Below are 72,089 nucleotides of genomic sequence, written 5' to 3' on the forward strand. Positions count from 1 at the left end.
GGCCATTTAAATGAATCCATCATTATGTATTTAACCATGCTTACAGCTTGTGATACTATTGTAGGGGAAAGAAAACAGCACCACTATTAAAATAAATGATCACTGAGGTAAACAACACCTGTTCTGGGAGACACTGATGATGACACCATTTTTTTCCCACTGAGTTGTGAGGTTTTCGAGTGGAAACATGAAAATTACACTGGGGCAAGAAAACCCATGCAACAGTATTAATAATGCATTTTCAACATGCATTCTGCATCATTATTCTACAATTTAAATGAGGGTTAAAGCTCACTGCTTATACTTGTACAAGAGCAATTGAACATTAAATATACAACAGTAGCATATTTTCACCAGTGGATCTTACACTGTGCTGAAATTCAGTCCATGGTCACCCTGAGACAGTTTTAACCCTTCCACTCCTGCTCTGTTTGTATAGTCTTAATTACTTTCTACAGTGAGAATTACACTGATGTGGACGAAGGAAGCAATAGAGCAAATAGAAGAGCAAGTGTAACTTCAGATGTTTTGATATACTATATGTATTTTCTTTTTTTAGGCTACTATATGTATTTTTTTCTCTTTTCTTTTTTATTTAAACATTGTTTGTCAGGTGTGCTTCATCTTGAGCACCTGAATGTAGCATGCAATATCATAGGACTCAATCACAAACTTCAGATAGGTGTTATCCTCCAGTTTGACACCATGGCTCACTTTAGTGTTGTTGCTTGGTTACTGAGCTGACATGGTCATACAGTGTAGTTCTTCACACCGGGGGGGAACCTGGTCCGTGTGCAGTTTGGGTGACGCTCACTCCTCTACCTCCGCCGTGAACATCCCTCTCCCCCGGACCGGAGTACAACCTACGTGATTTTAAAGCAAAATGGCGACAGTGTAACAGAACGAGGAACCAGAGACGGTGTCGACGGCGATGACAAAACTTGTGGACATGAGTCCCCGTCGTCGTCCCGAGGTGGGTGTTGCACTCTGCGGTGCAGTTTGATGTGCGCAGGGATACATTGTTGCGGGCACGGTCATTAGTCAGTGACGTGGAGCTGTCGGAGGTCGCAGTGAAAACACCGCAGTGACTGAGCGGAGCTGCCGCCGCGGTGTCGGGGACTAGGAACCAGAAAAGAGTTGTTAATTAAGGTGCCATGTCATGTGTTGTCACGTAGGACAATGTTGGTAGGAAACACAACCATTTCACGCAGAGCTACATGGTAGGACCGTAAATTTGGGCTCTATGCCTTCCCTCTCCGACTTTAAACGGCCTCAGAAACACTGGGTGGTTGTGATAGTGAATGTGATGTGTGTCAGGGGGGATATTTGTACACCCACAAGTATGGAAGTTATTGAAAGCCAAGTGTATTGTCCGTGGCTAAAGCTAAGCTAAATTCCAGTCAACCTGAAAGTCAAAATTGGGTAGCACTGAAGGACCAGGGTGAAGATAGCAACACACACAAAAAACCCACTTTAATATGTTTTCTTTTTAAATCTGGGACATCTACTGTAGCAGTCCCAATGATGATAATAGCCCCTATGATCTTTTTTATAGGACCATGCACCAAGGCTCCACCCTTGCAGGTGTTTTAGCTGATACCTGTCCTCTGGACTGCTTGGGTGAGTACAATCTTTGGCTGATGAATGTCTCTTTCTCTCCACCTAGTTCTTTTATACCTATTATCATCATTCTTATTAGTATGTACAGGTTGGTGTTATCACATATTTCCCAGCATAACTGTATCTGAAAGCACTCCCTTACTACACAGTACACTATATTTGACCTCCGAGTGTGAAATATATTCACTATTTAACACCCAGATCATTTTCTCACATTGGAATGAAAAGGCTGTGACAGTAGCCTACTTTCTACTTCTCGTTCTACTTTCTAACAATCACATAACGCAGTATACACAATATTATGGTTAATGCCAAGTAACATTGATTATTAAGTTTCCAAAATCTCAATTAGCCTATGAAGTAAACTGTTAAATGTCATTTCAATCTGGTAACTCCAACAGTGCAGCACTGCTGGCAATTGCATTAAAATAATATTATTAGCAATAATGCAATGAATTGAAGGAATTGTTTGGGAAATGAACACAGTTTTTGTTTGAATCTGGTAATGAACTGCAACAACCACATAGAGAGCCTAAGCAGAAGCAGGAAGTAATGCTCACCATGGGACCTCAATTTGGAAAAAAGTTTAATTTCGTGATCTGATTGAATTGTGCCATGAGAAAAATATATGACATCTACCTCTTTAAAACATTACGTTTTATGCCAAGAAATCAGCAGTTTGTTGTAAAACTGTGAATAAAAATCAATAATCAATCAATAATAACCAGAAAGACTTCAAGTCGCGTAGGTGATGTCATACACCACGTGCCGCCCTTTCCCATGTCAGCTACTCCACTGCCTGTTACTGTAGAGCGGTCTTCACACAAAATACATTCTTCCATTGCCGTTTTACGACAAACTGCTGATTTTTTTTGGCATGAAACACAATGTTTTAATAGGTTAAGGTCATATAGCCTATTTTTCTCAGGACACAATTCAATCGGATCCCATTCACTTACAGTACATGGAGATTTTTTCTGAATTGAGGTCCCATGGCCAGCTTCTCTTCCGTTTCCGCTTAGGTTCTCAACACAGCAAAAGAAGCTAATTCCGGATGTTTATTTGGTGTGATAGGTTTGTATTAGGACTAAACACCTTGAAGTGATACATGAACACTCACTAAATCACAATCAGGGGTGTTTTTTCCTGTTCTTCCCATTCTGCCAACAGTGTGTGAACGTGTCAATAATCTTGAAGTCTTGAGGTCTAATGAGTCAGAATAATCAAAAACACTTGTTTGGATGTGCAGCGCCTTTAATTTATATCTTGTTGTTTTTAACAGTTAGTCATGCTGTCTAAAATAACACAATTACAGGATTTACTGAAAAAAATATAAAAACTATAAAATATGTTATGGCACTGTTAAACTCAGTGGTGATTACAGCATTACAACATAATTTTCTTCAAAACTACTAGCATACAATGCTAAGACTGATTGAACGTGCATTAATTGTTGTGATTGCTAGGTCGCACGGGTCCTGTGTGGTTTGTAGTTTTTCATAGTTAGAATAAGTTTGGTCAGTGACAAACTTCCATAATAATACATCTATGTGGATGTACTGTAGGACAGCCAATTAACACTATGATTGTATTTGATTTTTGTGTTTGGCAATATATTTTTTCATGCATGAACATGAAAATCTGCACTTTACTCCAAACAAGAACTGGTCAAAAGGGAGGATTTTACATCATAACTTGCAGCAAATAGCCTGATAACTGATGGTTAAACATTTTCACTGAGACAAATGGTGCTTCACTTATCCATCTATCGGTCTCTGGTGACCACTCAGAATAACTGTATGAACCATCAGTGAAAACTGAGGCACCTCCCTTCTATAATTTGAAAGATTGAATACTGAAATATTTTAAGAGACAACAAGCCTATGAGGCAAAATTAGGATGTTGTACTGTTTCTGCTACAGACGTTGGGCGTGCGTGACGTTCCTGTTATCAGCTCAGGAATTGAGGCATTGTAAAAAATCAAAGTACAGACCTACATAAGTCAGTCCATCACTCCATGCAAGTGTGAGGATGAGCTTATGTGGCTATAGGAAGAAGTCAGTGACAGCTTAACAGCCTAGTGTAGGTTTTAAGTGCATTAGTGTACCGCAGAGAGTAAAGGAGTCAACCGTTGGACTAAATAAATCAGATGGTTGAGGCATGTTATCCACAAATTGATTATATGTCACTTGACAAGGTCAAATATTTTAACCAAGATGCCTGAAGTCCCTGAATGCTCAGCATAGCAAACAGTTATGTGTTCTCCGCTGGCCTGGCTGGCTGCTTACACAGCTATAAATGAAGACACCTGGGACTACTTAAATGGGAGTACACTGGCCTGAATTAGCAACTCAGCTGAGGAACAGCTGCAGAGATGAGATATTTTAGTAATCAGGTGGATCTACCAAGAACATAGAGTCCTGCAGGGCTTAACAGAGGTGAGGAAATAAGGGCGGCATCTTTTCACAGGATCACATTGCTGTTGCAGTTAAATCATCTGCAACATAATGCCCACCACTTATTTATCTTGATGGTCTTAACATAGGACCCTGTTCAGTTTTGTTTTATGTTGCATAGCACAAAAACATGAATAGCAGCTCACATTAGGGCTGCAGCCAAAGATTATCTTTGTTTATCATTGGTCGTGTTAATGGAGGGCAGTTGAAGTCCATGAATCAACACCAAAGAAAACTGTGAACATTTTTCTGCTAGAAAATAAATGATGAATAAATGATAAAATGATTTCCCAAATTATTCCCTGTGACCCTGCTGTATGGTGTCCAGGAAACACCACCCATATTTAAAAGCTCAAAAACAATAATGTTGTTTGATAGCCAAATTCCAAAATGGCATACAGTATGTGCACCAGTTTGCTTCAAGTGGCCTAACAGGGTGTTACAATTGACTTCTCCATGTACTGTAGAATATCAAACCATGTGTTTCTTGGTTTGTGAACCTTTTAGCTAACAAAATATATACTAAAATGTATAAGATATAAACTATGTGGTGGAATAACAGTTTTAGTCACTTTCAATAAATGTGCACACTTTTCTTTGGTGCAAAGGGAGGGGTTGCTGTTTTAATACTTTACTGTGTTCAAACATTTTAATAAAAAACTTGTTTTTGTTTTTATTCCCATTGTTATTTGTGACCTTTGTGATTCCAAATGTGTAGATGTAAATGGTACTTGCACATGCAGCAGTGCTCTCTGTGGGACAACAAGGAAGTAAAGCCAGTGCCAACAAAACACAAGGGTTTGTTTCTTGTCAATCATTCCGGTCCTTAATCTGACCCTGCTAAAACTGTATTTCCTCGTGTCCTTATGTGGCTGTATCGCTGAGGAAACAACGTCAACAGCTTTCAGTTATGAATCCAAAAAAACAAAGGTTGAATTTGGAGGGACAGATTTCCTGAGGCAGGGTGTGTGTCAGATGGATTCATGAAGTTTCCCTGAAATCTTAGTTGGGTTGTTTGCCATGCGATCTGTGTGGTGTCGTGTGCCGCCTGTCAGCTTTATTAACTAAGTTTCAGAACATTTACTCTCTGTTTGACTCTGTCACAGGCACGCTTTAAAGAGCCATGCGGTGGAACCAGAGCTCCAACACAGACTGGTGAGTACACACTGACTGTTTCCTTTCTCTAGTTCCATCTTGTTAAACATACAGTACTGCACGATTATTCAGATACACCTCAGATTTGACAAATGGAGGTGGTATTAGTGGAAGATTGTCTCTTATTAGAAGTCACATTATCAGCTCTTGTTCATGATTCAGACAAGAATCCCAACAAGGTGACACCCAGTGAGGTAATGCGTGTTTATAATTTGTTTCAAATAGCCACTGAACTGAAATGAAACTACTACTGCGGATGGGAGAAATTGAGTGTCAGTAGTTTTAATTGAAAAGTAATAAAAATGAGGATTACGTGTGGGCTAATATTCCCGTTAATAATTCCATGCTTCCAATCATAATGGCAGAGCATAAACCTAATATGTGACCGTCTCAGAAGAGGTGTTATCGTTCAGAGGCACAGTTGTATGTCTCCTTACCGTCTTAACACCTGAAACTGTAGCGCAGATGTGTGAAATACTCTGAAACTATAGCTGGGTGTGATTACCAGTCAAATTAAATCTGAGATGTCAGTTACATGTGTCAGTGCCTCCACTCCTACACTTGGCAGGTTGTAGGGAGTGACAAGCTGGCTGTTGATTATTTTCCAGTGTGAAAGAGAATCACTGACAAGCAAATAGTGATCACAGTTCAGCTGTCTTTGTTTAATTTTCTTAAAAACCCAGAGCCACTGGTGTGAATTTTTGGATGTTGAAATTGTCACCACATTTGAATGGTTGGATTATCACATGAGTAGTTCAAGTGTGGGTTGGCAGTTTCTTATGTATTTTTCATAGCAAAATAGGTACTAAACAATGATTCTGCTTTATTGTCTCCAACTTCAGTGACAGCCCCATGCTGGTCGCTACAACACAAACACGAGAAGCTGTGTTTCTCCAGGAAGTTCATTTCTACCTCTTTTCTTTTAATTGGTTTTGATGTTGGTTGGACAAAACAAGATATTTGAAGATGTCACCTCGCCGATTGTCACTCTTCACTAGTTTGCGACACACCGTTAATTGATGATTAGAGTAGTTGTTAATTACAGGCCCTACTTCATTCTGGTTTCTGCCTTTTTGCACAGTACCAGCCTCATTACAGCGTCACAGGGCTTCACATCTTCATATATTTTGGCTTAAGGAGTCTTATCTTGTTTGCTCTCTCTCATTAAGTTTCCATATTACCATATTAGTCTGAGCACTGTGCAGGTTTTTTAATATAGTGATATTCTTAATGGTGGCCACTCGTGTAATTTCGTGCAAAACGCATTCTACAGACATCAGCGTTTTGACAATTTCGATTTCATGTTTCATGTGTGCCTACAATCTTCATTTCAACCCTCACACAGTGGTTTCAGCTCTCATTTTTGTTTGTCTTTTTCCTGCTTGAATTACACATCGTATGTATGAGCATCCACTGCGGCTCCAGAAGCAAACTGCATGAAGACATGAGAGAGCTTTCGCTTTCTTAATTTGTGACGGCAGCTCTACTGAGGAGGGTTTGGAGAAAGATACTTTGGCTGAATTTCTGGGGATAAGGCTTCTTTCTCAAGATTCTTATTCTCTGACACATGACGCAGCCTGATTATAGGAAAAGCTTCAAACAAGCAGCTTTTATGAAGCATTACACATCTTGACAACATGAAAACTTGGATTTCAATTCTTTTTAGTGTCTAGTTTTGGATAGCATTCGTGTTCATAGACGTGACTTTCCTGTTCTTCACGTGTGAATTAAATGGTAGCCCAATTAAGTCCTGGCAAAGTAATTGTTTCGGAGCAGAAACGCTCTCAGACAACTTCAATCTTTGGTCCATTAAAAGCTGAATGAAGCACTGGATGAAGCTGCCAATGCCCACAATCCAGTCTGCTGCTCCCCCTCTGCAGATCAAGCCTCCTGTTATCTTGTCTCACTCAGGCTATGGACCGTTTCCTCCACTAAGGGGCAGAATATGATCACTGATATGCAAAGTCCTCTCTCAAAGGGATGGAGCATTGGAAAGCAACATCAGGTAATGTGTGATCATATTACATTGGAAACATGATAAAAGAAGAGATGGATGATAGGAGAGATCATCATTTAAATAAATAAAAAATAGGGTTTTTTATTACGTGTTATTTTAAAACATGGTATTAGATAACGTAAATGTGAAATAACAAAAATCCATTTACATGCAGTTATGTGCAATAATATTATAGCACAGATCGTTGATAGCTTACTTTTGAGGAGTAATCTGGTGCGCTTCTATTATTTATATTTGAGTTAATTTTGGCATTTGTTATCCATCACAAACAAATCCAATCAGACAATTAAAAAAAAAGTGCTGTGTTTTAACTTCAGGTATGACCCAGATGCACCCAGGTCTGCCAGAGTGTCAAATTAGTATAGCCTTGTATTTATCCCTCTGAACATTTCACGAGTCCAAACAACCTCTATCTTTGAGGGTTCGGATTAGTGAGCGTCTATTGTACATGAGCTGTGAGACAGCTAACCCTTTCTGTGATACCTATCTAAGGTTGAGCTCAGCACTTTCCTCATTAATTTCCCATTTATTCTCAGAGTTGGATGTGATATTTTAGAGATTTGAGCACGCGGGGCACAGGTTAGGCGCAATTATGCTGACGGAGGGCTTTTACAGACATGCTCAATGAAATCTTGAGTATAGGATTATACATGTAGAAAGTTATATAGCGATTAACCTTCATTTCAGTCCCCTCGGTGATCTCTAGGAGGCAAATCCTCCTCCAGTCAGCAGCTGTCAGGTATATTTCTCCACCCTAATAAATGACCTTCAAATGCCTACATCGAGGCATTCCTGCTGCTTCTTCTTCTTCTTCGTCTTCTCCTCCTTCTTCTTCTTCCTCTTCTGCTTTTGAAGCGTATGAGAAAGAAGGAATAGCATTTGAACCGGCCCTTCAGGTAGTTCAAATGCTTCTTTAAACTACATCCTGCTCCGTTTTTCTTCAGCGCTGAGGCCATACGGATTCAGAGGCAACAGAAAGACAGCCTGTGGAGGTTTGACCACTGGTGGCGCTGTGGAGCAGTATTTTTAGCGCTTATAATTATAATTTTTCGTAACAAGAAAGACAGGGCACTTAAGGTATGATATTGATATATTGTATTACCTATAATGGAACATATCTTCCATGAATTAACGTGGCAAAAAGACCAAAATGAAGTTGGTGGGTTGGTTAAGCTAGTTTTATGTGTTTATACTTTTAGATTTCTTTTTATATACGATCATATGTATTCGTTGTTATATATCAGGTGGATTGATTGATACAAGGTTAAATATTTGTTTAGACAATGAAAAAAAAGTTTATTATTAATAACTTCCACAAACTAATTGTTTGTGTGAAACAATCTGTGGGGGTCCAGCGATTTGAACTAGTTTCATAAACAAACTTGCTTGTTTCGCAAATTAGCTGGAAATGACCAACAGTAATTTGACACAAGACAGAATAAAACAGATCTTTACACGAAAACCAAAAATGAACCCGAGTCATAAAAAGAAGAAGAGGAAGCTTGAAACAGGTGAAATAATCACACCCTCCATTAGCTGATTTTTCACAGTTTGAAGAAAATAACATTTTTGGAAACAGGGATTTTCACAGTGTGTGTTTGAATATGTCGGCGTGTGTCTGCATGTGTGGGTTTGTTTAATTTGTTCTTTTTTTTGTAGCTGTGGAGTCAGGCACACAACTGAAGCTATGTTAGCAGCAGCGCTGTCTTTTTCATGTTTTGTGAAGTATTCCTTTGTCACAAGCAACTGGAGAAATCCTGTGAATTGGTTAATGATGCTGGGGGAAAAAAACAACCTTTGTGTTGATGTTACACTTGTTAAGCACCTTAATTCAAGGTATATAGCCTACCATTATTTTATAATTACAGATATTTAACATTGTTATGGTTTTAATTTATATTGTTTCTGTAACATCATCATAAGCACTTTCTCACAATTTCAGCGTGACTTCATGACCAAGCCACTTCTAAACTATTGCCAACTGCTGCTACCTATTATTGTTGGTGCGTCAGTACATTGGTGCTGCAGTAAGCAGGCTTTCACAACAATGGCAGTTCCCTCCCCTCGCCCCCACAAAGAAAGGACATTTTTTGAGCCCCTTTGATTTGGCCCAATTTGTTTTGATGTGAGGAGTGAGTGGTTTTTAAAATCTCCTTAACTCCCCAGGCCTGGCCCAGCCTCCCACAGGCCTAATGACCGTAGCCTGGCCCGCGTTGAATAATACAAATGCTTGCGAGGTGGAGCTGGGGAGGGAGGGCAAGGGGTTAGACGCAGACTCTACTTTTACAGTACACCTCCATTGATAAGATTGTATTAATTGGTATGAATAGAGAGGGGTTTTCTCCCTCTCCTTGTATACATTTACCATTATACTCATTAGCTTCCCGTTGCCTCCCAGCGAGTTTCTCCTTCACATCCCCCGGGCTCTCCTGGGAGGCAATTTGCATCTCTCCATGGTGTCTCTCTGGGGTTATTGAGGAAATATTAGCCCCTTTTCTTCTGTGGCCGACCCTTTGATTTATTTGGAGCTGGAGCTGATAGAGTGGCACTCACATGTTAATGACTGGCGCTGATACAGGCCCCTGGTGCAAGACAACTCATTGATCCAGGTTGAAAAGGTACAATTGACAAGCAGTACTGAATAATCGTCTTACATGTGTCTGCGCGCGTGTGTGTGTGTGTGTGGATCTTGGGAAATGACAAGGGATTCCCACTGCTGTCAAGGCTACTGCGCTCAAGCTGTCCACTTTTTCTGATAGAGTTAGATAAATAGGCTTTTGTTGGCCTCTGGATTCCTTGTGACTTTTTGACAGCCACAGTTTTTGGCGTTTTTTTTTTCTTCAGAGACTTGTTTCTTCTTTGTTCACCATAGGCTCTGCTGCTCGTGTCATCTCTTTGACCCCCATGTGATCACAGCGGTGCTTATTTTAGCCACTTCGAGGCCTCTAAACCCAATCAGAGGCTGCCAACGACACACTTGATCCACTTTCTGTTTGGAGTTGTTTGTCCCGGTCTAATAATAGAGCTCAAGGTGACTACTGAGGACTCACTTTTGGTTGCCATTAGTGACTATGAGGCCCCCTGTTCCCCTGCGTTTCCCCCCCTTGCTCCTGCCGCCGTGCACTCATATTATGTTTTAAAGAAAGATAATGAGAGATTTCATCCTAATACCTACGATGCTTGACATGCCTCCGTATCTAAGCTCACTGATGTCTGCTCGGCAATGTGGAGCCTGTCCTCAATTTGGAGAGCAGTTTGACACCAACTCCCTTTCATCTGAATGGTCACATGTCTACGGCAAAGCGGCAGCAACAAAGTTTGTTATATATTTATATATATACGTTTCTTTTTCTCTTTTTTTTTCCATCTCAACTGAAGTGGAAAGCATCTGAGTGCGCCTAATCATAGCAACAACCTCTGTCTTGCTTCGTATTTATATACTTTCAGTTATATGGTAATAATAACATTTAATAAAAGTCAACATCCTAACTGCCACTAAACAAAAATACCCACCACCGCAATCACTGCATCTCCTCTGCATACTTATAACAGATTAGAGGTTATGTATATCAATTGCGCAGCTCATGCATATTGTTATGAAGGAGAAAATGCAGGAAATGGAAATGTGCCATTTCAACGAGCCGGCACAGCTTGCCAAAAGCGGGCAAGTGGGTAGTGCTTGTGGTGATGGTGGGGTTTGTTTTCCTCTCAGTGTTGGGGGGATGAGAAGTCATGTATCTAAACAGAGCAGATATGATGTTTATGAGAGCCATCTGCTTGGCAGCCCTCCTGTGCCTACTGCCCTCCTCAATGTGAGAGCAGCCTCATTAAAACGGTCACATGCCTGAGAAATTTCTAACTGCTGTTTTTTTCTCTTCTCCTTCTTCTTCTTCATCTTCTTCTTCTTCCCCCCTTTAAAAGGAGTAGAGTTTAAAACTAACAAAGCCTTGGGAAATCCCCATCAGACATCCCTCCCTTAATCCATTTAATTTTGAAAGGTATTGTTTAAAGCTTTAAAGTTTATATCGTTTAATCCCCCTCCAACACTACGGGCAGCAAATGAGGCCGTGTCAGCAGCTTGAACAGATATAATCTACTCCACACAACAGAAAATCCTCCTTCAAGACAAGGTTGCATGGGTTTCCTGTGAACTCACTGTTTGATGTTTCTACCTGCTATTGAACATGACTTCTGTCTTAACCCAACTGTCACTCGCTCCCTGTCCCCTTTTATCACTCCGAATGTTCTCGCTTCACCTTTTTTCATCAGTAAATCTACCATCACAGCCATTTCACTCATTCCCCTTTTTCAGGAGAGGGCGGCAAGGAGAAATTTGTTGTGGGCAGTTCTTTTTTTCTTTTTTTTTCTTTGCTACTGTTGTACCTTGGCCAAGGAGCAAGAGAGTTTTGGTAAGACACTTCTCACCAGCGTGAACATCGTCCTGTCATTGTCTATTCTTTCTCTCCCTCATATTTTTTTCCCCCCCGATTTGATAAGTTATAGCAGAAGTTTGGTATTTTTAGAATATAGGCTTGTTGAAACCAGTCTTAGGTTGTCAGTCCTCTAAAAGTGAACTTACAGCCAGTAGCTGGTTAGCTTAGCATAGAGGCCTATAGCTTCATAAATAAACACAACTTGTATACACAGTTTTTAATATATCTTTGCATTAAACAAACAATGGTATGACAAGTTGATCAGTGATGGCGCTGCAGGCAGGAGGATTTTTGGTCCCTTTGGACAGAGCTGTGTTAGTGGTTTGCTAAGCTACTGTGAACTAGACAGACAAAAGTTAAAGAGCCAAAGTGCTGACGTGACAACAGGTTAGAATCTGCTCCTCTTGCTACTGTAGCTCTCTCATTAAGCATTTTCTCTGACTGATGTGCTAAGACAAAAGGAGAAAATGAAACACGCCAAACACGCTAGAAATTAAAACATTTGTTGTTTTACTAAACAACAATTAATTCGTGAACATACCAGAAACGAAAAAAAAAAATCACAGTTCCCATCAGAAGTTCCCACGGCAGCTGCTAGTAATGTCACTGAAACTCTGTGTTTATCTATAGCCACCAGAAAATATTTCAACTTCCTAATTGTATTTGCAGTCTGGTGGTCAGGGGCTTATGGGAAATACTTATTGGAAGATAAAGGCCACCATCCTTTTCGTGTCACATTGAGTGAACTACACAACATGCTGGGTTAGTTTATGTTCCAAGGCTGGAGTTATTAGTAATTATTGTAGTTACAAATCTCAGTGGGATTTTTAATGAGGTTCTCCTGGAACAGAACCAGAGGTTTAGTGGCTCTGTGTGTCCACCACTTACCACCACATGTTTTCCTCACACATCTTTTTCGTACTAACATCTGGTTACTAAAAGCAAAGTTTGATAGGGTGTTTTTTTGGTTTTTCCTCAGGCTATCTGTTTTTTTATTTTTGTTTTTACTGTTCAGCAAAACTGAACCAAACCAGCTTCTGGCTGTGGCTTCCTATTTACCGGACAGAGTGGTATCGATCCACAAATTCCACATATCAGAGTTTTTCTCAAATACACCAATGGATTTTCTTTAGGCTACTGAAATGACTTGAATGCACATAGACATTCTTATTGCTAAAGCAGCATTAACATTTAATTTATTGTTTAATTTCTATTAAAAAGCACAATCATTTTTGCAACATACCACCTATGGCCCTCATATATTTTCTTGTACTTTGAGTCATATAACTCCAGTATATAGTTTCACTCAAGCATGAAATTACATTGTTTAGTTATCAAAGGCTTTGTGTAATTACATTTGTGCAATTCAGGATGACAGGGTTGATAGTGTCTGCACAAGATGCTGGCATACATAATCACAGCCAAAATCCCATTAGGGAGAATGGAGACCATTATTATGGAAATGACCTTTGGGTGACAAGAATTCAGTGGGATAAAAGAGTATGTAATCCAGACAAAGACATCGTGTGAAGCCATTCTCTTTATTTTCTCTTGTGCAAATTTAAGAAATATTAGGATGTTTTCTGAATCTGTCAGTTTTGTGTATTTTTTTTAGTTTTTTTAGTTTTTAACAAGCCAATACGTCACATTGAGGAAAGTGAAATTTGTCATGTGATGCATTAGTAATTTCTTCCTGCTTCTCTGTTGTTTGATACTGTGGGTAACTGCAGGGCTAAGATAGTAGTAGAAGAACTTAACAGTGTGTTTCCTTTTTTTTTTTTTGCTGTGGCACCTTCACTGAGAGAACATACTCACCCTGGGATTACTGGAGTGTCAAGCTGTATCTCTGTCTGTTTGTTTTGAGCCACGCTTTGATTCCCTCACACTAAAGAGGCAGCTTCATAAATTCACATTGTGTCAAATAAATCAATAGATCCCATTAGCTGAGGAAGTTGTGTAGTGCAGCACTTGAGGGACCGTGGCCCCCTTGTTTAGACATTTCTCCAGCAAAGGCGATGGCAGAGGAATATAAGGTTGGCTGTTGATCCATACAGACAGCTCCAGCAGTTGAAATGGTTTGGCTGACTGGTCCCAGTTGGTCTTTAGCGCTGTCTCCACTGTGCTGCCAGCCCGGGTTTTCACTTGAACAGGAAGAAGGAATTTACTTAGACATTCACAGCCTTATAAGCCTACAGCACCAAACTCTTCCTGTTCAATCACTTCATTGTCCTGCTCCACTTCAATGTCTGGTTTGCTGTTTTCTGACATTAAACAACTTAAAGATAAAAAAAAACACACACACAATGAATTTATCTTTGTTGTTGTTGTTGTTGTAATTATTTTAGTGCTCATTGCAATATCCCCTGATGACTTTGTCTGCTCTGAAGCTTCAACTAATAATTATTTGCACTGTCACTGTGTTGATTATAATAAATTACTAATATTGTCTACAACATCAGAATTCTTCAGATCTGTAGGTTGGATTATAAGACCGTTTTGTGGGACAGTTTAAGTTTAGTTTAGTTTAGTTTATTATTTCAGGACAGTGTACAATACCATTAGTCAATTGTAAGACAATGAAAAGATGGTTGTACCAGATTTAGCCTCTAGGGCTAATTTCCATCTGTAGTCCCAAATTCCCAACATAAAACTCACAATATAAATCACCATAAAATACAGATTGCAAAAAAATACACATCACAGTAAAATACAGGAGGAGCCCAAGACATAGAACGACACAGGCGAACACTTGAACAGCACAGAGGCAGCACACACACGGGCCGCACAAGTAGCCACATGGACAACCGGGGGACAACATTGAAAACACAGACATACATCCCCTCATTCAGAATGTAGGAACACAAAATACCAAAGGGTGGGCCAGCAACAGCTCCTATGGCCGATAAAGTGCAGGGAGTTTGCAATGTACATGATTAGTTAAAGTGCTAGTTTTCTTGAATAAAGTGCTGTTTTTCCCATTTGAGATAGTTAAAGTGCAAAATGCTCATAGCAGCAGGGAGAGTAAAATAATAATAGTAATAGAAATGTTAGCAATTATAAAAACGTAAGAAGTAAACAAGAGCATGACGTCGTTTTTATAGCTGAGTAGGTAACAGTAGAAGACAAAATACCAGCAATGTTAATTCAAGATTGCAAAAAATAAGTATATACCAGCAATGGTAGTGTGACAGGTGTATCTGTAATGCTCAGAAAGGCATTCAGTGCAGAATGGTTGTTGAAATCTAGATCAGAAAACCACATTGACGGGGTTTTACAATGACACTTGACCTCTGCACTCAGTGTGACTGTGATGGACGCAGGTTGTGGACTTTGTCTCTCGTCACTCTCACCTGCTGTTATGGTCTTATTGCCCTGAAACAAACAAACAAAAAAAGTTGAATCTAATGACTGCCTGCACAGTTATCTGGATTAATGAAATAAATAATCCAGGCAAAAAAAAAAATAAAAAAAATTGCAGTCAAATGTTATGGCATTTTCACGAAATTAGATTGTGCACAGTGGAGAATAACAGGAAGATGAAAGAGAATAGGGCATGACATGCGCTGAGGTTGTGAGCCAGACTCAAAGCCATACTGATGTGAGTACATGGCATGCTTCCCAACCCACCAACTATCACAACATGCTGCAGGAGATCATTTTTAACTCCATAACTTGAGCTGATGTCACTTTTGCTGTTAGTAAAGTACAAATCAAAGCTTTTATTATTATGACACTGGAGTTTCCAGTTTATTAGCTACATTTCTACAGTACAATCTAATTTCATCCAGTACAACAGCTTTGCAGTAATTTCCGTGTGCTTTTTTTGTTGGTGCCACAATTCTACATTACTTTGTATAGAGGTGTTCTTCATACTTCATGTACATAATATACAAATAGTTCACTATATAATAGAAATAAACTTATGGGAAACCTCAACACTATCTATGCCCTAAATAAACAAATAGATTAATTAATGCCGATTTGGCTGCTTCTAACATTTGGCTCAGCTATGGCAGATTATTAGAAAAGCATGTTACTATAATCTTAAATGTAGGTTATACTGCTTGGCTGACAGGTGTTCCTACTAATATGGCACCTCCAGAGGTTTATCAATAGCACGCACATATGTTAACAATTTCAAAACCTAATTTTCTATCTCAGTTGTCCTCAAAATGAGATGCAAACTTCATGTCCTGAAAGACCGAGAATGAGAATTGCTCATTACATTTCTGAAAGGTATTTTAGTTTGTTTTCCTTTGTCTGACAGAACACAATAATGATGACGCTCCTCCTAAATCTTATTTACTAAATTGAAAAACAAGGTGAGGGTCTTGGGTCTTGGGTAAAATGCCAAACAGGGTTCGCAAAAGTACACAGCAGATTGATCTGTGCATACAGCTTAACGGTATTAAAGCTGATAATCCCTGTAAATATCTCCAGGTAAGGCAAAGTCAGCCTTTTAACATTGACTAAATGAGGTAAACAGAACCAAAAAAAAAAAAGAAAATTTAAATTGCATTTCTGGTGAACCTCTGTTCGTTATAAATATAGCAGCGAGTTGTGTGAGTTGGCTGCTAATGAGGCTTGCACATTTTAAACCAAGATATTTTGATGGTTTTTGCCACCCTGCCGTTTTGGGGTAACAGTGAAGTTTGCTTTAAATATACAGCGTCTGTTCCCCCTTCAAACCTCTAACACCACAACAGATGGGGAGAATATGGAGCTTGGAAGGTTTTACCTCAGAGGTGGTAACAGTGAAGCCACTCATTAACACTGAATTTACCACTTCGTTAGCGACGCAACTTCCTGTAGAGAGCAACCGGCCCTGGATGTCAAATCCACTGAGCATACATTTTACACTAAATCAACTTTGGACAGCAGAGTGCAGTCTGTGGTGAGATGTAGCATACACATGTTGAACTGTGTGCTGATTATGATTCCTATTCAATTATTCAGAGCTATCAATTTTAATGTGTTTGTCCAAATTCATATGAATAAAAAAGAAAAAGAAAAAAAAAAAGAATCACTGTGGCTTCAATTCAGCCATTCTTAAAAGAATTAGTATGCCCGTCCATGTGGATGTGCAAAGGTGTATGTTTTCTTTGTGTGCGTTTTAGACAGATTGTGTGGCTGCCAATTTGGCAGGATTCAAGTAACAACAGACTCATGCTGGGATCTGTGTTGGCACCATCACAGAGTGATAAGACACAATATGATCTCATTGGAGGTGTACTTTGTTCCCATGGAAATTGGTCAATTTTAGCAGACGACTGAGAACTTTAGGTGGAGAAGCAGGAAGGTTATATCCCAGAAGTACGCTCACATAATTAAGCATCCTCGCCAGGGTATTCAGGGCTAACAGCAGGGTTTGTTGTGAATAGAGGTGGCGAAAGAGGGTGTTGGAAAATCATAATGCGGCACAGAATAATACCACTCTCATTTTATGAAGCGGTGGGAATAGCCCAAAAAACTATTTTTTTTAACAGTACCATATTGTTAGTGTGAATGAGAAAAAAAAAAAAGATTTCATTGTACCTGTTGTACAGCCCTGTGTCATTTTGTAATTCACATCTGCACCGTTTCATTTGGTAAATTGTCTTAGTATGAAAAACAAAGGACAATGTGCCCTACTCAGGGGAGGATTAGGAAAAATAGTGATGTTTTAATAATTGTGTGATGTTCTTTTGTATTTCAGAAAGCACTGCTACTATGTCTGATCTGAAGCCAAATGTGCAAGAGGACAAAGACGTGGAATCAGTGCCTGACAGCCCGGGTCTTACTCAGGAGCCATTACAGAGTCACACGTTTTGTCTAAAAAACAATGCTGCAGGTCTGTCCTCAGATGAACACGAAAACCCTTTAAATGGAACCCAGCCGAATCCATTTGTATACAGCAGTGTCCCCGCTGTTCCCCATGCAGGCAATTCATTGCCTTCAGGAGCACTTGTTAATGGGCCTGGTTCACACCCCACCTCAGAGGTACACTGTGTCCTGAACAAAGGCTCTGTTTTATCCAACAATGTCCTGGATGCCGCATGGCAAGTGGAGAAGGACACGAGCCCCGAGGTGTTACCACCACCTAGTGAGCTTCAATCAGACGCTTGGAAGAACACAGCGGGGCTCGCTGTAAAAACACTGGCCACACAGCCAGGTGTCAACACGCCACTGTCTCACTCGGAGGAGAATGAGTCTAAACTGGCCTGTTCCGCGCTGTCAGGTGACGATGGAGAGCAAATGCACATTAGCCGACCTCGGACAAAACAGACAATGGAAACGGGATCGGTGCGCGACGTTGAACGGTCAGGAAGCTCCTCTGATGATTGCGACGACGTCGAAGTAATCAGATGGGATTCAGCCAGACGACGCTTCCTGCACGACGGCAGAAGGCTGGAGACCAGAGTGATACACCAAAGAGACAGGCGGCACAATACCAATGTAAGAAACATGGTGGGCTCTCTGGCAAAGGTTAACAACAGCTTAAATCACACACACAGACATTTCTGCAGTGGTAATGATGTTGAAAATGTTGACACGGACAACAAAGAGGATTCTTTGGGCACACAACGCGCTGTTGAATATTCTGCGCTGCCATTCAAAGATGTCTCACCTTCAGACTCTGAGCGCCACATTTACAGCGCAGCACAGGAAGGCTGTAATGAGGGAAATGACCCTGAAGATGAAGACAATTTCAGCACAAAAGCGGAGCGGTTGACGACAAAGCAACTCGAGCGAGATCCGTCTTTCTTTTCATGCACAATATGCAATGTTAATTTCAAGGAAAAAAGGCATTTCCATAGACATATGATGTATCATTTAGGCAAGCATAATCAGGTGAACAGTGAGAATGTTTCACAGACCTTTATATGCAGGGAGTGTGGGCGTTTGTTCTGTGATAGCAACTCCCTCATGAGGCACATCATTATTCACCGAGATAGGCTGGAAAAACTTATGGAGGAAATCAAGGCTCTCAAAAACACAGATGTTGAAGACAGAGGGGCTGCAGTGCAGTGCCCTCAGTGTGTGTTTGGCTGTAATTGCCCCAAAATCCTCGTCCAGCATGCCAAAACGCACGATAATCTGAAGCACTACTACTTCTGTGAGGAGTGTAACTACATTACACTCACACAGCAGGCACTTGAACTACACTTACACGTCGCACACCTCGACACGCACACACAGCCCCAGTGCAGGAAAATGACTCGTACTAATGATGCACAGGAAGCAGCCCATGTTCATTTTCAGTGTAAAATGGGTTTTTTCACCAGTAGAGACAAAGTAGTATTAGAAAGACATTCTGAGCCGGGGAGTCGGCGATCACACTACGGTCATTATAAAAAAAGTTCCAACCAGCCTGCAAGCGCTGGATGTAAATCAAATGTGTATAAATCGACTTCAGGAGAAACAGCACATTTCTCCCACTGCACCAGCAGAAACGGGAACATACATATCGAAAAGCCAGATGAGAAAACTTTCAATCCTCCTCGGTTCAAGTGCCACGCCGGCTGCACCGAAAACACGCTGTCGCCATCTTTGTGGAGGATCAGCAAGCATGGAAAATTACTCCTGCAGCCGGCGGGAAAATTAGATGTGGCAACTGATCTCACCTGTGTGCAAGAGGATGGTGAAAAGAATGACTACGAGGCTTTTGGCAGCTCAAAGCAGGCAAACTGTCCTGCATCCGCCAATGTTTTACTATCAGCTACAAGTCTTAAATTAGACCAGATGTTCTGTCAGGGTGGCAGCAGGAGCGACCTGGAAAGCAGGAGTCTACACACCAAAGCAAACCAAAATTCTCCATCAATGAGAACAATGTCAACACCTTTGCAAAACACTATTGACAACATGAATGGTAATATATTGCCAAGGCTTAGCCAGAGGCGCAAGAAACATTTTGGAGTTTTGGAGCTGGAGAAAGGCTGCGAGGGCGGCCATAACTTCAGTGATGACATCGGCAGAGCTACAGGCGGCTTCTTGGAAAGCAGCAGCCAGAGCGAAAGGAACCCGTACGCTCGCAAGTATTTCAGAAAGAGGCAGAGGTTTCCCACCAGAGACCACCAAAGCCCCTGTAAATTCACAGATGAAGATGATGGAGACGAAGACTGCAGTGACATAGAGCAACTAATAATCAAGGAAGAGTATATCGAAACCACAGTGTGCGACAATTCCCCAGAGTCGCCTCGTACGCCCGCCAATGAAAGCTTTGTCGTTTCTCCGTCTCAAGTGGTAGAGCACAAGACCTGTCCGTACTGCCCCGCCATGTTCGAGTCCGGAGTGGGTCTGTCCAATCACGTGCGAGGGCACCTGCATCGCGTGGGCTTGAGCTACAACGCTCGGCACATGGTCTCGGCGGAGCAGGTGGCGCTGCGGGATCATCAGCCACGAACCCGCAGGAGGATCCCCGCCGGCTCCAGGAAAATGAAAAGAGGTACGAGTGGTATTTCAGCTCTTGTTACAGCCTATTAAACGTTCACAACTCAAGCAAAAGATGTGATATGAATGGAGTGTTTGATGGAGCCCAAGATTTAATAGTCCAGACTTAGTTTAGTCACCATCGGGCGCATAAGGCACTTTTAGCCTTTTGAAAACTGAAGAAATTAGAGGATGGATTAAACACCACAGGACCACCCAGGCCAAGAGTGTAGATCACAACCCAGAGTTTCCTCCCAGGCCTAGCATTATATACTAGATTATGATATTCTCCTGTAGGCTACTGGTTGCATTAAAGAGCCCTGTAACGGCGCATTATGTACAGTAATAATGTAATCAATTTTCACGTCATTATGTAATAACGCCGCATTTTGTAATAATCTGCTACATTTTGTAATAAAAATCTTGAACGCAATATGTAATAAACTTTGCCGCATTTTGTAATAAGTTGTTACATTTTGCATCAGTTATTACAAATTGCGGGTGTTTCCATGGTCCAGTCCAAGATATTCATATAGGCTACTGTGCCACACATTGGTGGGTGTTGGTGGTTTATTACATAATGCACCAAATTATTATATTAAGTGCAACACCCGCTATTTGTAATAACTGATGCAAAATGTAACAATTGATTACAAAATGCGGCAAAGTTTTTTACATATTGCGTTCAAGATTTTTATTACAAAATGTGACAGATTATTACAAAATGCGGCGTTATTACATAATGACTTGAAGATTTATTACATTATTACATAATGCGGCGTTAGAAGCCCAATTCACATCAAATACATTCACTATGAAAGAGCAGATTAAGGTATTGTATCAGAGTTGTTGAGTCATTTTTGCGGCTTTCTCTGCTGACCAAAGTGAAACCAATGTTCACCAGATATGGTTAGTCCTCAAATGAAAACAAAAAATAAAGCATCATGACATCTGTCTTCCCGGGCTAAGTGTACATTCCATGTTGAAGAATTAACTAGCTCTACCATGCAACATAAGAAAAATGCTGTGCCATAGTTTGTTTGGATCATTCACAGACTTGGTCTTGTAGCACAGTAGCATGTACATTGCCTGCAAGTTTAACAAGGCAGCATTTTCTCCCAACTCATGGAGCGATCTTTATTTCAATAAGCTTTCTACAGCTGATTAAATCATTTCAACCTGCTTAATTCACAAGCTCAAGATTTGTGCTGTTGTGTTAAGGAAACAGTCAGTGTGCCATGTGAGAATGGAAGATTTCTTAGGTGTCAGAAAACTAGGTGGGTGGGGCTTGGTGAATGATATTTGTCAGCTTGCATTGATTTTGAGTGACCTAAAATACAGGACTGTTGTAAGCCAGATTTTGCCTGTTTGCATGCCCGCTGTAGGTTCTTTGCAAATGCATGTTGCATATTTAACTCCACAGCTTTTACTCTTCCATTTCAACTTTTGTGACAAACTTTATCTTATAATACAGCTGTTAAGCCAGACACACAAGGAGAGCACACGTGTCCCCTGTGCTGGGGTTGGTTTGATACTAAGACTGGCCTCTCCAACCATGTGAGGGGACACCTGAAACGAATAGGCAGAAGTGTTACCAGCACCAGCAAGTCCCCGCTGTGCATCCTAAATGAACTGCTACAAGACAAAAAAGAACACGGGGACATACACCAGCTCCTCAACAAGGACCAGCTACCCACTGGACCTTCAGTCTCTCAGAGGTTCATCAGCAGCAGTGGCCTGGTCTTGACACGCACGGCACTACCAGCTACGCTCCAGTATGAAATGAAGAATCCACAAGCCATGGGGGGGAAGCAGGAGGCACAGGCCTTGTCGGAGTGGAATAAGCCACAGGCAGAAGCACAAACAAGTGTTAAGGCCTCCTCAAGCACTTTAGTTGAACTGTTAAAGACAAGAAGGGAAAGTATTGAGCTCACAGCAAGAAACAAGCAGGACGCCCATGCTGCCAGGAAGCTCTGTGGTATGACCAAAGATTACAAGGAGGAGATTCCGAGCACGGAGCCAGACTGGACTCACGGTATGGAGTCCTATGCTTTAGGCTTGGGAGCAGTTTCGTGGGTGGACAGGTTTTGCATGTAAACAAGTAGAATTGAACCCTATAGATACAGTGACCTGCATTACTGCAGAACATCACAGGTATGTTTTGAGTCTCTGCAATAGGAAATTATTCTTGACAATTTGTGAGCATAAGAAGCACTTAAAGCAGTGGTTCACAACCTTTTCATGACTCCATTTTGACATCACACATTTCTGGTGACCCCATCAATCAAGATGCACCAGCTCAGATATTTTTATATGCTGCATTTTATTTGAACTCGAGTTAAATTTGAGAAAGTGAAAGTATAGAATACAGTTGTTTAGGATTGTGTGTGGTGTTTTTAATCATATTTTAAAAAGAATAATAATTAGTTTAAAAGATATTTTTATAAGTAATTTTTTTATCAATTACTAGACATTTCGTCTACCCCCATTTGAATTCCAGTAGACCTGACATGGGGTCCCACCCCCAAGGTTGAAAAACACTGACTTAAAGTCAATTACAACTCATTTGAGAAGCAATTTATGTTTTAATTTGGTGCAAATGTGCGTAAGATATATTTGTTGTGAGCTGCATTGCTGTTAACAATGGAAGTTTATTCTCAGTAAGTTCATCCAAAACCTATATCACTATATCCCTTTGTTCATTTTATTACCAGTATAATCATAGTGTCCAGTGACACTTGGCATAGGAATAACACTGTACATGTCTATAACCTCTCCTTTTACATCTTTATTTATCCCCTTTCTCTCATTATTGCCTGATTTTTAAAGCTTCATATTTGGGGGGATTTGGCAAAAAAAAAAAAATCAGGTTCTTCTAATTTTAAAGGGAGAGTTCATAAGAACCCTCTGAGGATATGATGACAACAGTCTTTCCTGATGTCTGAATTGCTTGATGGGACACTACATCTTTTCCTTTTTGCTATATATTTAAGAACTGCATACTATTAATCCCCTGTGCTTGTTTCTTATAGAGCGTATTATGCATTTAGTTTGACAATGATATTTTAAGACAGGATGTTTTGTTATCGTCAGTCAAAGAGAAGCAAAATATTTCACCCCTGAACCTGAAGATCTGGCAGTGACAGTACTTGACAATGCCATAATGAGAGTGGAGTCAGAATCAAACTCCATGTATTGTTTTCCCCTATTATCAGTAGAGGAGCATTTGAGCTTTGTTCGACTGAAGAGGAATCCATCATGTATTGTAAAGGGAATAGCATTTGTTTAATCAATATTTTATCACCAATTTACAGTATCTCAGTACAGATACCTGCATACTGCAGGGAGATGCCGCTTAAACAATGTGAGAATAGTTCACAATCATTTGATTTGCGGTGGGGGAAAAAAAAAACAACACATATTGTCGATTCAATGTCACCAAAGTGTTTTTGAAGTTCATATTAAAAAATCATGAGATTCTCTTGATGTTGAGTTGGAAGCCATCATCTGTGTTTGCACGATTTTGACTAATGTCTGTCCAAATCAAACTTTCAGTCACGGACTAGGAAAGATGTTGGTAAGGATTTAAAATCAAACTGCTCTTTGTTGAGTTTTATTCTAAACTGAATATTATGGCACTTGTCATTATTGTAGTGTTATAGTGGCAGCTTAAATCTACTCCCAAAGATGGCTGTCTGCTCTGTATCCTGCCCTGAGAGCTTATTAGGATTCTGGTCTTTATTATCTCATTATATACATTATATTATCATTTTTTAATCAACATTTATATTCCAAAAATCAATGGGGCACTGTTCTTAGCTCTTCTGTAAACTTAAATTACTTTGAAAAATCAAATCAGGTTATTCTTTAATGTTTAATCTTTTGGGATAAGCACTTAACCATCCCACTTCTGAGTATTTATTAACACGCAGTGGGGCGCAGCGGTATCACTGCCAGCTTTCTGTTATAGACTAACCGATCTGTGATTTTTTTGTGTGTAGTTTATGAATCTTGTGTGACTCTCATGAGGTGGTGTATGTGAAAATGGCCCCCCTGAAGACACAAGATTGTGTTAAACTTTACCAGTAACACTTTTCAAACAGTAGAGTGAAAATCAGATATTTGCAATGAAAGCAGGTGGAAGAAGACTTAAGATCACAGTGGGACTAACAGTTTTTGCCTGATAATAAAATTACTGCATGAACTGCAACACTATCTTCAGTTATTCCTGCCTTAAATGCTATCTAACTTTATGCCATGGATGTGAACATCATCCAATGCTAATTTCCATCAGAGCATAAAGACTAAGCAAGTGGAAAGTATAACCACATCATTTTCTTTTTCTCCTTGAATTTCATTTAGCCCTTCCATCTTCTATCTTTCAGGGGAATTTGATTCCAGCAAGATTTGTATAGAGTGTAACAGCGACTTCCCTGCTGCTGTCAGTCTGTCTGGTCACCTTCAGGCCTATGCATGCAGGAAGAGGATCGCTACATTTGAAAAACCAGGTGAGCAAACCATGTCAAAATGAGTTTCCTGTGCCATGCAATACAGAAAGAATTTCAAAATGTGAGGGTAACATGTGGAAATGTTTTGGGGTGAATACAACATTAAGAGATGTTAAAATAATTTGTCTCACACCAAAATACGTCTTACTTTCAAAAAATGAGATGTTGACTAGAATAGATATTTTGGCTCTGACATTATTTATTTATATTGCCTGTCAGTGATAACCTAATACATTGCCTCAGATAAAGCAGTTTGTTGTTTTGTATTTTAGGCTATGATTATAAGCAGAAGAAGCCGAGACCAAGGCCTGGGCTGAAAAAGAAGATTTTACCCTCCTTGAATGCTCAGATTTACACACTCACCTGCAGGTATAAAGATTGGAAGGTTACACATGTGGGCAGTAAAACAAAAAATCTCTCTGCGCAGTTACAGATTTCATACATAGGAACAAGACCAATAGCTCATCGGCCAAACAAAACACATAGAAGATGTGTAAAAGCCAATTAATGGTTTGTGTATCTGTGTGGCTGCAGGGTCTGGATGGGCCTAAGTGCAGACATCCAATTGCAACAAAAGAGTTGTGACTATGTGGAATATAGTATGTGCTGCAAGTGCATCACCTGTATACAATAGCTAACTGCGGCCAACTCGGGCTAGTTTCGGTTAGCTAGATTGTTCGCTTCAGATTTGGTTGTTGGAATTCCTGAACAAGTAGTCTGGTAGAGAAATGACCACTGTGTCAATGAAGTCTCTGATGGTCCTTGTCCTCTTTAGGCTCCTCCTTCATAGTGCAGTTGCAATCATCCTACTGTATACATCCTGTATATAGTAGAAGCACAATCCCACCACACTCATGAATTATGAAGACAGATGCACAAATCAATTGGTTGGCGATTAGAAAAGGTTGGTTCTCAGCATGATGAGGTCATGATTGGTAACCAACCTTTTAGTCTCAGATATCTGATTCAGTATTGGTCAAATCTCCTCTTGTGCACTACACAGCAACACACCTGTATAAACTCACAGTTTGAAAGAGGCTAACCCTGACCCAAAGAAAGCCGTAGAGGAACAACCATTAAAATATTTGGAACTCCGGCACATTAATACCATCACCCCACTGAACATTTACAATTTTAAGAAGTGAGGAAAGGCAAAGTGGCTAAAACTACGTCCTCACTGCTTACAGTACCTCACCAATGCATAGCAGCCAAAATCAGAGGAAGTTACTGGTCAGAAACTAGCATAGAGGATTTCTAATGAAAAAGAAAGGTAGAGCTTTTCAACTACAGCTATTACACCTATCCTCTCCCAGGTTTTGCACCCATATTCCTCAGATATGGACATCTGAAATGTCACAAAAGCATCAACTCCTTTCAAACATGGAAGATGTGGCTGCTTCTTCCTTTTGTCAGTGTTTTTGTCAGTTTAGCTTCCAGCTGCTTGGAAGACCACTCAGCTGGTTTCACAGTGGAAAAGGCGAGACACTGTCAAGACACAGTTGTGGTCAGTAGACAACAGCTTCCCTTCCTCGGGTTGAATCGAGGAAGCCTATGAGCTCTGTTTTTCAGGATAGTACACTTGGTATGACTTTGTTATGCCAGCAGTAGAATAAGAGGCTGTGCACATCACCTGGCCTGGGTCACTTCCTGTGCATATTGAATATTTAATAGAGTGGTGGGGATATCTCGGTAGTAGAGAACATCTCATATTTTCTTTCTGGGGGGGGGAGTTTGTACAAGCAGTGACTGTTTTCCACTTTCTTTACTTGTACAGGTTCTGTGACCTGGTCTTCCAGGGTCCCCTGTCCATCCAGGAGGACTGGATCAAGCATTTACAGAGACACCTTCTGCACACCAACGTGCCCCACTCAGGAACAGGGATGGTGGAGGTTCTAGGTCTTCGTCACAAAATACAAATAAGCATGAGCGATGGGCACCCAGACACTGTGTAGAGTTGTACCAGTCTGGAATGTGGAAACTGAATTTGCACATTAGTTATATAAATCATTGTTATAGATTACACTGCTAATGTTTATACTGTAGCGCTAATGCTTCATAATATATTGAAATAATACTGTATATATGAGCAATGACTTTATTATAGGATATTGTAATGCTATGCTTTGCTTTATCCAGTTAGTTAATATAACTTTTAAGATTTATCTTTTAGTATGTATCTATCTATATGTTGCTAACAACAATGGCAATATACAGTATAAACATATTTCTTCAGCACAAGATGGTCTGCATTGTTAGACAAACACTGATTGTCATGATAAAAAAGTGCCTTGTTATTGTGACAAAAAAGTTTGTAAAAATGAGAAAAGGTTATCATTATAAAATGAAAGAAATATACAAATATTTAACTTTATAATATGCCAAAAACAGAAAAAATATCAATATCATACTTTTTACTCAAAACTTTTTGGCCACTGCTTTACTGAATGACATTCATGTCACACTTTCTTTTAGAACCAACATAAAATAAACTGCGCTCTCATTAAGCAGTGTACAAGGGGCTGTTGTTAGTTTGTGAATGCTTTGTAGGATCTCACCTCTGTGTGCCTGTAGCACAGAGTCTCTCTTCATCAAAGTCACATTCAACATGCTGCATTATGTTGGGACAACTTGTTCTGTCATTGTTTGTTCTCCTGCTCAACCTTCACCCTTAAGTGTAATTTCTGAAACCAGGTGCTCATCACAGCTGTGGGATCAGCTTCTTCTCATTATCTGGTTATAACAAGGAAAAAACTTGACAGTTAGAACAACATATTGTTATTTTTTTTTACACATTGCGGTAGCTGTGTGTGTGTGTGTCTGAAGGTTTTGGTTCTCATGTGAACGAGGATGCCATGTAATTAGTGAAATATTTACATTAGTACTGATGACATAAATGTTCAGTTAGCACAGACAGCTTTATACTCTCACAGGAGACTGGGATATGCAAAGCACAAGTATTGTGGTTGTAGTTGTTCTAATTGTTCTTCTTTTTTTACATTTCCACTTTAAACTAATCAGACAAGGAAGAAAGAACTTTTTTAGTTCAGTGTGTACCTCATACATATTAGCTCTTCTCCTTAGCTCCTGCTGTATGTGGATGAGTCTGCCAAAGTCATTATAAAAAATAATTTAACCTTCCACTTAAGAAGTTTGGTTAATCCATACAGGAAAGAAAATCAATGCTATACATTCAGTTGTCAGTTGTGCAGTCTCCTCCAACGGTCCTGCAGTAAAGCCTCCTTCTTGAAGGTTACAATGTTGAGTTTGAGTTCACACTTTGTTAAAGAGTCATTAATTCAACTGCAGTTTGTGGTGCTGTTCAACTGCATTATGTTGACAGGAGTGTGTTCCTTTATTTTATTATTTTATTTTGCCCACCATCCAAATCAATGGGGGCAGGCTGAACAACACACACACACCCCTTTATACATTGCAAGACACCTGAACAACCTCCAAAACTGACAACTGAATTTATCCTGTAGCATCATTATCCAATATATTTTCAACTCTCACACTGTAAAAGCCAATCAATATAATATATTTATATACGTATATATAAAAAAAACGCAGAACAACAACAAAAAAAGTTATCTTTGTATGACCAGATACATGTTTAGATAATGTAACATATTTATCTATCTATTTTTCCTTGAAATATTCAACTTATTACACCTACTGTAGACAAACGTAGCACACTATAAAACAGTGCAATCCCCATGTTTATCATTGATCTAAAAATTATTAAATTATAAAATGAACTCTATTATACCTTCTATTGAGCTTTGGTTGTTTCTATTCTAATTTAACTTATAAACCAGTGACACTGATAAAAGACATGTGTGATACAATAATAAGTGAATTGTGCTTAATCATTATTCTGAGTTAAATGAACATTGTAACATTGATATTAGTCGTAACTCATGGGAACTTCACATCTTTACCACATAAAGACAGTGTTGAGTGCTGAGCAGCATCTAGTGTGATTTAAGTATAGAAAAACAGACAACAGACTTTTAACATAAAGTTGAAAGCCTGATGGTCATGATGATTGGTCATTATGTACGTGGAGGAGGTCGAGCAAAATCACGCTGAAGGTTTCTCCAACTTTACACAGAACTATAGAAGTGCAACTATGAATTACACTGATAATTAAAGTGCAACATCTGCAACAACTCCACTGTATTTCCAAGATGTATCTGTTTGGTTTCACTATATCTGTATTAGTAGAGTTTCATCATCATTATCATTAAGAGAAAGAGAGCCTGTGAATAACTAGTGGTGTGTGGGAGGTTCACTGCAGTGAGGATATAATTGCAAAATAAAAACAAACTATGATTTCTGGTAGGAAGAAGACTTGATCGTGTTATCTGTTACTCCCTGTTCTTACTTAACAGCCCACGGTTGTGATGATGGCAATGTTGTTGTATCTGTAGCATAAATAAAGTCAAACAATACAGTAATTAGTTTTAGTTAAGGGCACATAGACGTCGGAGTTTGGCAGCAGCTTGGAGTTCACTGCCCACAACACATGATCCAGTTTTGTTCTTTTGTTGTTAACAATAAATTAGTTGTGAACCTTATGGGTAGGAAATACAGATTTCAGTGTCACTTAGCACCATTATTTCCATCAGAAAGTAATGTTAAGGCTATGTGCTATTTTAAACTCTGGTTTGTAGCATTACAGGCTGAGTGTTTGATGTATCCAGTGCATGATAGCCACTTCTGGGTTTTCTACTTACCAGTGGCAAAGGGGGCTAACCCTGCAGTTTATCTTGGGCAGTATTTAAAGCAGCGATCAAAGCTGTACAAACCAATTGTCATCATACTTCTCCGGAGGGAATTTTGAAGTACATTAATGCTCCTTCTTTGGGAAATAATTGTGCCACTCTGTGACTTCATTAGGTCTCCTGGCTGTTTCAAAGGATGTTCTCTCTGGAGGTTGAAAGCCACATCGCTGGCAGACAGCATCCCAAGGGGCCGAATGAATAAAAAAAAGGAGAGATTATAATGAGATTGAGTTAGCCATGACCAGAATTGGGCTTTTCATTATTCCACTGGCTGGAGAAAGAGAGGGAGAGAGGGAGAGAGGGACAAGGCTGACATAAAGAAATGTGTTGTTGCAGGACGCACACTCGCCATCTGCCATGGGGGTCCAATGGTAGTCAAGTCAGCCAATGCATGCTTATCATTGCCATGGGTATCAAAGGGGCCTCCTCTCTGGAGATTGCTCCATTAAAACTGCAAACACTAAACCCTGTACCCGCAAAACAGAGACAACCTGCGCTTTATTCAAAAGTAACACTTGCTATTGATTCAGCAAATTAAAATCAGAGGAACCACTGGACAAAACCCTGAATGAGTTAAGATTTTGTTGTTTGTTTATTAGCCAACCACTATGAATTATATTTCCAACTGAGTTATTTCATCAAATATTATATATAAATGTTATAATATGTGTTGCAGCGTTCAGAGACTGTGCGCTGACTAATGGGACTTTTCTGTCAGTCGGTCTTGTGTTTTTCCCCATTCATTGTCTGGGGCATCAGAGATCCAAAGATCAGGACCATTGATCATGACCTGTCCTTTGGCCAGTTATCCATAAGTCCCACAGACGGCCTGTGTTAAAAAAAAAAAAAAAAAAAGAGGAAGAAAAATCAATAGGTTTCCATTATCTGGTTGGGCAGTGTCACTGGCCTGTCAATGATCCTGTTACAGCAGTGGTACAAGGGTGACATAGGCCCACACTCAGTCGCTGCTGACAAGAGGAAAACATGCTGACAGGCACCGGGAACAAGTTGGAACACAGATTTGCACTTCAAGCAGCCGTCCGAGGAGGTATCGTGCAAGGCCACCGCGCGGCAAGGGGGCGAGCGCAGTTGGGGTGGGGTGGAGGGGTTGAGTGAGTGGGAAGGAGGGGTGAATAGAAGGCGTGTGTAGGAGGGGGGTGGGGGGGGATTCCCAGCCAGGCTCCTTCTACTGTCTGACTGTCTAGCTCTCTACCACAAATGCTTTTATCCTCCTATAAATTATTCACCTCTGGATACAGCAAAGGAAACTCAGTTGCACTGATTGTGGCTGAGGGGAAATTCATGAAACCTATGGCCCAGTCTACATCCAGCGCTTGGCCACTCCTGTAAACCCATGCAGAGCCTTTACCTCTAGCTGTCTATATATGTGGAGCATACACATCAATATAAAAACTATAATAAAATGACCTTTCCATTGCAAATTACCATATAGACATTTTAGGGCATATGTCACTTTCAGACTTCTGAACTGAACTCATTAGCTCTTTGACATATTAGCTCTTCACTTACAAAGAAAACAGGAGTCTGCCCTCATCAGTCAGTCCAGATGGCCAGTCAGAAATTAAGGAAGACATCAACTGTCTCTCCAAACAACATGAATCAATATATTTTGACAAGGATCAAATGTGCCTCAGATGAACCTCTTGGCCCTCCCAAAACAATCTTTCTCCTCTTGTCAAACCTCTTTATTTTTGTTTGTCCACATGAAAGGATCACATATCCCATGACTCATGATTTTTGAGCTGGCTTTCAGCAAAGCGATTTAATATTTAACACCTGAACCCACCATATACAGTATTTACCTTCAAAGATAACAGTTATATAGCAGTATAGGAGGTGGACACACTTCAACATGTGAGTGCAGCTTTCATAAGGGCTAATTGTTTTCATTCAAGCTTTTTACAGGCCTTGGGGCATTATGACGTCATGCTCCTTGTTAAAATCACCCTACTTTTTTTTTTCTTCTTAATTGCACGTACATATGTCTACTTTTTTTTTCTCTCTCTTCTTACTGCTATTGTAGCAAATTTCCGCCCATAATGACTGGGGAATTCAGGTTAATATGTTGACAAGGTTTAACAACAGCGGGTCATGTTGCACAACACGCATGGCTGGCTGCGTTCACTCCGGCTGACAGGTCCTAATCATGCGCTGCCCTAAAGGCACTGGGGCAAAGAGGGTTTTAATCACTGAATTACAGACCAGCGCGAGGCTTCAAATTGAGACGTAATTGAGTGCGTTATGGTGCCATTAGATTATCTGCTGTAATTACCTGAGTCAGAGGAGAGATGCTGTGTGTTTTTGAAATGACTGTGATGATGATGCGTCAGGATCTTTGTATAGTAGGCTACAGTGTGTGTGCCAAGTCAGACTAGCTATATAAATAAATATGTTTAAGTGATTTCTTAATGGCTTAAAGAGGGAGATCACATCTAAAAATATATATATTAAATTGCACAAATTTTGTGTTTCAATAAATTCATTCATTCATTTATTTAATCTGTGGCAACTTCATTACATATCCCTATACTGTACAAATAAACAGTCGGAGCATCTTCAACTCATCACCATCATCAGTGTGTCATTTGTGAGGTCATTAATAATGCAGCCAACAATATGCCCGCGCCTGACGTCCTCGGTAGCGATGCCGCACCTTCCAAAAACATCATTATTTCCTATTAATTAGGCGACTCGCCAACCAATTGCTGCAGTAGGTGTGACGGGGGGGGAAGTGGTCAGGGAGCAGCTGCCCTGTATCCCGCCGGGCTCACACTGACCTCCTTTTTTTTCTTTTTTTTTCTAACATCACTAAACTGGAGGCTTGACAAGCCGTATGTATGCATATATACGAGCACAGTGTGTTTTGATTTGGATGAGGGGAGAAATGTAGAATATGAACAAGGAAAGATGAGTCTGGCTACAAGATCACATTGGAAGAAAAAAAAAAGAGAAAATCTTAAGGTGTTTTTGGGCGGAAGTGTCTGGAGTGATCCATCATATTACACCCGCACTACTACCATCCACAGTCATTCAGTCATTTTGTCCATCTTTGTCTCATTCAACATCAATAAAAAAAAAGAAATAAAGAAAGATGAGCATGTGCTGTGAAATCCCGCAGTCATTCACACAAAAAGCGAATGTGAGCGCCGGTGATTGTGTCCCAGTATAATCACTCAGAGGGGTGTGAAACGGCTCTATGGGATTAAAAGCTGTTTACTAACCACTGGGCCCACGAGGAGCTGCTGCTGCTGTTGCAAGTAGTGGCTCCACGCTGCAGTGCGGCCGGCGGACGGCAGGGGGCGCTCCTCATTTCGGTCTGAGACCTACAGGAGGAGAAAGACATGAGCTGCTGGATTCCACACAAACTGATAACCAACAATGATAAGCAACACAACACAGCAGACGTGAAACAAATGCAGGGAAATTAAGGTTGTGAATTAACAAATTAAAAGGCGTGGATTTTGCATAAATGCTGCAATTTGATGTTTAAAGCTGTTTCTGTTCAGTTTATTGTGGTGGTGCTGGGGGTGTTGTTAGGCCTACTACTGTATACTATCTCTGATATGATATTGCCTGGATGCTGTTGGCCTTTTGAAGCCAGGATGGATGGGCTTCCGGGACAGTGAGCTCCAGGCACTGATGCAGCATAAAGCTGACTTTAAGACCTCCATTAAGGCCCCTTTTTCCATGTTATTACGCTTCATTTTTATTAATCTGCTGTGGCCACTGGATGCTCACATACCTGCTCTCAGAGGTCTGCAGGAGCTGCACACATCCTCTCCACATCCCATATGTAATCACATCTCACAACAACAACAAACAATCTCTTACTTTGTCGCATTTGAGGAAGAAATTTAATTACAACCGCGGGTGTGTGCAGACATTGAAAGAAAAAGGAAGAAGAAAAAATACCAGGCGACATTTGAATATACAGAGCAAATGACAAAACATGAGGGGGAATAACTGACAGATGAAAAGACAGAGGATGTGCAGCTAACAGGCAAAACGCGCCGGTACAAAGCCGTGCACACCTTTGAGAGCAAGAGTTTGTTTTATTGCACTTCTCCCGGGTTGCATCTCCTGTCGATTTGCAGAAAAGGAAAGGGGGATAAGCGAACATGCCCTGTTTAAGAAACAAACATGCAGATTAGATGGGAATCTGACAACACACAGCTCAGACTTCATGTCCCACAGCTCAAATCTCAACAATGGAGAAAAAAAAGAAAGAGGGTTGAAAAATCCACTCAGCGCGGTTGACAACACTTACCGTCATTCTGCAAGAAAAAAATAAATGCAAATAATGTGGCGTCTGGAAATAAACAGTGGAAGTTAAGACAGACTGATAGCAACTCTGGTCCGCTTAAGACCCAATGGGTGGCACTCCAAATCTTTATTTAGACATTTCAAGAGAAAAGACACAAATAGGAAATAGCTATAATGTGGAAAACGCGGATTTGATATATTTGATATAGTTTATATTTGTGTGTCTGGGTCTCTATGTGTTTTATTTCTAGATAGAAATTAAATCTTGGAAAAATCTCTCCTGACGCTCTGTGTGTTTGGGCGTAGCCAGCAGGAAGCTTCTATAAAGAAGAAGAACAGACCTCACAAGGCATGTGTAACATTTACTTCAAGTGCGTGGAGTTGTCACCTGTTATGTGGTACCAGGCTACATGTCAGCAGCAGCAGCAGCAGCATTCACAGCCTCCACTCACCCACTCACCCTTCCACCTTCCAGGACGCTGCTCCACCGTGGACTCACTCTCTCCCACCGTCCACAGGCCTTCATCAGCCACACTGACTGAGCTCACCCCGGCTCACCTTCTCACTGCAGCGGGACCCACGGCCACGGCTGGAGACGTGACGGGAAACTTCAGTGTCAACTCCGAACACACACACACACACACACACACACACACACACACACACACACACACACACACACACACACACACACACACACACACACACACACACACACACACACACACAACATTTAAATCAGCTTGTCTCTGCACCTACAGAATGTAATCACATTGGATGATCGCAGTCATTCATAGGCTGCTAAACGCCCACATAAATCTATAAGAAATCTACATTTTCATACTAGGTGTCAAATCTGAAACATTTCTGTCATATTATAGCCTATTGGCTTAGTCAAAGATAAATCAGATTTGTCATATAGGCCACAAAGTGTCTCCAAATAAATACACGCATAGGCTATGAAAAGTAGGAAAATGAATGAATGAATGAATGAATAAATAAATAAATAAATAAAATAATCTGTCTTTGAAAGGAAAATGTCAAGCTTTTTTGTTTTTATGATTTCTGATAAAATTACGAAAACCACGTGACGCACAGGCTGCGTCAGGTCATGAGGTCATGACCTCGTGTCACCAGGAAGTTCGGGTCCCAAAAAACAAATAGGCTAAATGATTAATGAATGAGTGGGTGAATGAATGAATGAATAATTACATTTTAAATTTCAACTGATCGATAAAGTTTACGCAAATCACGTGACGCATACGTCAGCTCATGACCTCGTGCCAACAGGAAGTTCGGGTCCCGCGGAAAATAGCTACAGGTTGGAGGGAGCCCACCTGAAACACATTCGGCTGTTTTGCGGATTCTAACTGGATTAATCCGAGTATTTATCGCGATAGTTTAAAAAGTTAGTGTGACAAAGTTATTATAAAGCTTCTTCCTACAAGTAGGAGTACGAAGCCCCTCAGTTTGTCCGGGTCTCTGGTGGATTTGTCTCATGTCGATGCTGATGGAGCTGCAGACTGGATGAAGACATGTGATCAGCGGGAGGTAAAGCTAATTTCTGACATTACACCTCTGTCTGCTCTCTGACAGTCCGATGAAAAACTGTGAACAGTCACTGCCTTACGGGACGGCTCAGTGTGGCCGTGATCAGGCTGAACTACCACCTGATCCGCCACCATGGCCCTGGTCTGGTCTGGTCTGGTCTGGTCTGGTGTCAGTCAGTGGTCCTGTCACAAGTCCTTAGATAGGCTACGTAGGCTACATCTAGGTAGTTAATAGAGATGGATAAATCCAAGCTGGGAAACATTGACAAAACAAAACAAAAAACATTACAGTGTTTGTTATGTGTTTAACACTCGACATAGAAGCCTGTTTTTATCTTCATCTGGTGACATAGCTCATCTTGTGACCCCTCGTTTGATCCAGTTTGAAATCCTATTTTAATGACTCTTTCCCAGTATTAAAAAGTCATTAAAAGTTTTGCCCAGCTTTAATGAGCAGTAATAATCATAAGCCTTGCCTGTAGACCAAGTCAAAACACAGTCAGTGTACTCCTGGTAAACTGTGCTGTAGGACTGGCCTCTGCATGGACCGCTCTCTCCTCCATTGAAGATCAGATAATGAGACAGCTAAAGTAAGAGGCTAGTAGAGGCCTGTGTCAAGTTAAAGTGAGCCGGTGCAAGAGCTGTGGATAGTCTTGACAAAAGCTAATGTTCAGTTTTTGATTTGTTGTTACTCTAAGTGACGATGACGTGGCACAATGTGGTCCAGGGGGGACATCTGCCATAAAGTCATGTTTCTGTCTTATGTTGGCATCCATCAGTGCAAGAGACGGTCACCAAACCTTTCAGGGCTGTGGCTGGAGCCATATGAAAGCTGAGTTGGGTGGGTGGATGCGATGAATACGGACACCTGCTCATTACAGCAACATGTGAATGGATGTCGCAGTTGATGTGATCCAAGTCAGAAGATGGTCCCTATTGATCAGATTGTGGTTCCTCATCGTTCCATAGAGCTGCAATTGATGGGTGAAGAAACAAAGCTATAGGCTAGTAGATCTGCTGAAGGTAGAAGATGAAGAGGCTGCAGCTCACGCTTTAATGAAGGATGATTTGATGTGGTTTGGCTTCATTTGAATCACCTATGATGCCATACATTTGTAAATCATAATTTGTTTTTAGGTCAATATGAATATAAATATTACTCAAACATACAGACACACTTGCTTCTTCAGCCATGGAGTCTCTAGCTTTACTGTCTTTTAGTAAGATTTGGAAAAAACAGTAAAATTAAAGTGAAATTCTTGAACAAACTGGAGTTATGTAGAAGCGCTCTATGTGAAGATTAGACCACCAGTATTGGTTTTTATTAGTTGCTGTTTGGCTTCTGTGGTGAAAGGCTTTGGTGTTAAAGACTTCACGGTCGGAAAAATACGAGTTTCCTTGAACGCACCATAACAGTCCTCGTCCCTACGTCGCCACATTCACGGCGTCCCTTGGCTGCACACACAGCCCTGCATGCCGTTCTCTCTCCTCATTGGATAAAAACTGTAGGATACGATAAATGTTTTCTCTTCGGCTCAGAGCAGAGCAGAGTGACTGAGAGACCCGTGTTTCAGTCCAAACACTCTATGTAAGTGATTGCTGTCGGAAGATATAACTATTTAAGACTTATATTAACACAAATATATCACTTACTTCTGCTTTAAATAATCAGCCTAAAAAGACATGAAATGAAGGCAACTCTTCTGTTGTTTCACAGTTTGCTGTCCTTCCTGCTGAAAACTTTCAACCCTTTTCTCAACTTCACTGCTGTAGAATTATTATTTAGGGATTTTTTTTTTTTTAAAGCTACCTATCCGTGTTAGTTGGTACAAGCTGAAAAGTTTTAGAACCACTGAACTGTTGTGTGAGAGTGAACTGTAGCACAGAATTAGAAACAAAAAATAACCCAGACGTAATTGTTTGTGTTGTAACAGAAAGACTGTGAGCTTCTCCGAATGAAGAATTTGTCCTGCACCCCAGCAAAGCTCTAATGAAGCTCTTTGGATTCTTAGAATAATTTCCTCATTACCTTTGGGCCAGTGTGAAATAATCTTTATACTACACTTTACAAGTGTTTCATTTTTTTTGCCCAATTTCCTGCTCTGTGAACTGTAACGGTACACAGTGACAGCGTCCCCACAGGCCTGAGCACTACAGGCTGCTGTGCATCAAATCTCCCCCGGCAGCCTCATTATTCCATTCTCCTCCACCATTCAAGGTTGATCTAATCACCAGATCAACAACTGCGACGTGCGAGAGAACAAATAATGGAGCCAAAATGAACAAATGATTAGTATGCTGTGAAAAGTACAATACGTTTCTTATTTAGCATTTAGATAACTATCTATCCTGAGGAGCAAGCTTCAAAGTTGAACTCAGTTTAGGCGAGGGGGATTAATTCTCTCTGCTGCATGCTTCATTGAATCTCTCATTACCAAACTTTGTCCGTATTGATGTTAGATTTGATTGAAGATTAGAGCATTTAGCAAATCTTGCTTTTCCGCATGTATCAGGCTTTTTCAAGCGCGGCACACCGCTCGCTGGTCAATACCCTCACTTTTATCCAGTGTCTGCTTCATTTAAACTTAATCAACTCCATCAATGAACTGGAACAGCGAAACGTCCCCTGGAACAATAGCTTTTGTTGGATAATGCTTTGGTCTTATTCCCAACCGGGTGGCGATAAACCTAAAATTACACTATGATGAACTATTTCAATCAATATGATAATGGAAATTGGCTTGGTGACTCTTTGCAGGGCTTAAGGAGGCAGGCTAAAGCCTATGTGACATTAATACATCTCCCTGCTCTCTCCCTGCTGTTGCAACCCCCTACCTCACTTTATTGTCCCATCTTTTCAGTGACATTGACTACACCATATTGCAAAGCGCCTGGTAGTTTAATGATCTATCTGCACCGGGGAATGCTTGCGCCGAAATGGATGCGCGAGCCTGACGGTCCCATGCATTGTTCTCCAGCTAAATTATAGGCTCTATAGTTTGTTTCCTGTAGTGGCTCAGCGGGGTGTAGATCAATCATCGATGGCACCGCTGTAAAGCAGCCGCAGCACGACTTTTGCTGCTCATTTGGACGTTTTGTCCTTGTGTGGGATCCGGTGCCTGTTATAGGCTCCAGTTCATCATATTTATACTGCCACCAAAAGACCAATTTCACGAGCCTTAGCAAAGAAAGCGCATGCTCCCCATCTGTTGCATACTAATAAATATGCCACCTTCTGGGACAATCCAGGAGTGATCATGATGATCAACTGCCAAGTGATATGACTTAACCATAAACCTGTTTATTTGAAAAGTTTCCTCTCAGCCAGTAATTGTCATTTTATCTCAGCATCCACTGTTATTTCCTGAAATGATTTATAAAACACACACAGAGTTGTTTTGCCTCCACCAGACCTCCACACAGTCATTTCATTATCATTTCTGAAGCCGGTGTTGGCACATGGTACGAGATGGATGCCTTTGTGTTGTTTCACACAGACCTGAGCATTTATTACTGGAGCTTAAAGTCACAGCTGTCATTTAGAAAGGACTCCATGATCAACGCTATCTCCGATGGGTTACACGCGCTGATGGAGTCACATTGGTGGGGTTTTTTTTTCACAAATTTGTCTTTGAAAGCACCAGAATTTAAAGAGAAGGAGCATCCTCCCTGGCAGTCGAACCGAAAAAAACATACAAGTTGGCCAGCGCTTCAGAAATTCAGTTTGAGCAAACCCATGCACACGTTCAATAAGGGCACCTTGTGTCGGAGCATACAGTGAGGTCAATTCTGAAATAATTGGCGAGCAGTCCTGTTTACCTGAGCTGTGCGGAGAACCTGAACATGTTTGTTATTGTTCCAATCATGATATTTGTTTTACGGTTTTAAACAGTAACCTAATGGATTATATCCCCCCCCAAAAAATGTCCCAAGTTACAGAGATCGCAATACAGAGCTATATTCAGGTATAAACCATTAAAGGTGGTGCAGGTGGAGATGTGCACATTTGAAACCATGTGTACATGAATAATCCACCTACCACCCACCCAAAATTCATAAACCTGCACTCGGATCACGTATTAAAGTTATTTCTCGGTGGTGATGTTTTTACACATCACACGGACGTTTGCTGATTTCAAATGAACAATTTCAAATGAAGGTTATTCTTTGGTGGAATGAAAGTGGCAACAGGTATTTCAACAACGGCCTGAACACAGTCTCAACATTTTGAATCCATTCAGTACAAGACTTCTGAACGTTTAAAAGCTGTGACTCCCGTCTAGAATTTGTCTACTTTGTGCCTGATGATCGCATTTTAGAAAAGAAATGAGTAAATTCTTTTATGTGTGTCTATTATTTCATTCACCCATAATTCAATCTCTGTTCATTTTTATGATCCAACCCAAACTCAGATATGCCAACATAACTGTGATCCACATATCACTAACATCTACTGTTCCCCTCTGCTGACCACTTCCCAGAGTCTCTGGTGGTATTTTGGTTAACTTATTGCTTTTTAATATGTTTGGTTAGGCTTTAAAGGGATACAGCAACATTTTTTTTTCGTGTCTTGCCTCACTCCTGAGTCCATGACAAGCAGATAGACACCATCCTTTCAACTGTGCCTGCAGTAACGGGCAAGTAAGATATGGGCAGAGCTGGCGCACCGCTAATTAGCTTAGCTCAAACGCTGGAAGTGCATAGGTAGTGTTAGCCTGCCTCCTACCCAAGCTGAAATCAGCAGTCAGGAGCGCTAAACTCTGTAAATATATCACTTTATCGACATTTTAAACATTTTCAGGTGAGAAAGTAGCCGTTTAGATCAGCACTGTGTCATTAATTTGTCTAAATACCAGCTGTTTACAATTTTGCTCGGACGAATTCGGCGCTACCTATGCTAGCCGTTGTGACCAACGCACTTCCGGTTACTTTCACAAAATAAAACACCCGTTGCCCTTTACATACAGAAAACCATGATGATATAATTTGTGCTTTTACTTTGAAATAGGAAGCTAACCTACCCTTGATGTAGCTAGCTTGAACCAAAATAAACCGTCTTTGCTTGAACCCTCCGTTTTGACCATCTCGTCCCGTTATACCGGCATTTGACCGCTCAAGATGCCTTACCGGGGAGTTTTGTCAGCTCTGAGACAAAGATCGGCTAACACTACCTATGCGCTTCCAGCGTTTGAGCTAAGCTAATTAGCGGTGTGTCAGCTCTGCCCGTATCTCCCTTGTTACTGCACGCACAGTCGAAAGGATGGTGTCTATCTGCTTGTCATGGACTCGGGAGTGGGGCAAGACACGAAAAAAAAATGTTGGCGTATCCCTTTAAATAGGGGCTTAAACTCAGGAGGTGAGTCATGTCTGTTTGTGTTGCGTTGTCGTTACATTATTGTTATGTGTAGTGCAGTACAGACTTAAATGCTGTATGAATTATAGTTGATTGGCTACAACATGCGAAACAGCAGCATTGCCCTTGAAGGCATTTTTTTCCTAGAAGAGATGAAGGTGCAGATGAGGCAGACATTACCAGCAGATTAAGTGCTAATTAGTGATGCCATCTTTATGTCATCACCACATAGGGGTGTATGTGGAGCTGTATAGAATCTGTACGATGCATTGGCACAAGTAAAAAAAAAGTCCTCACATCTCTCATCAACCTCTGTTAACACTGTTTGCATTACTGATTTAAACCACCAGTAGCTACAGCCACTTGGTTTAGCATTAAATAATTTAACATGGAATTAGTTTTTACACATATTTGGCATTGTTGTGCTGCAGTTTCTTATCAAGATACACACAAGCCAGACAGTATGTGATGTGATAAGGTAGGATAATAATTTATTTTGGATTCTGCTGGACGTATAAATAAGCAGCTGTCAAATTGCTGTAACAACTTTACAATGTCATAATGTTTACAGCTTGTTCTGGTATGTGTAAGTGGCCAAAAAAAAGAAAGAAAACAAAAAGCAATTGAATGCAGCGTTAGTAGTAGTAATACTCCAGTTACAGTCTTTATTCTCCCTTTAAATAGTTTATTTGAAGCCTTTAACTATTTATCCACAGTCTAATTAGAGTTAGTTTTGCTGGAGGACGGTTCATGACAGAGATGGATACACCCTGCCTCTGTAACCTCTCACCTCCTGCAGCAGCCAGACTCAATTAGCCTGTCCTGCATCGTAACTGACTGAAGCCGCTTCCATGTCACCGTCATCCAGAGAACATGAAACACCAGATGTGTCGTTTGACACTTTTGAATATGTTGTTTGCCTTTGTTTCCATGTTTTTTTCCCGCTCAGTGCTGGGAATGATTTGAGAGGACAGACATGCACAACAGATACAGCACCTTGAACATCAAAGACCTGCACTACAGTATTAGTAGCAGCGAGTGTGTGTGTGTGTGTGTGTCTGTGTCTGTGTTTCTGCTGGAGCTCTTCACATGCTCATGCACGCCCGCGTAGCTGCTGTGAGTTGGCGCGCACGTGCACTGCGCCTGCCGTAGGAAAGCATCCGAGACAGCCCAGAATATAAAAATTTACAGGCCTTTTTCCTGCTTTGTCTGTCTTCTTTCCCATTCTCTTAGGTGAACGGGGCCTGAGTGATAGATCCAGAAGCTTTCATCTCACCCAGTGAGTGTAAATAGCTGTCATGTTTGATTGACGCTCTGACGTGCACATGTGATGCTGTGGAACAGGGAAAGAGAGAAGTGAGAACATGGTACATGATGGTTCTGCTGTCTTCAGACCAAAGTTGTAATGAATGAGTAATTACACAAAAACTACATCTACATTTCCTCCGATGAAATTTCTCACAGTGCATGCAGGGAAATTACCATAAATTCCATATCAGCTTAAGCAGAACCAGATTGGATCCACATTATTGGCTTTAATCGTATCACATATCATAGCATTTCATAGTATTGTAAGTAAATTATTTCACAAACTGCATCAGTATTAAACATTTAGATCCATATACCTCAGTGAATTATATATGATCATCCAATCACTTTTCAATTTAGATCCACAAAGCTTGTTGCAGCCTGTGGAGCCACTGTAGCCCTGTGGCCCGTAATGTTGCTTATCATTATTATGTGCTGTAATATCAAACAGTGAGTGACCTATGTTGTGTTATAACATTTGAACATGAAGTGGAGACCATTCAGTCTGTGTGTTTTTTTTCCTAGTGATTCTATCAATAAACAGGTGTGGCAGACACAACATCAACCTGAAAAAGAGATAATAAGCAACTGACTTCTTTTTTTTGGTATATTTTTTGGGGCTTTTTGCCTTTAAAGCAGATAACAGCGGCACGGCCGTTTCGGCTAATGCTGTGTTCAAGGCAGGCTTTTGAAACCGTAAGTTACAGCTTCAAGTCACAACTACGACTTGGTAGCGTTCCAGGTAACCCGTAGCTCGTGTTTTTACCGTCCTGTTGTCTGTGAAAGTTCCCTATAACGGCCACTCGTAACTTCCGACCCGTGAACTCGTACCAGATCGAACTGGTATGACTTCACAGGAAGGAAAAACACAAAGTACGAGTTTCCTTGAACGCACCATGAGTTAGCAGCCCCCGCCCTTGTCAGGCATCAATTGGTCCTCGTGCTACGTCACCACATTCACGCGCATCCCTTGGCTGCACACACAGCCCTTCATGCCGTTCTCTCCCCTCATTGGATAACACTTGTATCCCACAAGGAAAATTTTCTCCTCGGGTTACAGCAGAGCAGAGTGACGGAGAGACTCGTGTTTAGGCTGAAATACTTCATGTAAGTGATTGCTGACGGAAAATAGGACTATTTAGGACTTATATTAACAAAAACATTCCACTGATATCTGCTTTAATGGACAGGACAGAGAGAGAGACAGGAAATGGGAGGCAGAGGGGGGGGGGTGTCATGCAGGATAGGGCCGCGGGATTCGAACCGGGGCCACATGCAGTGAGGACTATAGCCTCAACACATGGGGCGGGTGCTCTACCAACTTACCAACCTGAGTTAAACACTCATAAGCAACTGACTTCTAAGCTGTTCCCCATAAAACTTGTCAAAGTTGCTTGAACAACTTTTTTTGGTGTGAACATAAACATCTAGTGAGGCTAAAGGAGCTGTTTGTAAGTTTGTCTATTGCTCCATAACCAGAGTTAGCATGAGCAGCTGTTTACTCACCAGTCTAGACACGCTCCGAGCTCAGCATCAGACATCTTTCCTTTCCTCATCAACAGCTGTTTCCAGCTGTGGGAAACAACACCAATGATGACTCTTGTCCCTGTCAAGGCTTTTCTTCTACTGACGTTAGCATGCTTACCTTGTCTGGTGACCTTCTGAAAGGTTCGGCGTAGCCTTCAGTCTGCTCAGGAGATGTAGCATAATGCAACAATGGCTTAAGCTCTTATCATGATGATTTGGCCGCCTTTCATGTTCTGAACTTGAATTACATCCTCATTGTTTGTGTTGCAGCCGTCCTGTGTTTTACTTTAAGTGAAATCCTTTCTAACTGAGGTTGAGGTGACCGACATGCCACTGTCCTGTCCTGTGTCTTTGTCTTCTTAGGATCTAGGATCTTTGTCCTGATTCATTGGTCTAAAATAGGAGATGGTACTACTGACCCAGTAAAGATGCAAGCACCTTGAAGCCCACTTCAACCTGAAAGTCAACACCAGAACTAGTCACAGTTTTGTAGAAGAGCCTAATGTGCTGGTTATGAGACCAACACAACACGCTGGCACTGTCCTTATAGCAGTTTGATGAATACCCTGCGTTTGATTTTAAAGAGTTAATGTATTGTTTTAGCATACATTATGCACTGGGCTTTGTGATGGCTTTGTGGCTTGACACACATTTCTTTGTTTGGCCTCAAACTGTTTGCTGATGTTTTTTTACAATGGGCTTTTGCTTTGATTTAATACACCAAAAAGCATATCACTCTCATCTGCACTCCAATGGGCTGGAACTGGCGAGAAGGAAATAATTTAACTAAAGAGAATATATGCATCAAATGAAAAGCAGATGAAAAAATATGCAATTATGTTCCTGATTGGGTTAAGTATTTCTCTGCCAGCACATGCCAGCTTACCACTAGAACCTGTCCCAAATGGGCGGCTTCCAGGCCTGGGCGAGGCCCCAGGAAACGTCACATCAGAACGGTGCCATCTCCCGCTACATCTCCTTTTCCTCAGATCCACGGCCAGTGCGTCCCCCTCGTTCCCCTCTCCTGTTTGCTCCACTCAGCCCCTCTCTGCGTCCCAGATAATGGAGCTCAGCTTCTGTCTGCCAAAGGGTCCATAGCTGCCCTGGAGTAATGACCTGAGGGGGTACTTTGTGACAACCAGGGTATAATAATGCCTCCAGCCACAGACAAAGCAGACCCTTGGGGTCAATTTTTAAATACTTTTATGTTTTTCACCAAGGGTAAGAGTCATTTGTTTTTTATTGTAGGCCATATTCTACACATGCACCAAAGAAACAGCAAATATATTCCTAACAAGGGATATAAAGTGTGGTTAATGTTGTTTACTCCAACAAAATGTGGTTAAGTTCTGATAGAAGACTGCTGGTGCTGACCTATCGCTTCTGATGAAACATCTTCCACTTTTCAACAGAATTCATGCGGCAAAATGTCTGTAGGCCATAGTCCCTCAGATCAAAATAGAGTTATTGAGGCACGCTGGGGAGTATGGAATCACCTGCGAATAAAAGACTTCTCCTAATAGGTTAATTGTAACAAAAGCACAGGGTCTTGCCCCATTGAACAGAAGAGGATTGTCGAACACAGGCCTGTGGAAATGATGTCAAGCAATGTGCTGCCTGCTCTCCCCTGCAGGGCCAGAGTTTGTCTGTCAGCAGTTAAATGCTTACCTCCTACTCCTCCCCTAACACTCAACAATCAATTTACCTCCTCGGGTCTATGAACCCAAAGATTTGACCTTGCAGACTTGAGCTTTGTTTCCCCCTCATCTCTCACACCTCAAAGAGCACTTATTAGAAACACAGAGGAGAGGCATTGTGAAGTCGGTTTTCATACACACAGAGCAGATGTAGTCAAATGCTTTTGAGGCCAAAACCACTGAGATTCATTTTGGTAAATGAATCCAAAACTTCCATGCAAATGAGCTTTGACAAGAAACAAAACAGTGGTGGCTTTGTTATTATGTTCTTTTCCTGTTTCAGACCCAGTGAGCTGTTTTGCTCCAGTAAATATAATCAGGTGCTTGAAGCAATATGTTTGACATTGTGAAAATATCTATTGGATTTCATGCAGAGAGTTAGCGGAGAAGACTGATGGTAATCTGTGCTGAATGTGAAGCTACAGCCAGCAACCGGGTAGCTTAGCTTAGCTTAAAGACTTGAAGCAGGGGAAGAGCCCAAAGGTACGTTTGAACCACATTAACAATTAAAATTTGGTTTGTTTGATTTGTAAAACCAAAATTTTTAATTTTTACACCTGCTATTATGTGTTTATTAGTGACCTTAAGATGTGTTGTTAGCCACATTGTTTTTTTCCTTTGGACAAGTTTGCTGTTTCCACTTCTTTTTCAGTCTATGAAAAGCTACGCTAACTGGCTGCTGGATGTGGATTCATATCAGATTGATAGACCTACCGCACCCCCCTCTGTGTGTACTTATTAGAAAAGCTGAAGCAACAGGCTGCTAGCTGGTCTTGCTATCACCAGAAACAGTTAGCATAACTGTGTAAAGACCAAGGGGGGAGTTGCGGGTTCTACAAGTGTAGACCACTAACGTGTTCAAAAAGCTGCAGTACCCCGGCGGCCTCTGGGGGCTGGGACCAGAAGGGAGTAACTCCAATTGAGCCCCATGTTAAAATAGCCGACTTTACAGCTTAAAAAAACATATTTACAGCCTGGTACATTTTATTTTTTTTCTGGTCTCTACCGATAGTTTCCACCTCTGTGAACACTGTTTTAGTGTTGTTTAGGCTTCAGATTCGTGCATAAATTACGTTGAGTGACAGGTTCACAGAGAGTTTACCAGCAGTTAATTGGTTGCTTTGAGTTCAGTGGGTGGGTTCTCGGCCGGCTAACCGCCGCACCTCTCCAAATATGGCAAGTAGACTCCACCTAAACTCCAAGATGGCGCAGTTCAAAACCCCATAGTAGAGGCACAAAACAGACTCCCCCAAACCAATGGGTTTCTATCCCAAAAGCCCCGCTTGCTGTGGCCAACGGTCTTCTCTATCTATCCGTTCACTTTGGGGAGACCAGAAATAGAATGGTTTCTGATCATGCCAGTTAACATGTAGTTTTTCACAATAGGTGTTGCATTGTTTGGAGACAGTCTGTAGCTTTCCAATAGCTAGTAGAAAGGCTGTCTTGGACTCAAATGGAAGCTTATGAATTAAGGAAGTTTTCTATATACTTGTTAGGCATAGATATTCTCCATAAAGTGCTGAAAAATAATAATTTTCATGATAATTTGTCAGGCGAACAGAACTTTTTTTGGGATGTTGAGGGTGATATCAAGTGGCAACAAACCTCAGAATCTTTTTTTCATGCCTCCCCCTATGTGTCAAGATACTCTCTGCCAGACGTTACAGTTGTATGACTATTTATGCCATTGTAGTACCTAAATATTTGCATTTACATAATTTCGCCAGCAAAATTACCCACAAAGAGGGGTTTTGGCCCCCTGTAGCTTTCCAGCAGCTAGTTGACCGGGTTGTTGTCCACCAAGGTTTTAATCCTTGAAGTTCCTAGATATAATTTCTGGGGTCAAACCTTTTACAACGCTCCATGTCTGTTTTTTTGCTTTGCCCCCTGGGTAAAAACTTGATCTGAAACCTGTACAGTTTATCATCTCTACATTTCAGATACAATTTTACAGTAACCCTAACCCTTTTATCTATGACCATGCCTTACTTACCTTTACAGTGTGTTCACACCAGACGCGAGGCAAATTTTTTGCGTGATAACTCAATGTAAAGACGCAAATTTGTGCCAGCGACACAAATGACGCGAATGGCTCGACATGAATAAAGCGAACACGCGAAATTCGCCTGTGTGCGCAAGTTCAAAATATTGAACTTGAGCGAAATACTTGTGTAAAAACAAATATTGCAGCGGGCAAACTCGAGCAAGTAGAGCGAGGCAAATATTTTACTCGCGCCTGGTGTGAACACACTGTTTGAAGTTACGAAATTTGGGGCAAGCTAGGCTATGCTAGCTGTTTACCCACTGTGTCGAGTGTTTGTCCTACACTTATCACCTGCTGATTCTAGCTCCAGATTGAGAGACTTAATCTCATTAATTAATTAATCTCATCTACCCTTTGTGTAGAGTGAGAAAATAAATACATTTCTCTAAAATTGTGAAAGGGAATGCAAAAGCACCAAATCCACATAGGCCTACCTTTGTTTTGTCAGCTTGTGGTGGCCAATGGAAACCACTCATGAAATATGTTCCTACTGGGGATTACTGAATCGCATTCAGTCATCTATGATGCTGGTGCTGTATGTATACAATAAATATGCAGTATATTTTACAGATGATAGAAAAACAAAGCCATGTTTGTGATGAATGACTATATTATTCTCTGGAATGAATTAATGTATGTCACTGACAAAAATGTATCAAAATTGAACAGCAGTTTTTAGTGTTTTGTATATTTCACGGCTGATTTACTTTTATGTTGATGGGTATGCAGCCTGGAGAGGTCTCTGTGTCAATCAAAGACTTCAAATCCCAAGATTTATTCACTCCTTGTTTATATAGGTGTAGCAACCAATGGAGAGTGCTCCCCCAGCAGGGTGGTAATTGGGCAAATTCAGAATGGAAAAAAAAGAGAGAAAAAGCAGCACCTCTTTCTCTTATGTGACATTTATTGAAACTGCTGATGGTTCACAACAATGATGTCCTCAGGCTGTGTGAGGAGAGCTTTTCACCGAAGAATCATCTGTTTTAAAGGATTATTTTGTGGCGCTTTTCCTTTCAATTCATGGTATTTGAGTTTATAAGGGCGACCACAGGACATGGTGATGTTGATGTTGGTGGGTGGTGTGTGTGGTGGGTTTACTTGCGTCCAAATGAAGCTTGTACATATGCTGAAACCCAGTTTGGATTGATTTCATCTATAAAATCTAATGAGGGATACAAAATTACAAATACAGAAATGTAATTGGCAGCTGCAACATCCATTTTTTTAAAGGAGTAGTTTCACATTTTTTGGAATAGGTCTCAGGTCTTTACACAGTGAGTTTAGACTGGCCTAGCAGGGTTGAATGGGTCACCTGGCTGTCTGCACATCAGATTTCTTGAAGATGGATGAAACCTGAAGTTTAATTAACCATCAATTAAAAATGACCTAGACACAGTCTTGTTGTACCTGGTTTTGCTTGGTGGTGAACTGCTATAAACACCAAACATAAAGACATGGTTAATTTAGGCTGTGACATAATAGCAAATGAATTAAATCTGTTGTAAAAGTGTAACACAAGGTTCTTTGTTGCTGAATTTGACATATTAAGAGGCAGATTCTTTTCCGGACAGTCTGTTATATAGACCTCCTTTTTGTAACTGCTGACTGTATCTAAACAGACTTTCAATAGCTAATAGTCAAAATTAATTATTGTGAAATCACCATGATTTTTTTTCTCAGTTGCACTTTGATCTGACTTGTAACATACAGCAGTCTCTCCACCATGCATGTTGGCGTGTAACGGCTCGGTGTTTCAGCATAAAAGATAAGCTTCTGAGTTCCTTCCTTGGCAGGTCGTGTCGAAGCCAGGCTTGTTTTCACCGCCGCGTTAACCATTAAGACAACACCGTATAGTTTTTGCTGGTGGAGTTTTTCCGTTTGCTAAGGGGGAAGACAGACTGGTTGAGGATGTATACACGCGGGGGAAGAGCTGCAGTAATAGAACTCAGCTGGAGTAGGTTACTTGAGGGAATGCTTCAGGAGCGGGAACGGAGCCAAAAGAGCGAGGAAACATACTTCACTTTATTGATTTTGTCGATCGTCTTAAATGAGGGGCACTCCAGGCCAAGGGCTCACCTCTGCATTTTCTCCCTGTGTGCTTGTGCTGTTTGGTGGACAACAAGCAGTAGTTACAGGCACTGGGAGACAGGAATTATCTATGTGCTTGTGTTTATATAGGGAGGGAAAGGTGTGTGTGTGTGTGCGAGTACACTGAAGTAAAGTTCCGACTCAAGTTTATCATTTTGGAAGGTGCTGGGCATCAACTGTTTATTGTCATCTTAAAATGTTAACATCGGCCAGCTGTGATGTGTCTGTGGTGTAAATAAGCCCAGTGTTTGGATCCCATGCATTATCTTGAAGTGTAGACACGAGTGTGTCGGTGAAACACACCTGGCCTATGCCCCCCCCCTCCAACCCCCACCACATCTTGGATCATGACCTTTTGCTTTACACTAGAGATACACGCTACTATTGTGACTTATTCATCAACTGTGACTCGGTTATGAATGGCTTCTTAAGGCAAATATTGATTAAGTCAAGTGTAACATCACTTGGCTTAAAGCAAATGTCCATAAGCAATTACGGCGCGTGGTCTCGTAGTATTTTCCATTTTTGCTTCGGCTGACATACTCGTTTGTTTTAAATTCCCATAAGTCCTGTCAGCCGGGGACAGGCTTTCTTTCTCTGTATAGTCGAGTGTCAATAGTTATTCAATAACCAGTACCCTGAAGTTTTTACCTCTGACCTGAGAGATGTCTGCAGTGCACCACATTTCAGTCATTTAGGCATTTTAGACTTTTTCAGTAAAACTCCACACAAACACAAGGTTTTTGTAGAGTAATTAAAATGGATATAATCATTCACAAAATATAGTGGTGTTCAAAAGTCTGAGAAGACTATCTATATTTTGATAATCATGAGTAAATCTGCAGTTCACTGAGAAGCTGTTGCTTTTGGCCAGTCCAGAGAGTCTGCTCAAGTGAGATGTAGGATCTTGGAACATACAGTGTCCTGAAAATAGATCATTTGGTGTGGAAAATTATATCAGACACAAATTATTATTCAAAGTATGAGTATTTTTTATTTATTTATCTTTTTTTTTTAAAGTATTTTTTGGGGCTTTTTATGCCATTGATGGAGTTGGAGAGAGACAGGAAATGGGGAGATAGAGAGAGGGGGAATGAGGTGCAGCAAAGGGCTGCTGGGTGGAATCGAACTGGGGCCACTGCTTAGCCTAACTCATACAATGGAAAATTATGGAAACTCCCTAACTGCTGACAACAGTGGCCTTCATAATATCCATTATGTTGGCTTATAAGTCCAACTTGATGCTTTTGAACTTGAAATTTTTTACTGAAACTCTTTACGTTTTGAAGAAGTGGTTAGACAAAAACAGCACTTGGATTTGGAGACAGTTACAAAGGGTATTGTTCACAATTTTTCCTGACATTTAATGCAGCGAAGATTTTACAGATGAACTGAAAAAGAAAAAGATGAGCTCCCGTAGAGCTCATTATGTTCCCTTCCCATAAGTTACTGTAAATGACTGTGTTTAATGAAAACACAGCGCTGAAAGCTTCTCTCTGCTCTTGTGCGTGCGTTCCCCCCTCTGCTGCTCTCGGTGTCGACCTGCGCCGGTGAATTTGACAGCGACGTTGCTGCACTTTGGAGACACTTTTTTTTTTGCGGCCTTGTTTGTTGCCATTGCTGTAGATCATGACACATTTTATAGGCTGGGTGTTTGGTATTTGCCTCCTAACAGCAGGCTCAACCTGCTTGAAGTACCTTTCTCTGATCTGAATGTTGTTCCTTGAATCTCCGTGTTATCCCATATGATTAGCTTTTCTGTGGCAATAACAGTTCAGCTGCACTGAGGGAATTGATATGAATTTTATTCTTTCCCTGCATCCCCATATTCTTGTCCTGCAAATCATCTTCATCTGTGTCTCTGCTGTAAACTACCTAAGCTTCCTTATCTTTTGTCCCTCTCATTTCATTACACCAAATCCCCCAGAAAGCACTGGGCAGGATCACTTAGTAGCAGCCAGCTCAGTGGTTTTCCTGTTCTTTATTAAAGTGTAATCAAACATCGGTTTAAGTGGAAAATAAATATCCAGATCTAATAAGCTGCTCAGCCGGATCATGTAAATGCAAATTTTCAAGCTGGTTCCCATCCGTCCCACTGAGGGGGAGAACAAGCCACAGCAATCGCCCTCCTCCACCCGCGACTGTAAATCAAGGAAAATAATGGCTGGATAATGAGCAGTTTGCGGTCTCAAGCAGATTGAATGATAACAAACCGCGCGTGTTGCACACAGCTTTTCATTTAACATCCTATCATGGGGAAAGCCGGCGAACAGCTTGGTGTGCCTCATTAAAGGGGGTTGTCGATGCCTTGTAAATTTTGTGGAGCAAGGGGTAGAAAATTCACAAGACAAACTTCCTGATAGGGGAAGACAGGGTTTATTCCCCGCCCACAGGGGCCTCCTGCGCCGAGGCGGGGAGCCCGCACATCTGAGAGGACCAGTGAGCCGCCAACTGCATTGCAGTCGTCTGTTTTCTAATGTGAAGGAGTAAGAGTGTGAATGAAAAGAGAAGAAAACCCACTCAGACAAGCGCTAAATAATAGACATATAAATTGCTTCGTTTTCTTGTTTGGGGAGACGCTGATTTAGCTGCTAATTGGTGACAGAAACTGTCAAACGGGTGGCAGATAGTGATGGTGGTGTGTTCTGTCAGGATTAGGTGAGAGGGAAGAGGGAAAAAAAAGAAAAGCAAGCTTTCTTCTGGTGAAGGCAAAGACAATATGACGGCAGTCCCCTCCCTTCCCTTGTCTGATATTTACCCAAAACACATTAAACAGATAAAGAAGAGAAAAGAAACAATAAGCTCGGGATTATGGACCCTGTCTCTTGCCTTCGTCTCCTGCTCTCATGTCTTTTTTCTCCACTGCTCTAAGCTGTCTCTGTGATTGATTAACGTGTTTGTTTGAAGAAATTCTGAATGTTTGCTTGCACAATAAAACACACACACACACAGAGACACAGACAGACTCACAAATGCATGCAGGATGTACACAGACAACGAGCGCTGGCACGCACAAAGACAATGAGGCGGGTTGTAAGCAAAGAGGCGGCGAAAGAGACGGATAAAGACTGACTGACTGATCTCTGGAGGGCATCTTCCTCTAACCCTGCCTTGACTCTCCTCCCTTCTCTCTGGAGCATTAAAATGAACAGTAATTAGGCTTTGATACTCTGGCAAATGAACAGTAATTAGAGTGTGCTACTGTGGATCCTCTTGCCTGGGCTGCTCATTGAATATTCACACCATTATTGAACGTTAAGATTAGCTCGCCGCTGTCGTGCACAAACAGTGTGGCATGGCAACGGCCCTTTGCAGATGGTGTTAGGGGGATGGTTGAGGCACTGTGTGTGTGTCTCTGTGTGTGTATGTGTGTGTGTGTAGACAGGTCGCCCAAGCCCGGCGGACCCTCAGAGGGGATTTTCTGGTTATTAGATCCTTGCCAGATCATGGGCCAATTATAAAGAAAACTGTCAGTCAAGGCAAAGTGGCTATGTGATTAGCGGAAAAGGACAAAATCAGGTGAGGAGTGTGAATCTTTCTGGAGGCAGCTTTGATTTGCTAATAAGAGGGAGAGGGGAAAGGACCGGGGCAGGGTCCCCAGCTGTAGTCCTGCTTTGCTCTCTTCATTTTCACCGTGACCTTCTTAGCACTGCTGGTCTAATCTGCACTGCAGAGGAGACATAAAGAATGGCTCTCGAGGGGGTTTTCTGGGTCCGGGCTCTGAATGAGGCACAAGGGGGTTGGCCACCAAAAAGGAGAGCCGTACCCCCTACTCCCCAACCAGAGGGACATGAGTAATCAAATAGTTCCTTCAGCGCGACAGGGGCCAAATGCTGCTTAATTACCCTAATGGTTTTTAAAGACTTTTTTTTTCTTCTTACTCCTGATAAAAAAGAGGAAGAAAAACACTTAAACCTATGTCACAGAGAGAAGGAGGAGTGAAAGGATAAGAGGAGGGAGGGAGCGCCGCTTGTCTCCGGGAGCATCCTCGACAGACAGAAGCTCCGTCCGTTTCCTCTCCCTAATTTCTAAAAGCACGACAGTGTATCCTAATTTGGTGGCTGGTGACCAGGGCTGACATTGAGGGGCGTGGTATGGGGGCCTTTTTCTTTCCCCCCGGCCGTGGTTCCTGGCTGGAGAGGAGCGAGCGCGAGGAGGGGAGACAGGCAGCACGGTGCCAGCGCTATAATGAAGCGCGGTAGACAGCAGGCCTGACAGCTCTGGCAGGTGATGCATGGGGCCCATGCTAATTCTTCAGCAAGCCAGTGATGGATCCTGAAATCTTGACCACACATCCCATTAGCCCCTGTCTGTGACAGGAGAATAAAGATATTAAAAAAATCCAGGAGAAGTTGGGAGAAGCGGGTGCAGGGGGGGATGGGGGGTGGGGGGGGACATGGACAGCCAGTCAAAGGACCTTACGCAAACCTCCGAGTCCTCTGCAATATTTTCAGCAGCAAAGTTATTGATGACTTAACCTCTGGGGTGCAGGTTATGGGTGATGGATACTGTGCATCCCCAGCATGGAACAGCAGAGGATAACAAGGTAGACAGTGAATCACCTGCCCACAGCTGATAAAAATAGAATATGACATGTTGTACAGCGTATACACTGCATTATACCGCTGCACTGTACATCCTAAAGAGATGAGTGAACCGGGCGTTCCTGTAAATAGATTAGTTCATTGAATGGGTTTCTATGGTCTCAGCTGTTCTGCACATTTCCCACTGCCCTGGCTTTTGCATCTCAGCACTATGAATGGAGCGGACTGTTTATTAGGCAGTCCCTGCCAGCTCCTCTGCGACCTCTCCTCCTCTCAGGAGTAAAAAAGACTAAGGAAATAAAAAGCGGAGGAGGGTGTGGAACTTCCTCAGCTATCAAGCACTCAGATGTGTTTACCATATATCTTTTATCTTCCTGTGCAGGATAAGGCTAATATTTTTGACAAGTTTTGTGTGAAATATAAATGACCCAGTCCTGATACAAATAGGAAAACCGGCGGCGAGGCGAGCCCCAATCGCAGCCGGGCCCCGAGAATCCTTCCTATTTCTCAGGGTTGACAAATAGCACCGAGGAAGTTCCAGGGGAAACTGAGAGGTTACTGTGACAGACAAGGAGCACAATTATCACACTATGATGAAAGAGCCATGGCGAGCGCGCGTCGCACCGTTAATTACCGTCCTTTTTCCACCAGCCTCTAATGTGAGGAAAAACACGCGATGACAAGTGTGTAAAAGAGCAAGCACTAAATTACTGTCAGGAAAAATAAACGGAGGATCGCGCGGCCCGCACAGTGATTTACGGGGGCAATTAGTCACCGCCCCACGGAGATGCTGAGGACAGCAGTGCGGCGGGAGTGTGTCAGGGAGAGAGAGTGTGAGAGACACCTCTACGCTCCACCCACACTTCTAAAGAAATGGGGAAAGGGAAGTAGGAGAATGTTCTCTGTGCTCTTGGCTGCGTGACCTTTGTCTGGCGAAGCGCCTTTATCCAACTTTCCACTGGTTTAAATGAAGTTCAGAAATAATGATCAAGCGAGCGACAGCGCGGCGAACATCCTACATCAAATCAGTGCCATGTTGTCATATGTACGTGTATCATAATAGAATGAAAGGAAGTAACATCAGTGGGAGATACGGAGCACATTTAGGTCATCGCCACTCGTTTTATGCTGAAGTAAGTTGATTACGACACAGGTGTACGACAAGTTAAGCAATGTCTGTCATTACACCATCAGTGGGACGCAGCCTTTTGTCGTTAAGTCGAACGTTGTCAGCGTACTTGAAATGCTAAACGTCTGAAATGAACAGCTCCCCCACTCCACCATCAAACATCAATGGGCTCTAATTGTTTCTAAACGTGACACAAGTTAAGATACTTCAGTTTAAAGCCCGTCGTCACATCTCAAAAGTGACGCTTGATTCCTCATCTCGTCTCCGCGAGCAGCTTCTGAGACAGGAGGTTGCATCCCAGTCGTCACATGTCCCTCATATTTCATGCTCGGCTATGAAACGGGGCCTTTCATCACACATTAAAATACCTGTACTTTTAAGGAAGTCGAACCACTGGGAATATGCCCGAGCGGGTGGAGAGCCCATTGATTTGTAATGGCTGATGACAGATGGTGTCACATCATCTTTGTTAATTTCACTCATTCCGAGCCATTGAACAAACATGGCGTGCCTGTTTTTTTTTTTCTTCTCTGAGTGAAATTTCTGAAGTGATGAGGCCATTGTTGAATAAATTTGAAGTGGGCCTTGTTAAGAAATTGTCACACCGTGTGATATCTCGCAGATGTGATGAAATAAAGTAAAGATTGAGGGGGGGGCGCAGTCAGAAATTTATCTTAATATATCCATCACAGCCAACTAAAGACAATTACAGGCGAGCACTAAAGAAAACCCTTAAACATAGACTCTTGACTTGCTAAGCCTTTGAAGCGTTCACTTCACTTAACGGTAATACTCGACGCTAACATGACAAAATGTGTCGGAGGATATTGACATTTTAATCTGCCTTGTCATGCTCGTATACTCATTTAGACTGAGCAGTTGTAGGACAATAATAACACTGCCAGTAAGCTGAGTGTTATGGGCAGTGTGATATGAAGTGCGGAGAAGGGGAGGTGGGTGGGTGGGTGGGTGGAAAGGGGGGGGTCTTCACATTCTCCCGGCCATACAATTCCAGTAGGGGCTAGTGAGTGGGCTTGCAAGGTTGAGCCACATTTCCAGGTCAGTGGCCTTGAGCATGCTTGGTTACAGCTGCCGTGCCCATTCTTATTGGCAAAGGTGCCATAAGACGGGGTTGCGAGGGGCCATAAGTGGTGAGGAGGAAGCGGTGGAGAAGCTAACCAAGAGAGGACCATATGCATGTCCAGTAGACTGCTCCCCTCAGGCTCTCTTTCTCTCTCCTTCTCTCTCTCCACATCCTTCACTTCACTGCATTATCCACTCCTTTGCCAGGGCTATAAGTGCCAGGACATCAGACTTCCTCAAGCTGTCAGCCTCGCTTTTGCCCGGAACAACACGATGTGAGATTGGAGGAGAGTAGGTAAAAACAGCTGGTGGTGCTGGAGAGCAATGAGCAGAGAAATCCTCACAATTGGGTTTGAAAAGGAGGAAAATAGTCTGTTTTAGCTTCATCTGCTGCCTCCGCCAATTAAAGTCACTTTTCCTTGTGGTTGTCACAGACCTATATGTCTTATACTTTATGCCATCATTTCCCTTAAAATGTTACAATAAGTCTGAGCCATTTTTGATGTTTCTCCAAACGATGTGTAAACTGACAGTTCACCGTGGCGGGTGACATTCTCCAGTTGAGTTGTTTTTTAGCTGTGATTTGTTATATCTTTATAATAAACAGGCCCAGTCGAACCCTCAATGTAGCTTTAGGTTTCAAATCATATGGTCCTGGAGTTTAATATGTGCTGCTGTTACTGTATACACAATTCATGACTATGAATGAGATTCACTCCATGTTATAGCAGATGAGCCAGCTAACGGAATAATTTGACCTTTTGGGAAACACAGCAGCTGGTTAGCTTAGCTCACAGACTGGAAACAAGCTAGCTTTACTCTGTCCAATGGGAAAAGTGCTACAGTAGCCTATGTCTCTTAGCGAGCTGTAGCCTATACTGCACAGACTTTACTGCAGTTGGACAGTAGTTAGCTCTTCTCCCTTGTTTCTTGTCTTTACAAGTGCTAAGGTTAGCTAACAGGCTGCTGGCTAGTCCACCACAGTTCAGTTGTATTCACTGTTTGGTCTAACTCTCTGCCAAAAGCACATGCAGTAAACAACATTTATGCTAGCAAAAGCTAAATGTTTCGCAAACCTTTTGTAGCATTTACAATATAAATTTGTTACTAGCTTGTTATTTGTAGCTCAAATTTGTGAGCTATTAAATCTTAGAAGGACATTTTCCCAAAAGCACTGGGTTGCTTGGCAGGGTTTTTTAGTTGCAGATTGTGACACTTTTAGCGGCAGTAAACGGCATGTTTATGTTTAAAATATTCTGTATGTAAAACAGATTGATTTTTGGAGTCTCATAATGAAGGAAATGCAAAGAGCTTGTTTTCCTAACGCTTCACAAATCTGTGTATTCTCAAAATATCCTCCACAAAATCCACACTGGGGATTTAAATGTGTAATTTTATCAATGTTAAGTTAGTAATCATCAAATTAATTTTGCCACCCCTTCTGCAGTCTTTGTGTTGTGTTTTTCTGGTTTATCAAGGAAAGCAATTTGAAAATGTATTGGGGCTTTTCTTCATAAAAGAGATGCAAGTGTGAAAACACTCCTCGACTTCTTCCATCTTTATGGCTTCTGGTGTTCTGTGAAAACAAGCTTTGAAATTAGCCTCACTAACTGGCTATGAAATAACAGACAGCCATGGAGAAGAGGAGGTAAAAAATAGGGTCTATGAATCAATATGGGCAATGGGGGAAGGCCAAATGTAATAAATAATACAATAACAAGCCTAACTAATGAGCTGTTGCGACGGTGCAGTTCACAGAATAGTCCCTTTGTATGAATCCCTGCTAATAATCTTGGGGAGCTGGTGGATGATGAAGTGTTGCCATAAGGCAACACCTGTGCAATTAAAGCAGCAGATTCTTTTGCACGTAACATTAATTTCAGCCCTTTATAAAGGCCCGATGAGCACACTAATAATCTAGTCTACTTGACTCCATGTCTAGCTGAAACAGTGCATCTAATTAGGTAAAGGTAATTAATTAGAGATAAACGGAGCTAATCAGGGCCCGTTAGCACTCCCACTTTCTTGGCATTAAGACACGGAGGCTCTTGCTCTCTTATTGGCCACCATGTCATGTGTTCAGCGAACATTAAAAAGATATGTTTTTAATAGAGGCTCTGTGATCTGATGGTGAACTAGCATGCTCCCTCAAGATCAAGATGCTATCCTGTTCCTTCTCTAATGATCTTATTAACTGCTGAATTTCTCAGTAAATTATTGTTTGAGATTAATTTCAGGCTGTCTCTCTGAAGTAGTCATCATGATTGTCTAATTGGGGTTATCTTAGGTGCACAATAAAAATATAAAGTGGATATAATAGAACTGAAACAAGAAATCAATCAACAGAAAACTGGGCTACAACTGTTTTGATAAGTGATTAATAATTGCAACCACTTTTCCTGCCTAAGTACCAAATGTTCTCATTTGTTTTATTTTGTCTTATGTGATAGTAAATTAAATTTATTTGGGTTTTGGACAAAACCAGAAAGATTTGGGAAACAAGAGGTTGGTAAAATTACCTTTAGCCATTTTTTTTTTAGACCAAATAGATCATGTTTAATCATGAAAAGAAATGTCAGATGAATCAATAATGGAAAGTGCTAGTCTGTAAAATAATCCTTTAGTAAATCCAAAGTATTCTGCAAAAATGTAATGGTATCCAAGATTAGATTTCAAACCTAAAATGTTTATCTACCTGTGCTACACACTACAACCTTTAACTAGGAACTGTATTACAAATACATACATGAATGTTATTCTGTGTGCCCCCCTCCCCAAATATTTCATGAGGGAACATTAAGCCCCAGACAGCAAACATCCAACTTCCTATCATTTTTGTTCTAATTATAATATGAAAGCTGAAGGGTGGGGGTGTGGGGGGGCTGGAATGTATGCACAGCAATGGAACAGTTGCTCCTGTGCTACATTGATGCAGCAGCAACATGAAGACCCCTGTGCTTCCGCTCATGTACCTATCATGTCCAATTTTTTTCCAATACATATTCCAGTCTGCGCATATGTGCAAAATCCTGTTTGAAAATGGAAATTTAATGGTTATTGTAATGAATGTTGACTTAGCGGATCAGAAAACAGCAAAAAAAAAAAAAAGGGAAACGCGAGAGATCCTGCGAGAAGGAGAAGGGGTTTGTTTAGATGCTCGGGTGTCGTTGGGTTTTTCATGAGGAGGAATGATTTGGGGGAAACATGATTATTTTTTCCCTCTGCTTTTCCCTCGTACACAGGGGAGTCGTCTGCTACAAGAAGGCAGGGCGCTCCCTCGACACGCATCATTAGAAGGTTTTTTACAAGCGACAAGCAGGCTATTTGGCTGTCATTGGGATTGTTTGAAGAGAATATGTTCCTGCACCATACTCCAGGGAGCCCCACATCAGGAAAAAAGTAGATCACCCTTGAGCACTTGACACTGCTGTTATGCATTTGTCAATATTAAGGCTAAGAGGTTGGGCTAGTGTGTGTAAATTGGGAGTTTGCCGCCGTCGCTCGCCTCAAATGTGAGTTGACCTTTAGCCCGGCATGTCACTCATTCACTAACCCTGTTTCTGCTAATTGCTGCTTTCAGCCTCACCGGCGCTCCTCAGTCATTCAATTACGCCAAAAATAAAGAGAAAAATTTCCAAAAAAGTGTGCTAAAAAGCTGCACATCTAGTTCAGCTTTTGTTGATGTTCGTGCATTTAGCAATTGGGAACCAAAAACAAATGAATTAGAAATCAAATGAATACATTTTCAACTTTTTTTTTTTTAAGCACCAATGTGCGGTGAAAGAGTCTGAAATAAACTGCACCAGACAGCAGTGAAAAGTGAAGTGGCACATTGCACGGACATGATGGACTGTCATATTCCGAGCGCGGCCCATAATGCCGCCATCACTGGTCCAAAGTGCAGGGTGTGTGCAGCGTTTACAATTGAAATGAGGCAGAGAGCAGGCATAGGGATCCTCATTATATCTTTTCCCCAAGGGCTGAGGGCAGCGCTTCAGTTGGGAAGGAGGGGAGACAAGTGCATCCTCGCTGCTCCACAAAGACAAGAGAGAGACGAGTAACAGTTTGGTTTCAACAGCAATCTTCTCAAATGGCTTTTTAAAAAAAGAAAAAAAAAAGCGAACGGGAGAGACCAACACAGTAGGGGAAAGAGAGAGATTTGTGTCGGGTGTCTGCGATTCTGGTTCATTTGTCGGCTGTTCACCATGGGCGAAACAGGCAAACATGGCACACGGGTCACATCTGATTCCCCATTGGAGACGAGATGGCGAGAGGATGGCAGCAGTGCGAGGCAGCATTGCAGCACTCTGCCGTGTCCAAAAGTATCTGCATCAGTGGTGCTGATTGTGAGGCACCCGCTGGCGCTGTTTAGATAGTTTGACTACATCAAGCTCCCTTCCAGACGGCTCTTACTGGTGCGATTAGAGGAGGGTGAAGATGAAAGGTGTTCGGTGTATTTTTAAAATTGTTGATTTTCCGTGTAATGATAGCTCGTGCAATTAAGCACTGGCTCCAGGCTCTGCATGTCCTTGTGAAAAAAATCTCAATTATTTGTGTGTATGTGTGTGTGTAAGTGGGAATGGATGTGTGTGTGGCTTGTCTGCCCATGCTTCAGATAGATTTTCTACATTAATATTAAAATTTAAATTCTACGCAGCAGACTGAAATTTCTGTCAGTGTTTCACAAATATTCATATGATGTACTATATTAACTTATAGTGTGTCACTGGCTTTTATTAAAGGAGTCCAGATTTGTAATGCGTCAGTGTGATGTGAAACCAACCAACAAGCGATGATCAGTCAATTAGGCAGGAGTCAGAATTTCAAAATGCAACGTAATATGTTGAAAGTAACATTTTAAAAAGGAAGTTGCTATTGTGTTTTTTTCCCCCGCTGCTGAAAGTGCCGTAAACGCGCAGTAACAGAGTCAGCATCAGCATCTTTGTCTTGTTTATTGAGACGAACTCGCCTGACAGCAAATGTTTCCTCTTGGATTGAAACATAAGCCAGCATTTTCTTTGTTTTCTGATGTATAGTTTTCACAATGACACGCATGACAGGACACTTTATGTGTGTGTGTGTTAAAAGGTGGGGAGGCATACACAGTATATGCATGCAGTGATGGGGCTTGCTTGGGTGGGGGAACTAACCTGTAGGGGAGATTGTCAAAAGGGCTAAATTTGTCATGAGAGTAATTGCGCTGTTCCATGACATTCACTTCTGCTAAATGTAATCACTTTAAATAATGTCAGTGACATCTTGTGAAGTATTTGGTGGAAGAAAAGGCACTATGTAGGGCAGGCATCTTGGTGTGTGATCCCGACTGTCTGTGCGTTATCTTCTCTTTCATTAGAGATGAACAGCCTCGGGTCGGATTGGTGGGTGGGTAGGGGGGGAGCAGGGAGTGTTTGTGGATGCAGGGGGTGGGCAGTGGTTATGGGAGGGGGTGGCGTCACAGGAAATGGTAAATAGGATTATAAAAAGGGCTCCAGTGTTGCCTAGAAGACAAAAGTGACTGATGATTAGCTTAATATTTGTTGCACAATGCAACACTGGCGGAACATTGTGAACATTTATTGCTAGTGCCAGGCACTTTCAGCAAGCATTTCATCACACCCAACTCTGGCCCTGTGAAATCCCTTGTAATTTTACAAACAGTCAGCGTGTTAGAGAAGTAGGGAGGGGGGGAAGGAGAAAAAAAAGAGAGAGAGAGCATGTTATCGGCGGCTGCCTGATGTGCCTTCTATACCTTGAGGCACGGTGCTGGAAAATTCAGCGTGAACTTTCGACACTTAAATGCTAAAATGCGACTGATTTGAGATGATAATAGGCGCCCTAATAGAAGCTGATCCTTTGCAATGGCTCCGAGTCTTATAGCACACCGCTGTAATGCAATGTGAGTCGACAGTTAGGGAGAGAGAGAAAAAAAACGGAGAAAGGCACAGATAGTGAAAGATAACACAACACATAACCCTCTTCACTGGCTGAGAGGGAAACATGTCTTGTAGTGCTCTGCTATGTATCAGGGTCGGGTGGAGGTAGCAGCAGATTGGAGAGAGAGCGAGGAGACGGGGGCCAGGAGACAGTAAGTGGAGTTGGCAGAGTGAGGATCCAGGCTAAGGGGGCTTGACGGTGTAAGAATGGAGCTGACCCCTCAGCCCTCCAAGATCCACAAATGGACAGAGGCGTCGGACGGGACAGGCCTGGAGTCAGAGACCTGCTCAAGGTTGACAAGAGCCGAGGTCAACCTTTGGCGAGCCCGACTGTAAACAAGCTGCTGTAAGAAAGCTAAAGGGCTGGAATCAGGAGTGCTTCCATGGTAATTCTTCGCTTATTGCCATGCTGAGTTGGCCTCCGATATTTGAGGGCTGCCTCAAAGGAAAAAAGGTCTTGGAACCACTTTTTTTGCTGCAGCTACAGCAGCAACAGTCACAGAAATTATATACTTGTATTCCATTTAGATAGTTACCATTCACTGCCAGGGAGCTTAAAGGTTCAGTTCACCCTAAATAGGAAAAAACATATTCCCTGACACGCCTCTGGTGGTATAGCTGCTCATAGTATTTTATTATTTTTATTTTATTATTTTTTTACCCAGTCTTCATCCAGAGTCAGTTTAAGAAATTTCCACATTGAATACAACAAATGAAAAATCCCTTCACTTTGCTTCCATTTGGGTGGAGTCATAAACTTCATTTATCTGCACATCCTGGCTTCCTTAATACACTACACTGCTTGTACTTAAGGAATTGAGGGACTTACAACAGTAGATGTATAATGTATCTGCTGTTTGTAGGATCATACAGGAGTAAAATCCATAAAACTTCCATCTTACCTCTGGACCCTGAACTGCAGCTACCAGTCGCCCCCCTGTACAGTAGCTGGCTGCTTGTTAATGCAGGTTTTCACACCTCTTGGGAAAAACTACATGTTCTCATTATAATCCTTGGACAGGCAATAATCTGCAGACAGATCTAAAATTAGATTTATAGATTATATCCATTGAACATATTAAGGGTGGTCTTATATTTTAAGATGTGTTTAAATATGTGGTGAGTTTGTATGGCTTCTATTTTGGCCAGTTCTCACTTTCAAAATATATTTAAATAGCCATTCATCCATCGATGATGCTTTCAAATAAGAGAAACATAAAATTTACCAACCTCCATTGCCACTTACTAGCTTTCAACCCAATTTTGCATTATTTTTATGTGTGAAAAAAACCCATAACTATTTTCATAGTTAAATGACCCTAATCCATGAGTAAGACAATCTGTGTTTTTGTCGTTTGGTGAATTGAACCTTTACTTTTTTTATGGAATGATCTAAAATAGAGAAAATGTAGATGGAGATAAAGCTGTGTGGTGTGTCAACTGAGCAGCACGGCTGCCGTAGCACATTTACATAAGACTTGGCTGTCCTTGGATTGTGATAAATTGAAATAATGGCACAAGTGCAGCTTCAGTAATTGTGCAGATGAATGTAGCTGTCTTCTGACTATAGAGGGATGTGTTAAAAAAAAAACAAAAAAAAAACTTTGGCTCATCTGCGTTGTTCATCATCTCATCAACACGCGGGGGTCCTACGGTGACCATGTCCCAGACAGACAGACGGTTTGTCAAGAGTTTTAATTAGTAATGGGAGATCTCAGGGGATGGATATCATGGAAGAGGGGCTAAGTGTGTGTCTGTGTGTGTGTGTGTGTTGTCTGTGAATATGCATGAATGAAAATATTCTTTTCACAAAAACTGTTGATCGCTGAATGTGAACAATGCAGTATTTCTTGAGTTTAAAGCGTTCTTCCCGCGCAGTTGATATTAACAGACACACACAAACATCTTGCCTACTCAGAGAGAGAGGGAAGCCGCCAGCAGTGACACACACGCTCGCATTATTATTATTTCTGATGCATTTAATATCCTCGGTTTAAGCTTTGAAGACAATCTTTGGGGAATATTGAATCTAACCATTCTCTTTTGCCCCGGATTCCTCTCTCAGACAAAACTTTGTTAATTAGCCCCATACCTATAGGCAGAGTTTTCATTTTCTGACTTTTCCCTGATATTATTAAAGATGCTGCTGACTCTTCCCACCCTGCCTCTTCCTCCTCCTCCCCCTCCTCCTCCTCTGTTGTCTTGTTATCCGAATGTGCCATTGGCGTTTCTTACATGCAAATTTGGGCCAAGCATTTTTCCAGCATCCTCCCATACCATTAATGGTTGTTGGCCCTGGGTTGGCCCTCCGTGCTGGTTGAAGCAGTGTCTTCAACGCTTTCTGATTGTCTCCTTAAGGCCCTCTTAGCCCAGTCCACACCAGCGCTGTCTTGTTAGGAGTTATCTCTGCACCCTTGTTCTGGAGTAGTTCAAAGTCTTCACAAATCCAGCTGTCAAACTAAAGTTAGGCATGGGACCTTTTAGAATGTATTTTAGAAATCAATAGGGCTTCCTGAGCCCACCTCCTCCTTTTTCTTAACTCCTCATTCTATAATCTTGCCACAAATTCCTTCACTGTCTCGCTGCATTTTGCTTTTTCTTTTTTTTTTTTTGCCCAGAATATCTCATCCAGTCAGGTTTTCAGTCAAATTAGCAACAATTCTGTTGCAGAATAAAGTACATTAATAGATAGTAATATGCTTCCAAGATAACTGAATAATGTAATTATATTAATCTAATGTGTATAGAGGCTTTAGGTTGCTTGAATGTTCGTGTTACATTTTTTACAATATATAATATAGTTAATAATATTCTGATTTAGATACATTTATGAAAACATTTGCCATATTTAAGTGAAAGATGAAAGTTTCATGGGAATAGTCATGACAGTAAAAACCCCCAGAAAGCCTGGTTTTGGCATAACACTAGTTAAATGTTAGAGAGCAGCTACAGCTGTATGCTAAAGGGGACTGCAAGGACATAGTGTAAAAAGTAAAAGTGGAGGAGAGTTATAAATTAGAAGGTAATGGTATACCTGACCTGAAGCTGGTTGGTGAAAAAGACTGGGTTTGTGCTATCAGATGAACAATAGGCAGGAAATGTTGGTTGGTTGGTTGGTTGGGTTCAGACAGAACAGACAGAGTCCTTGTCAGTCTCAGGTCCGGCTCGGTTGCCACTCTCCCTGACTCAGATCTGGTTTGGACACATGTTTATCATGAGCTACTGGTCAGTCCAGACTAAGTTGGGCTGTAGCAGCAAAACTCACCCTGCTTATTATCTGATGTAGGATATTATGTGTGGGACTATGTGTGAAAATTGACACTTTAAAAAAAAATCAAGAGGAATTCAAACAAAGATATTACTCATTCTAATTAACACAAATACAACCCACGTACAGTAGCCTGCACAGACCTGACATGCTTGTTGCTTCTTTTGCTGCCTCCCCCTTAATGGATGTAATGTACTGCTGCAATTTATTTGACGTCAGCTAACGGTGTTTTCTATATCCACTTTTTTCGTTTCTGTTCGGTTGTTTTTGGATTGCCCATTTTCTCCTCATTGTCTTGGTTGGCACACAAAACAAACCAAAGGAGCAAACTGATAGAGAATCACAGTAGTAGACGTACGAAGCCCAAATTAAATAGTGCCAGTCCTAATGAGCAGTCGCAGCCACGAGAGCCCATGAAGAGTGAAATAGAGTTTGAATTTGTTAGAGCTAATATGGGGACTAAACATTTATTTTTCTTTGAACACTGAACAGTCATTATATGCAGACTCATGAGGAACACTTTAATGAAGGAAATCCGTCCTGTTTACAGAGCACACTCTGGCAGCACTATAAGCTGCTCACAGCTAATGACGTACTAATGGCAAACTATTAAAAGCACTGCTGCAGATGAATTTATTTGAAATGTTTAGCTGGAATAACACCCACTTTTACAAGGTGGTTGACTGGCTTTTGAATAATTACATCTTCCTTTGATTTGACTCTGACTTTAAGAATATGAAGCGATAACCTCCGGCTATGTGATTCACACTAAAGGACTGCTTTACATTGCCAAAGGGGCAATGCTAGGTTCTCCCCCCATCACACAAACGGATGTTATTCACAACAATATGCAAAGTATCATCACCTGGGACTCTCAAAAGGAACTAGACTTGAGCATTAAATCACTGGAAAGTCATTATTCAAAGAAGTTCTGTATTTTTTTTTTGTTTTCGTACCATAATAAAAATACATGATTTATCAGGATTGAATAGGTAATATGGTATTACATATCATAACCCAAGGCTTGTTTTATTTCACATTGAAGCAATTTATTATACACATAAGCAGCTGAGTGACTGGAGTGTGGCTCCATGAGGAGATGTTTTATGTGTATGTGTCTATTTTGTCTAACGAAGAATAAAAAGTCAAAACTCTGACGCTCACAGCGAAAGAGAAATATAGACCTTTTTAAATCCAACCTCGCCTCAGCGGCTCCGTCTATCACTTTATCGCAAAGTGCCGGTCAGATTTGTCTGTAGGCGCTTGTGTGTTAGCAGAGGTGTGTTTTGTTGTAACCCTTGATCGAGACGTATACACAGGGAGAAGCAGCGAGGGGAGAGGGAGCCATGTTTGAATGAGCCATTCCTTCTGATGCTGCACCCGGGCAGGCTTTAACAATGCTGTAAAGCATAATGACAGCCCCTCAGAACAGCACCATGATCACAGGCAGTAAAACTATGCAGATGGTGGCAGATGATCAGCGCTATGTGAACTGAATACAAATGACTGCCGTCCGATGGAATGAACCGCTGGATCCCGTTAGGACAAAGGCGCAGTAATGGCCACCTCTGGGATAATACATAGACTCGTTCTCGCCGCTGCCGCTTTTTATGGCAGCAAACTTTTCATTTGTACAAAGTTATTGAAGTTGTTTGCAGAAAGCTGCAAAACTGACAGTGCGCTCATGTCGCCCATTAAATCCCATATGAAGGGGTAAGTGTGTTCCCTTTGTATGTCCTATATCTCTTAATACAGCTGGATATTTACTGAGGCAATTCAGGTTAAGTACCTTAGACACAGCAGCGTCCCAGCTGGGATTCCAACCTTCTGGTCACAAGTCTGGTCTTTTAAACATCCCTGCTAATTGGGCTGTGGGTAGATTTCAGAAATTGTGTAGGAGACCAGATCTCCCCTGGTTACCAGTGCCAGACGCTAAGTTTGAGAACACTCCGCTGTAACAAGCATATTATCTTTTATATCATGGTTATCAGAGGATGAAATTTGCCTTTGTAGACTTTTTTTTAAATGTAAATACTCTATTGTTATAATCCATAAGATATTCAACCACATTTGAAAAATAACCAATTTTTACAGCTTATATTTATTCAGGTTTCTCCAAATGTTTTCACACCCACCCATCACTTTCCTCTATGTTGTGCTTTGCATTGACAGTGCTGGAGTCCGCCGTCCCCTCACCGGATTGAATTTGCATGGACTTGCACCGAAGATTCACGGCAAACGAGGCATGCACACAGTGTAAGTAATCTGAAAAACCAAGAGCTGGGGGATGAGTACATTGCAGATAATTTATGCACATGTGCATGTGCATATGTCAAGGAACTCTGTAGTCCAAAAGAGTGGAGGAGCCGGGTCCAGGGAATGTTTTTTTTAAGGGGGAAGCATGTTCGCGTCAGATCAAGTGTGTAGCAGCAGTGTTTTGTAAGTAACACATCAAATTTTCATTATGGCTGAACAACTTGAAGAACAACAACAACCCACTGAAAGTCAACACTACTGCACTCCTTCTGTTATATGTATGACACAGAAGCTTTTCAAAGCAACTCTTCCTGCTCCCATCGATGAATAAATCTGTTGTTTTGAACGGAATTGTGGGATCACTATACGAGATTCACTAAATCGACCACAACTGAAATCCTTAAAGGTATAGTATGTAGGAATTACCCCCATCTAGCGGTGCGGTTGCATATCAGAACGTATTCTTGATGTTGCATTCACGTGAAATCGGGCAGACGTCAGACAGACAACAGACGCTGCATGTAACGGGATAAACAAGCGTCTAAACAAGTGGTCCGCCACCACGAGGCAAAACAATACAGGCGTGACAATATGTTGTCATGGTGATGTCGTATTCTCTCGTCGAGTAAAATGACATCCGGTTGGTTTGCCGACAGCCGTCTGCCTGACTGCACCTGAATGCAACATGAGTGCCTCCGTCCTTCCTCACACTACACAGTGGTGACAGTTTTAACAGGCATTACCTGGAAAACTTTCTCCCCGAGCCGACAGCTCCGCTGAGTTTCCGTGGTTACCTACGGTCACGCTGCCACTCAACGTAAAAAATGGCGATGCAACATGGCAGCCTCGGTTCGGTGCGTCGCCCACTTACAGTATGCATTTGTAACGACTTGTAACAACTCATTCTAAGGTGCGAGAAAGCTTTCATTTGTATGCGGGTGTGATTAGACTTCAGTGAAATACGTATTTATGAAAGACATATTTGATTTTTGCTAATAAAAAGCCAAATAGGTTACATAATGGGGCCTTAAGGATTGTAACTTGTAATGTAAACACAAAGTCATACGGCTCCCAACGATGTATGATTCAGCGTGTGTGTGTGCGCATGTGTGTGTTTTGTGGAATTGGTCACTTCACTGAATTCCGTAAACAGAGGCATGTGCTCTGTCACATTTTGTCAATGCAATATCCCTGTTGTGTCTGAGCGTTCACAGTGGTGGTGTGTGACGACCCTTGACAAAAGCATGTGGCAGAAGTAGGTCACTGTATTTTAAATAAAGTAATGACCAATAAATAAAGCTGCTACTTTATTCACGGTTACATCAAAAACCATCAAATCCATCAAAAACCAAACAATGTGATCTGTCTAGACAATGGAATCATTACAGTATATCTCACTAACAGCATATCTTGTTGAGATGAGTACTGGTTGTTTTGTAGTTAATAATTTGTATTGTATGTGAACCGGAGGATACCTAAAGTAATCTGGCATGTAATAATCAGTGTGCTTTTAATATTTCAAATAGATCTATCTAGTGGTTGCTGCCGGCAACTCGACATATGTTGTGTAATTCATGGAACCAGCATCCATCCAGACTGAACATCGCATAGATGCAACCCTCCTTGCCTCTCATGCTGCTTGTGTTTTTGTCTTTTTGCTCTTTTGTTCTCACCGCGTTAAAGGACGTACAGTAGGTGAGCGACTGCATGACTGAGGCGAAGATGCACCTCGTTGTTTGTGTGTGTTATTGCAGTGCGTTTGTGTGTATGGCAGCACTTTGAGGAGCAAGTGTGCGACCTCCACAGCTGGCTCATTTGTACTGTACAGTCAGATAATTGTAAAGTGTGTGATGCAGCGTTAGAATACCCTTTAACCTCTGAATCTCGACTGAACTGTGCATAATTGGTTGGTCAGCTCCTTTGCTAATTAGTGTAGCATTAATGTGTGCGGCCCAGGGCGTGTGTGGTGCCAGAGCTGCTTGGGGGGTGGTGGGAGTAGGGGGGGTGGGGGGCTGGCATGGCTCTGCAGAGCAGCCACCATTAACACTGGCCCGTGGGAAGCCTGCCGGGAGGTGAGAGCGCTCTCTAGACCCCCAGTCCCGGTCCGCCCCGACTTGTTAGTGGAAGGGCTCGGAGCTCTCCGTCTGATCCATATCTTCCGCGTCCTTGTGGGAGGAAGCGCTGACGCTGACGCGGTGGAGCCAGACCGGTGACGTTTTCGGACACTCCTCCGCAATCGTCGCTCGCTGTGGAAAACCTAGTGACAGGCATGCGACCCCTGCCACTCCTCAGCAGGCCGCCCTCACCGCCGGCAGGCCAGCGTCGAATGGTGACTGATGTTGGCATGAGCCGCGCTGCCAAGTGCCCTACCCCGTGTGTCCAATCATGGATGTTGATTTCAATTAGCTCAATCACATGCTCCAATACTGACCTCTCTCATTCCGGGGCTTTCGTCTCCAGTTGCATTTTTTTTTATCCTCTCATCCCTCCCACATTGCACATCGGCTCCACCGGCCGTCGGCACACAGGGTCAAATTGTTTGGTGTTTATGTGGCTGCTGGTAACGGCCGGTCCTTGGTTATGTTAGCCAAGACATTTCAGCCGTGGCCCTGCCAAGCCTAGTTGGTTATCATCAGGAGGAGGGCTGTAGGGCCAGGGGAGGGGGGTTGGGCTAATGATGTAAAAGCTACCCCGATAATCAGTCTGAACAGTGGTTGGTCCTGATGGCTGGTGGCTGCCTGGTGCTGGCTTGATTGATGCTGGCCTGCGCTTCAATACAGAGCCCTGCTATGGGGACCCCACTGTGTAAATACTGTCACTGCGGAGAATCTCTTAGTTCCTTACAGCCCGGATCAGTGGTAAGCTTGGTAATCTGCAGTGGTGACCCAGGGAGGGGTGTGAGGGGATCAGAGGACTGCATTCACATACATATCCCCCACAGGATTTTCATGGACACTAAATGTAGCTTTTAAAGGTACATTGTGTAGGAATTACTCCCATCTAGCGTTGCGGTTGTATATCGCAAGCAACTCAATTGTATTTTTCATGCTGCATTCACGTGAAATTGGGCAGACGGCAGACGGACGACGGACGACAGCCGCTGCACGTAACGGCATAAACAAGCCTCTATGTAAACAAGGAATTCCCCCCATCTAGCGGTGCGGTTGCATTTCGGAACGTATTCTTGATGTTGCATTCACGTGAAATCGGGCAGACGTCAGACAGACAACGGACGCTGCATGTAACAGGATAAACAAACGTCTATGTAAACAAGTGGTCCGCCAGCACGAGGCAAAACAATACACATGACAATATGTTGTCATGGTGATGTCGTATTGTTTACCTGACCCACGTTTTACCGGCTTTCTCTGGACTTCTGTGACTAAAATGACATCTGGTTTGTTACCGACGGCCGTCTGCCCGACTGCAGGTGAATGCAACATCAGTGTAACGCTCCATTCCTTCCTGATTACTGATTAATGAAAAACATACTTTTGATTGAAAAAAATCTATTTTTGTGAATAGATAACAGGAGAAGTTACACAATGTCCCTTTAAGGTAAAATATTTAGGTATGTTTACGTTTTTACATTCATTTGCAGGCACTATTATATTTCCTTCTTATACCTGTTAGAGATTCAAAGAATGATAAAAACACACTTGGCTCTATTTCCCAACCTTTTATCATGCCTCTGCCCATGAATTTCCTTGCTACCACAGCCCATTGTCTGAGGCCCATTGGGGGGGCAGGCCATTTCTTTAAATATCCTCAATGTCACTGCGATGGAGTGTAGGTCGGCTCTGGGGCCTGTAGACCAGAGCAGTGCTCCTCTCTCCCATCCCATCCCATCCCAAAAGCTGAGCTCACAGTCAGAGATAAGTGCTTCTCCAGAGATGGCCCCTCTCCCTCAAATTGCCTTCCACATCTGTGTAAGAATGTCCACAATGTGCATGTTTAACATGTGACCATTAATCACAGTGAGACAGTCAATTAAAGCCATCAGAGCCACGGGGGCCAGAAGCATGTGCAGGCAAATAACACACAGACACATCGGAGGACACTTTCTACTTTTAGTGTGGCTGCACTTCATCAGCAGCCGCTCATATGACTGAGGAGGTTCAGACTGACCACCTAACCAGGTCCTTGTTATGTCTATGTGTGTATTATTGGATTAGAGGTTGAGTCTCCTACTGTAGTGCATGCCTGATATGTAATCATGCTTTTATAAGAAGACCATCCTTATAATGGTAACATTTTATTGTAGCATCATGGTGCACAATTCTGTTGTCTCTAATACATCTTAACATTAGTTTTTTTTAAGCAATATGGAAAATATGAAAGGACATTTTCCATATTGTGATAAGCAGTACAACTGTACAGTTCAGCTCAGTGCAGCTGCTTTGCCGGCTCTCTCCTTATGAAGTTTATACTAATAAGAAGTTGATGTGGATGTTAATGGAAATTAAAATGAATGTGTATTGACTTCTGTGTTTTTGTCTGAGGTCACAGTCAAATGTTCTGCCGCACTAGACGACATTACATAAAGAAACGTTTTCCTTTTTTTTTATCCTCAGTGTTGAAGTATATTAGTGGAACAGAATCTAAGGATGTAAGGAGCACCTGTGGATATGATTCATTTA

General features: G+C 41.7%; 1 protein-coding gene across 3 annotated transcripts; it reads left to right on the forward strand.

The window, feature by feature from the left end:
* The first annotated feature begins 773 nt into the window (after positions 1 to 773).
* Positions 774 to 28,138, forward strand: znf644b (zinc finger protein 644b). Of its 3 annotated transcripts, none has more exons than XM_085773543.1 (7): positions 774 to 973; positions 1,556 to 1,620; positions 5,183 to 5,231; positions 17,377 to 20,106; positions 24,476 to 24,598; positions 24,871 to 24,967; positions 26,373 to 28,138. In XM_085773543.1, the coding sequence occupies exons 4-7, from the start codon at positions 17,391 to 17,393 to the stop codon at positions 26,548 to 26,550; spliced, it is 3,114 nt and encodes a 1,037-aa protein (XP_085629669.1). In that variant the 5' UTR covers positions 774 to 973; positions 1,556 to 1,620; positions 5,183 to 5,231; positions 17,377 to 17,390; the 3' UTR covers positions 26,551 to 28,138. The 3 variants fall into 3 exon arrangements, with proteins under 3 accessions (XP_085629669.1, XP_085629667.1, XP_085629668.1); XM_085773541.1 differs by lacking the exon at positions 1,556 to 1,620 and adding an exon at positions 21,565 to 22,125 and having other exon boundaries at positions 778 to 973; XM_085773542.1 differs by lacking the exon at positions 1,556 to 1,620 and having other exon boundaries at positions 778 to 973.
* The last annotated feature ends 43,951 nt before the right edge of the window (positions 28,139 to 72,089 follow it).

This window comes from Trachurus japonicus, chromosome 4, assembly GCF_045865225.1.
Source record: "Trachurus japonicus isolate A0001 chromosome 4, Traja_1.0".
In the NCBI taxonomy this organism is placed as follows: domain Eukaryota; kingdom Metazoa; phylum Chordata; class Actinopteri; order Carangiformes; family Carangidae; genus Trachurus; species Trachurus japonicus.

Excerpts from the sequence above, each read along its gene's own strand:
- znf644b (XM_085773541.1), top strand. The coding sequence starts at position 932 with ATGACAAAACTTGTGGACATGAGTCCCCGTCGTCGTCCCGAG. Across the intron at positions 974-5,182 it reads GTCCCCGTCGTCGTCCCGAG|GCACGCTTTAAAGAGCCATG; the intron begins GTGGGTGTTGCA and ends ACTCTGTCACAG. Across the intron at positions 22,126-24,475 it reads GGAGCCAGACTGGACTCACG|GGGAATTTGATTCCAGCAAG; the intron begins GTATGGAGTCCT and ends TCTATCTTTCAG.